This window comes from Rhinolophus sinicus, linkage group LG01 (genome assembly GCF_036562045.2).
Source record: "Rhinolophus sinicus isolate RSC01 linkage group LG01, ASM3656204v1, whole genome shotgun sequence".
NCBI classification, from domain to species: Eukaryota; Metazoa; Chordata; class Mammalia; order Chiroptera; family Rhinolophidae; genus Rhinolophus; species Rhinolophus sinicus.
In genome coordinates, this window is record NC_133751.1 from 52,888,393 (window position 1) to 52,960,481 (window position 72,089).

General features: G+C 37.4%; 1 protein-coding gene across 1 annotated transcript; it reads right to left on the reverse strand.

Moving 5' to 3' along the window:
* Positions 1-36,855: 36,855 nt before the first annotated feature.
* Positions 36,856-52,411, reverse strand: CLDN1 (claudin 1). The gene is made up of 4 exons (XM_019743153.2): positions 51,963-52,411; positions 43,516-43,680; positions 41,179-41,263; positions 36,856-39,505 (listed from the first exon to the last, which is right to left on the reverse strand). The coding sequence occupies exons 1-4, from the start codon at positions 52,183-52,185 to the stop codon at positions 39,343-39,345; spliced, it is 636 nt and encodes a 211-aa protein (XP_019598712.1). The 5' UTR covers positions 52,186-52,411; the 3' UTR covers positions 36,856-39,342.
* Positions 52,412-72,089: the final 19,678 nt, after the last annotated feature.

Genomic DNA, 72,089 nt, shown 5'->3' on the forward strand with positions numbered 1-72,089 from the left:
ATCTTAACTCATTACATCTGCAACAACCCTATTTCCAAATAAAGTCACATTCTGAGGTACTAGGGGTTAGGGCATTAACATATTAATTTTAGGTGGACACAATTCAATCTTCTCTGTAAGATGAGAATTAGATAACACAAAGACCTAAAACATAATAGCTATTTAACAGGCATGAGTTTGCTTTCTTTTGTGTGATGCAGCCCCTATTGCTACCCCCCCCACGCCCGCCCCAAACACTCCCTTCTGTTCCTCTTTGCCCTGTTTCTAGCTTCACCTTTTCCTGTAGCCTCCTACTAGAACCTTTTGAGGCTCTCACCTCTTCTACTCATTCCCCAGGGGAATTTCTGAAACCTAGGATGAGGTTATGTGAGCAACAGCAGCCTGTTTCATGGGAGATGATCTTTCGAATGAACACCAACCTGGTTTTTCAAGATCATTTTATTTCCTCCGCCTCTTAAAAAAAAAAAAGAACACAAAAAAAACCCTGAGATTGATCATCTGCCCCCAATCCCTACAGTGTTTGAGGGAGATCCTGGGAAACTAGAAGAGTAGCTGTGAATTTGTTAAGGTTTGACCACAAGAAAAAGCTTCTGAAAAAAAGGTCTCAGAAAGGTAACATCACAACTTTCTGAGAAAAGTTCATAAACATGTCTGAGCATGAGGGGGTGGTTTGAGCAGCAGATGCCAGATTCTGAAGAAACAACAGCTCTGATGGAACAAAAGTTCACTGGGGCAAACAAAGGAGGGGAAACTACAACTGCATTTTTTTCAGTTGAAGTTTGCCTAAAACCAATATGTCAGAAGAGCCTCCACGCATCTTTGGTGAGTTAGTTATTCCTCACTTGGAATGTTGAAATATGACTAACTCCCACAGCAACCTGGCAAATCCTCTGGGCACCAAGGAACATTATTTACCAAGAGGGCTGCTTTAAAAGTTCTATGGGTAGTTACTGGTAGAACTTCTCTTTAAAAACCTGTACAGACAATAGACTGAAATGTGAAAATTAAGAGCCCAGAGTCTGGGCAGATCCCAATCTTCCTCTGATTTGCTGAATTGACCTGACACACGTCAAATAGCCAGACAGAAGCATATCATTACGAGTGGTGGAATTGTTGTTTTGCACTTAATGCATCCAGGGAGCCCCAGGACTGAGAAGCAGAAGTTGATTCTAGGGTAGATGCATTTTTAAGATAAGAGACATACACTGAGAAATGTAAATTCCTGACTCTATCCGCAGGCTGCTGTTGGAGAAAACTAGGTCACAGAATTGGGGGTTTCTTTTGCAAGCCCTTCCCCAGGGTCTTGAAATCTGCATGCTTACATCTCTAGATGTCCGTGGATGAGAGTGGGAGCCTTGGGAAGGCAAGGGACTCTTTTGGTGGAAGGGATTGAGTGGGTGGGGTTGACGCTGGAGGCTAATCTCTTTATGCAGGTGTGTGTGTGTGTGTACTGACCTGGGCTTGGCTAGCTCAGCTGTTGTTTTGGAAGGCAAAACAACAGCTCCTAATTCCCTAGGATACCATCAGCCAGGGTTCCAGCCCCACAATGGTGGTGGTCTTGGGAATGGCAGCAGACCACCCACACAGAAAAGAAATGAAAACAATATCTAGCCACTCCAGCAGGGTTTGCACTTTTAATCTCAAAACATTCAGAAGCAGGAAATCTTTTAGAGTTTATTATCATGAAGTCCCTGGAATGAGCATCAGCATTTTAAGAGAGAACTAAATCAACACGAGGTATAATAATATCAATAATGTACAACAGTAACAATGGTAATTAATCTTTTCCATCCCGCTTTGAAGAATTTTTTTTTTCCCCATGGAGGTTTCTTGATAAGGAAAATACCCTCAGTTTGGAATGACTTAAATTATTATTTTGAATCTGGCATTAGCTCTATTACTTTGTGCAATTATCATTACTTCTCTGCCATGTTTTCTAATCATAAAAATGAGAGGCAAATGCTGCCTAAATGAGGCAGCCCTCATGAATGGCATATATATACATATGTTTGTTTATATGATTGGCATATATATATGTATGTGTGTGTGTGTATATATATATATATATATATATATATATATATGTCATATACATATGATAAACTAAAGAATGGAAAAATTAAATGATATTATCTCTGTGCTTAATTTGCAAAAGTTATGAAAAAGTTCATAAAAACAGGAGTAATATCCTACTTTTGATTTAACTTTTGAAAATGAAAACGCTCCACTTTTACTTACTTTATTTCAATGTATACTTTGGCCAATTGCAATTAGATTTTTCTAATCAACATTAACAAAGCAACCAAATTGGTATATTTCCCTATACTAGAGCTTGGAGCACTTATAAAGTATGGCTGATGGGCTAGCTGGAGAGGCAGGACCTGCGCACAAGAACCAGGAAGGAAAGAGCAATATTAATGTGTAAACTCACACTGATATTTTAATTATAAAGTTTCCTCATATGCTATTGGACTCAGTTCTAAACCCTGAAGACACTATTGCCCCCTATGTCTCATCCTACAAACACCTCCTTTTGTACATTTCAGGGACTTTTTAAGGATTCGTGGTCTCTACATTACACTACCTTTCTCATAGATTAAACTGACGATTTTCATTCTGGCATGAGGCTTAGTCATTCTCCTTGCCCCGTTAACGGAGGAAGCACTGTGGCAGGAAGAGCCCAGGAGGAGAACGCACATACAGAGACTTTGGAACAGGAAGAAGAGATGCTATTTAGAAATCTGTGTGAACTTTCTATAAAACAGGAAGCTCTGAGAGTTTAAGTCTTCATATATACTCACTCTCTCTAAACATAAAGGTGGGAAATAGACAAAAACTCTCCTCTCCATTTCTGCCAAAAACTTGATTCAAGCCATCCTATGCAATGTCAAAATAGCCAGGTATAACCCCCTTGATGGCTATAAGCCCCAGTAGACACTCGTTGCAATAGTTACCATGTGGCAGCACCCTGATATGCAATGAAATCCAAAGCTTTTCCACACCCTTCCCTCACCCTCATAAAAGTGTTTGTGAGGGAGATGGCAGAGTATAGTGGTTCTCAAATCTTAGTGTTCCAAATGAAAACTAGTTTCAGATTAAGATGCTTGGGCCATATCTCCAGAAATTCTCATTCTGTGGCCTTGGGAAAAGTCCAGGAAACTGATTGATTGATGCATACTCCAGGTAATCTAATGCAGGTGTCCTGGACATCACACTTTAAGAAACACTAACACAGGATCTATGAGCTCTGGATTTCAAGTTAGAAAAGTCTAGGTTTAAATCCCAAAGCCTAAAGTGACTTGTACTCACTATTGGGTGAATTGTTCAACCTGTTTAAACTTTAGTTTTCTCTACTATAAAATGGGACTAATGGCACTTAGTTCAGGGTAGTCATCAACTCACTGTGCAGGGATGTGATGTATAGGGAGCTTTGTTCAGTGACTACCACACGGTAGGCACTAAATCAACTGAATCAATGGTGGCGGTGGTTATTATTACATTTGATATGACTCCAAGCCTAAACTCAGGCAATTCTTTAATAGTTTTGACATTTTGAAGAATCCAAATTCATTCTTGAGTGGGAAAATTAATAGCATTATTTTCCTCACAAGGGTGAAGCACAATAGTGTAATAAGTTTATCATTCTTTCTTTTTCCCCAGTCAACTCCAAACAACCATATTGAAGAATAGCAAGTTAATTGAACATTAGGGCATGTTACATTTGTCCTTGAAGATTCTGTAATATTGTAAGTTGAGTCCTTGAGACAGTCATGTGGGAGCATTGAAAAAGTGTTGAAAAAGATTCTGACAGTCATCATGGTATGAGGCAGTAAACATAACTTAGTGCTGGTGATCTGGGTGGCTGTTCTCCTGGTGCTATAGTGATAATACCAGTTCTGTCTTCTTCACAGCAGGGTAAGAATCATATGAGGAAATGCAAGTGAAAGCAATTTGAAACTTGTGCAACACGAGGATAATAGAATTGTTATGATGATGCGTCTGCTCTAAAAACCAGAAAAGATAACACACAGAGAAGTAATAGGACATTTCATAAAGAAAACTCAGTACTATGGGCTGATCATAGCATAATCACATGCCACCCACTGTCGAGTGGCTGGAAGGCTAGATGTCCACATGGCAAGAATGTTGAAGAGCTGATTCAAGAATTTGATAGGAGGCCCAGATTAGATCATTTTTAAGGTTCGCTCCTATGTAGATACTAGAAGATTCTAAGAAGCACCACACCTGATTAGATATTTGAGAAAATAGAGAAGGGAAAGTTATTTCAATTTTTGCAATTAACCTGGCACACTCTCCAGAAATAAATTTAAAGTTAAATATGTATTTTTAAAAGCTTGTATTTTGCAGGCAACAGCTCAATCAAGAAAGAAAACAAAACCAAAATTACAGACCAAGTTGTTTACTGAAAGAAAATTCTAGCCTTCATTATGGCTGGGGCATTTGGATCTCCCAGAACTATCACACCTGGCGTGTTGAGCAATAAATACCTGTGGCTCCATGAGTCAGACGGTGCATTAACTGGCAATTCAAGAGAATAAGGAACACAGTCCTAAAATGATGTCTTTCTACCTGTGTAGGAACAACACTTACTGCAAACTAATACAGCTTACTGTGAATAGAAAAGGGGAAGGAGGAGGCAGCAAGATACTTATTTGAATCAGGACAGCCCAGGACTGGGAGCTAATTTGAGGAAAATATCATTTCTGTTGACAAACCTTGAGGCAGTTAGACTCCTCCTTCTGTGTTCTCTCAATCCTTTGTATTTATCTCTACAACTCATTGGATATTTATTGTGTATCTTTTCCCCATGGGGCAGGCAGTATGCCTCATTTAATTCTATATCTTTACTGGTACACAGGAGCATTGTCTTTAACACATAGAGCTCAGCAGAGGACTATTAATTGGGAATAATAGCATAAATTAAGTTTCTCATGTCCAACAAATACTGCCAGTTGGTGGTGGAAAGTATGTGTCCAGTTGGAAACCTTTAGGAAAAAGAACACACACTAACTTTAGGTACAATGATCAGGGATCTTTCAAAATAAAAGGGTAGTGCAATCTAGTAGACAGAACTCAGAGCAGCATCAAGCTCTATAAAATCTGAAGCTCTCGCCTTGAGTCAAAGAGGAGTCATCCCAGGGCGCCAGCAGGTCAAGGGTACTGGTCCAGTCTTCCCAGTTACCTTGCCCAAAGAAATAGATAATAGCATCCGGAATATGAAAAGCAAGCCTCAACCCCCAGTTTAGCACCTTGAATCCTGGCTTCTGCAGTCACTACTCTTCTGACACCACTTCTACCAAGTTTTCTTAGGGACTTCATTTGGTCAACTCTCAGTCAATTTCCTTGAACTCTCCAGATGGTTGGAATTTGCTGCCCATTCTTTTGTGTTTGAAACCCTCAGATCTCTGATGTTCTGTGACAGTATTCTCTTCTGGTTTTCTTCTAATTTGCAGGTACATTTTGTTTTCTACTTTGCAGGAGTCTCTCTTTTCTCAGTAAGCCATGATTACTTACCACATGCCTTGGCCTCTGGTCTCTTTTCTTCTCTCTGAACAATTACCCTGGAGACCCTTAATCCACTAGCAGGACTTTTACTACATCAGTGCTCAGGAGATGTCTTCACAGTCTCCATGCCTGGCCCTGACCTGCCTGTACTCTAGTTGCAGATTTTCAAATGTTTCTAAGACATCTTCTCATAAATTCTCTATTGTCAGCTCATGACTTCTCCTTGTTCCTTCCTGCATGGCACCTACACAGATTTGGGCAAGTCTCTCCATTGGTCTTGGTTTCAATTTTCTCAAAAATGGACTTAGATGGTAGAAAAAATTATATCAGGTATTTAAATTTATAGTGAAGCCTTCAAATTTATAGTGAAAGTTTCTTATAATTTTTCTAATATCCTTGACAATTGTACATTTTCTATCCATTTTATAATTATATGTCTAATACTCCAAGCTCAAAACCACCATGAATATTCTCGCTAATATTCAAATTCTCAGACAAATCCTTTTAACTTTACTAATTTGAGGATTTGAATGGCCATTGTTGAAATAGGCCAAGAGAAGTGAACATCAAGTATCTCAGAAGGGAAAATCTAGAGCCTAAATACCGTGTTTCCCCAAAAATAAGACCTAGCCGGATCATCGCTCTAATGCTTTTTTTTTGTAGCAAAAATTATATTACATTACATTATATAAGACCCGGTGTTATATTATAGTAAAATAAGACTAGGTCTTATATTAACTTTTGCTCCAGAAGACGCATTAGAGCTGATGGTCCGGCTAGGTCTTACTTTGGGGAAATACGGTATTATTTAAAATGATTTTACGCTCTGCCCTACATTTGATTTATTCATATGAGTCTGTCTTTCCAACTAGACCTAGAAATAAAGATAGATGTTTGAATTATTTTTAGTCACATCTTCCAACTCAGTGCCTGATATTTGGTGTATGCTCGGAAAGTAGTTTTTGAATTATTTCAATTATCAAATTTTAATCTCTTTATATATATTATCTCCAGTTAGTATGATAGGAAGTTGCTTAATCTAGACAAGGATATAGAAGTCTATACTTTCCATAGGGCTGTGATAAAGGATAGTGGATGAAACTCAGTAGTGCCTAAGAGACTTGCACCGGGAAAAGGAAAGAAGATCCTATTTTGCCTCTAAGAGAGCCACAGACTCAAGACAATAGAGCTGCAACCACTGATGGATGGGCAGGGCCCTTTTGCCGCCTGCCTTCATTTTATGATCCCTACTGAGAGTACCTGAGCAATGATTCATGGTTATTTTCCAGAAGATAAGAGAGAGGTTGAAGCAGAGAACAAATCTTACCCTGGAGTCTGGAGATGGTCCATGAAATGTCTTTCTAAGTTCCTTGTCATTGGAATTGTTCAAGCAGAGGCTACACAACTCCAGGACAAGGATGCTGTAGGGGGAATTTAAGATGTGGAGTCTTAGATGGAATTGAATTAGGGTGGCCTTTAAGTCCACACCTAGTATACTTTTTTATTACTATTATATTTTAAAAATACAAGTCATATTATTTATTGAACATTGTGTAATGTACTGAGCCAGGTATTCTACATATATGTAATTATAACCAAGACTTACATAGCATTTAGTATATACTGAATAGAATTCTTTGTGTAGATGTATTCTGAGAGAAACTGAGGCCCACAAGGCTCAGAATCTTGCACATGGATATTCTGCTAGTAGTAAATAGCGGAGTTGGGATTTTAACCCACAAAGTCTGGTTTCTGACAGTGTACTCATATCCACTATGCTATACTGTTGCTTTGAGCTTTGCAATAACTATGTGACAATAGGATAGCTACTCTTCTTTACAGATGAGAAACTGACATGTAGAGGTATACGCTGTGTGCTTTTGATCTATGTGGAGTCCTCTCCAAGTTCCCTGTTGCCCCCAGCTGGTTCTAGTGCTGTTCATGCCATGTCTGAGATCCTGCAAAGGCTTTTATCACGACCTCCATCCTCTCCCCCTCCCACTTGTCTTTCACATTGCTGCATGATGTCATGAAACAATCTCCATTGTCTCCTTCTTGTCTGGGGCATCATTTTAAAATATGTCCAACCCGCGTGGCACTCATAACCCACTTCCTTTACCTTTTGCAAACTTACCTCTGATTTCTTTAAAATATAGACTCTACTCCCATGAGGCTAATTACATCAGTGCTCCGCTCATATTTGTGAGTTTGTTTCCTATAAACAATAATATTAATGTGTCCTTATTAGAGACTCTATTTGTGTCAATTAGTCCTTAAACATAAGCTTCTCTTTCTATCTCTCCCCAAAATTCATTTTGTCCACATGTCCTCTCTCTTTCATCAAATTACTCTTCCTCTACTCAACATCACCACAATCTTAGTTCAGACTCTCATCACCTTTATATGAATTACTTCTATATTTTCTGATTGCTATGCTAACCAGTCTTGTCTCCCTAAAAGCCACTCTCAACAATGCCTCTAAAAAGCCTTTTAATTATTCTAACTCCCTAGTTAAAGTTAAAAGCAGTTAGTCTAGTGAGCCTTGAAAGACAGACTGGAGATTTGGATACAGAAAATTTTTATATAGAATATAATAATATTGGGGAAAAAAAAGCATGCTTTCATCTGGACTGTATGACGCAGGATTGTGTTGCAAACCAAGTATAGGCTATCAAAGGTGCTTGAGAAAGGGCCAGATGAGGTATTTGTTGCTATAGCCTCTTTATTCCTCATCCCTGCTGTGATTGCCTCTGGAGAAGGCCAGTTTCATAGGAAAAAGCTAAGGGGAACAGAGGAGATGTAGGTGATATATAGATGGCAGGGTGGTGGCACAATAAAGCTGAAGAGCTATGCCCCAGACCTGCCTGGGCTAACGTTAAAGTATCATGATGAGAGAGAATCTCTGACTCTCACTGTAGGAGGTTCCTATAACCACCCATCTGCAGGGAAATTCAGATTTTTGAATGGGTTGAAAAAATTGAAGAAATTTGGTTAAATCTCTTGACCCCAGCTCTGATCTGTTCAATCTTATTTCTCTTACATTAAGGCTCCATAGCTTCCTCCATGCCCCAAAGTGGATTTTGACATACTTCCTCAGACATAAACTGCTTACACTGTCCCTGCCAGATCAAAGTTTGAATCCTTCACCTCTATTCTTTCTTACTTCTCCTTCTGGTATTACAATTATGCATATGTTGTGCCTTTTGAAATCATTCCACAGTTCTTGGATGTTCTGGGGTTGTTATTGTTTTCATTCTTTTTTCTCGTTGCTTTTCACTTTGGGAAGTTCCTACTGAACTATCTTCAACTTCTCTGATTCTTTCCTCAGCCCTGTCCAGTCTATTGATATGCCTGTCAAAAGGCATTTTTTTTTTTCATTTCCATGGTAGCATTTTATATTTCTAGTATTTACTTTTGATTATCTGCTAGAATTTCCATATCTCTGCTTACATTACCATCTGTTCTTTCCGTGCTCTACTTTTCCATAAAATCCTAATATATTAGATGCTACTTCTAACATTTGTGTTATAGCTGAGTCTGGCTCTGATAGTTACTTTGTGTCTTTAGCCTGTGTATTTTCTTGCTTTATGGTATGTCTTATAAATTTTTTTGTTTAAAGCTGAATATAATGTATGACATGATAGTCACTGGGGTACATAAGACTTTAGTATAAAGATTCATGTTAATCTGCCCAGGAGTTGGGCTGTTTGTAATGTTTGTTGTAATTGTAAATGTCAGAGGCTTCAGATTCCTGTTCTGTCCTGGTTTTTGTCTCCTGTCTTGACTTTGGGTTTCCATAAGAGCTCATCCTCAGAGAAAGGCTGTGTCTTTTAGCTCTTTCAGCTGTAATCCACTATGTTGGAGCCTATTAGTGTGGTGGTGAAGTGTGGGGGAGCAGAAACATTCTATAATCCTATGATTAAATCTCAATCTGTAAGTGGGTCTTTGTCTCTGGCTATGAACTTCACAAGAATTTCTTCAATGATACAGATTTCCCCACCCTACCCCCTCTATCCTCAGGTGATACAGGAAGGCTAGAGGGACCAAAGTGGGAGGCAGTCCTTTCTCCCAAGTGGAATAAGGCTCTGATAGTCTTTGTCCTGTCTATCTCTCCAGCCTGGTGATTTGCCTTGCAATCTTACTTCTCTGATGATCCAAGAAAAGTCACTGATTTTCGATTTGTTCACCTTTTTCTCATTATAAGGACAGGAGTAATGACTTCTAAGCTCTACATTGTCAAAGCGGAAGGCAGAAGTTGTTGCATATGCAATGGTACAAGAAAGAGACACATATGTGCTATACTTTATTCAACTTTACATTCAGCTGTGTGCTCAGCAGAATAGAGGCTTGATACATTGCTGAGTATTAGTGTTGCGTCAACAGAAAGAGACAAACACTCTCATACACATCAACAAACTGGTGCACTTAAGTTAATCAGCTGAATCAGTGAATATACCTAAGTGTAATAATTGTGTAAATCATAAAAGAGACTTATACAATGCAAAAACATATTTTACAGTGTTAGATATATATTCTTAAATAAAATTACAACCTTATACCAAGCAGGTTATTATTTATGCTGCTTATAAATCTGAAATGCAAAAGGGAAACCTATAAATTTTCACCAAATAATAGTACCCACACACTTGATTCACATGTTTGCTCATTTCCAAGCACCAGATTTTATACAGCTGCCTGGAATTTTGGCAGAGAATATCCCAGCTGCTGCCAAGATTATGAGAGAGGAAATAGATCTTAACCTAGCTGATTCCATTCAAGCTTTTAGGGAGCAAGATCATACATTTTTTCTGAGTGCTCAGTGAACGTGGAGTTAGGAGGTGAGGATAATGAGTATTCTTCATGATTGAGGCTAAATTCCTAGTAAGGTAAGAAGTACTCATTATTAGAATGTAGCTTTAAGTTACAGTCCTACAGTTAATAAGAACTCAAATACTTTTACATAGGTTTAACTGTATTGTTCTGTCTATGTTAGTACATTTATCAGTCTTAGCTATTCTCTTCCTTTTTCTACTGGCAACATTTTTCACAGTATAACTCTCCTCTTGCCACCTAGTCCATGTAAAACCTGGCCATTTCCCTCAGTAGAGCTAAGGCGTTTGGACTTCCATGTTTTTGTTCACATTAATATAAAGAGCTCCTCTACCATCACAATCTTTCCTTTTTCCCCCCAGCAAAATTAGAATTAACTTGTTGTGTTGGAATAGAATAAAAGGTATCAGTATGAACTCCTGGTTTGCGAGCGTGCGCACGCGTGCACACACACACACTCACACTCACGCACAGACAGAAATGTAAATATAGACTTGTGTACATGCTTGGTCCCCCTATATACATGTATTTCCAAGATATTAACATAGAAATTCTGGATGAAGATCTGTGGAAAATCTCTATACTATTTTTCAACTTTCCTGTAAGTCTAAAGTTATTTCATAATAAAAAGTAAAAAAAGAAAAGGAAAAGAGAAAGGCTAGAAGAGGCCATTTGACATGTTAAAATGTTAAACAAAACAACTTGCTCTGACTGCAAGGCCTAAATCAGTGAGACCTCTCCACTAAACCTTCACCAGCACCCACCAGAAGTCATCTGTCCTTGTCCCCATAAGTCTTTATGGAGAAAACTGTGTCATAGAGGTCTGGACCTCTGCGATATACTTTCAGAGATATTTTTCTGATTCCTAATGGGATGGGTTAAGAAAGAGCCTGGATAGGATAAGAAACCTGGTCAGAGTCTAAGGAATCACTCCTCACTGTTTCCTTGCTGCATTCGTGGGCTAGAATTCCATTAGGAATCCGGTCGAACCACAGAACATGTATACTAAGAGGTAATTTTTCCCCAGCAGCTGTGGAACAGAAAAGTCTGGCTGTACTTACAGAGGATACGAACCTGGCTTGAGTCAGGAATTTAGGAGTGGCTTTTAAAAGGATCCCATGCTCCCAGGAGATAATTTTTTTTCTTCTCAGCATAAAACCAGAAACAATCCCACAGAAGTTGGAAGTGTCCCATACCTTTTGCACTCAAACTTCAAGTTCAATGAACAACTGTCACCTTTAACCTGGGCAAGGTATGTATTAGAGCAAAGGAGTCTAGAATGAGAATCAAGGAAGACCCATGTAACCTCAGCCAGGTTAATAATACCAGATGTCAGCATGCCACAGTCCCCCTGTATGCCTCTCTCTAATGATCACAGATACCCTCTCCCTGAAAGGAAGATTTATCTATGTTGCAGTCTATAGCTATACTTTGTTCATTTTTAAAGAAACCAAACAAATATTTGTATATAGGTTTAATTGTGTTGTTTTGCCTTATAGTACTACATTTATCAGCCTTGGCTCTTCCCTTAGCAAGGTTTTTCCATTGTGTAAGTATTCCACAATTTATTTGCCTTTTATTGATGGACAGATTTCTGTCATAAATGATGTCACAATGAATATTCTTGTATATGTAGCCTATGGCGTACATGCAATAATTTCTTAAATCCTATTTTTATTAGATTTTTGTGGACATAAATAAATATGAGCTGAATGATAGAAGGAAAATCTATTTACTGAGAGCTTCCTGTATAGCAAGAGAGTCAGCCACTGTCACTTGCATTTTGGTATAGACTCATAAAGGCAGGCAGAGGAGTGGGAAATCGTCATAGTGTAAAAAAGGGAAGGCTTCAGGTATACCATTATTAGAGGCTGTTGGCATGGGGAAGCTATAGGAGGGCTAACTAATCAAAGCATCCTATGTGATTGGCTAGGTGTCATATTTGACTTTCTCTGACTGGTCCTAAGTTGGAGGTGGGGAAAATCAGGGAAGCTGTCAATTAATCAACTCTTGGTCATTTAGGGTCAATTGTTGCAGGAGTTATTGTTTGGCTTCCTGGATTGTTAGAATACTAGAGATAGAAATCTGGTTTCCCACAAGTCTCAATTATGTAGACTGGCTTCCTGAGCTATTTATTGTACATAGGAAGTTGATTTCCTAGGCAGGTCGCTGCAGGTTGTGGACCGGTGTTCTATTTTTATATATGTTCTAGCCATTTTCCATTTACATATTCAAGTCTCTCACTTGTGATTTCTGTCAAGTCATCTAGCTTTCTTGATCCTCAGGGCATAAGAATACAAATATATTTTATATCATTTTTGTGAAAGTTGAATAATAGCAATATATTAAATACCTACTTCACTCTTTCACACATATAAATATTCTCTCTTCTTTATGTCTCTTTCAGTTTGATAGATGCTTGACCAGTCTATTAGTTAACTTCAGGCAGTGTTGCTGGAATTGTAGATGTTATTAAAAAAAAAAAAATCAAACATCTAAGTATTGCAGTAGTTGTCCTGATGCTTCTTCCAATCCTGAGAATCCATGGCAGTGCTCAAGGTGTGGTATCTTTGTGTTCCTTGAAAGGATTAAGTTCCTTTGGTAAGTTAATACATTTGCCCAAGGTCATACACCTAGTAAATAGAAGAACTATTAAAGCTAGGGCTGTCTGATTCCTGTGTGTGTGTGTGTGTGTGTGTGTGTGTGTGTGTGTATTATTTTCCCTCTCCTGTATATAAATACCACCCAATATTTTAGGTACATTTCCCTACCTTATCAGGCCACAATAATACTTTTCAGGTTAAAATGTATTATTAGAAACCCAACAGAGAATCATGAGTTGTAATAAACACTGAATACAGTAGGCAGCTAAAAATTTTACAATGAAATTGTTGCAAGAAATAATAAAAGTTTGTTTTCAAATGTGTTGCTTTTAACTGTGTAGCAGTTGAAAATAGTAAATTCAAATTATTTTATATATTATATTTTATTTTATTTTGAGTACCACTCAATATGAAAATTCTATTTTGTATATATCCATTGTAATAAAGAGAAGGAAATAAATTACATAGTACTAAACTGATAATCTTGAATGATGCTGTTTCAATCATCATTAATGCTTACATCTTAGATAGATCACCATACCCACCATCCTTTTTAAAAACAAAAGCTGTGTGTACTTAATTTTACTTTGAGGGACTCTAACTTTTAACTTATTTCATTTGGTCATAGTTGAGAACCTCAATTTTTATTATTATTATTTTTTTTTAGTTTTCTCTTTTTAGCTACAGAAACTGTTTTTTATAACTCAATCAAAATAATCACTTAAGACATTGCATTGCATTTTTTACATAATAAAAAGATACAAAATACTTGATATTTCTTAATATAATATTACAATTTAATTATAAAAGTAAACTATTTCTATCATTTTGTTTTTTAATATAAGAACACCTATTAGCATTTACTCAAGAAACTTTTTGGAAATACTATTATAATAGAGCTACAGGCACTATGCACTCAGCATTAGTGGCAATTATACTCATTGAAATTTTCCAACTTTGCCATGCTTATTATAGCTAAGATTTTTCTCTCCGTTTATCTGACCAGTTGTCTCAGAGAACTGGTTTTTGTTTTATTATTGTTATTTAATTTTCATTAAATTTATTGGGGGTGATATTTGTTAGTAAAACTATATAGGTTTCAGGTGTACAATTCTGTATTACATCATCTATATATCACATTGTGTGTTCATCATCCAGAGTCAGATCTCCTTCCATCACCATATATTTGACTCCTTTACCCTCATCTACTACCCTCCCTCCCCGCTTCCCCTCTGGTAACCACTAAACTATTGTCTGTGTCTATGATTTTTTGTTTGTCTTGTTCATTTGCTGCTTTCAGTTTTACATCCCACATATGAGTAAAGTCACATGGTTCTCGACTTTTCTGTCTGATTTATTTTGCTTAGAGAACCAGTTTTTAAAATAGTGTTAAACTAAAAAGAAAGAGGCTTTCAATGTTTTTAAATGTTTCAACTGAAACATCTGCTTGTTTATTAGTTCAACATATACAAGTACTGAAGTTAGCTGATACATCACTGAGGTTTTTTTTCCACCTCATAACTTTTTGAAAATGATTTTGTGCATGCTTAATCTATGGAAATTAGAGTGCATGGAATTATGGGATCCTTTCTACAGCTTAGAAAAGCTTGCCACTTTGTTACTGTCCTTTCAGAAGAATGCAAGCCAGCTCCTGTCCAACCACTGGACTCAGGCTGGATGATTCCTGTCATTTCCCTAAAAAGCCGGGCTAAACTATAGCTCAGAAAGGTTCTTTGCTTTTAAGTGGCACCCTACTTCTTTCTGTAAGCTGTAATCAGGTGCGATTTATAGCTCCATGCTACTATTCCACATGTTTTGGAGTAGAATGAAATCATTCAACTGAGAGGAATAAAAATTAGGAAATAATATAGCTTAATTCTATCTACCGTGTTTCCCCAAAAATAAGACCAGGTCTTTTTGGGGAAACACGGTAGCTACATAGAAGTTTAAGAAACCATATGAGCTTTATCTAGGTTTCCTTATGGTAGGTACACAGTGTTGTTAAAACAGTTATTTCTCTTGTTTTATTTTTGTTTTTTAATTTGAATGCTGAGACTGTATTAGTGTATTGCTATGCAATGAAATCTAAATGACAAAGAATGCATTCATACAAACCACAAAAATAGAACTGAAACTTAGAGTTCAAGGTAAACAATATACCTGAAATTTTTAAAATTGCATTTGCGTCCTACTCCTTCCTATTAAAAATATAATCCTGTACAAAACAGACCATTTCTGTGACCAGTTTCTTTTTCTATATTATCAGGTAAGATCTGCTCTGCTTATGTCTAAGATTTTAGGAAGGATTTACAATTCAATGCAATGTTATAAAAATTTAGTGAATACAGAGTATGTGGCAAACATTTTGCTAGATGCTTTCTATACAATGATTAATATAATGTTTATAAATAATATTGTAAATTATGAATTACCACACAAATATACATAAATATTAATATACATAGCGTAGTACTCACCCTTACATATCAAGTAATTTAGTTTTCCTCATTTTGAAAAGAGCAGGTGATATTCGAGAACACATATTATTTTTCAATGACCCATTGGTGATTTAACATTATGTAGAAATAATATGCCTTTGCAAGAATAAAAAAATATAAAAGAGTTAGAATCCTTATGAAAAAACTAAGACTTGAAAATAAAGTTTAATTACAAGAGACCAACTTAAAGCAAAATGTTATACAAAGATTAAAAATAAAAAGGTAAAAATTATAATAAATTGGATTAATGCAAACAAGAAGGCTGACATAGCAATAATCATAAAAATAAAAGGGACTTCAAGGCAAAAAAATTACACTAAATCAAAATGGTCATTTTGTATTAAAAAACATTTAATCTATGATGAATAAACAGAACCTTCGTGAATGAAATAATATTAGAATAACACATTAGCAAAAACTTTTAGAATTACACAAATGATAATCATATTGGAAGATGAATAACCTTTGACAGATATAATAAGCAAAATTAAATAAGAATAAAAATAATTTGAATGATATAAAATGGTTAAACAGATATATACTGATATTGGTACTGTCAGATAAATACATTCTTTTTGAATAATCATTAATTTATCCAAATTAATCATACATAAGGTTATTAAAGCAAAATATTGCAAAGTTGAAATTGAACAGCTAATATATTTATTGATAATGCACTAACATGAAATTTTAGTTTCAAGAGTTTAGAAAAAATTCAAACACTTAAAATTTGAAAGCAGAAATTACTGACAGATAAACCTATTGCATTATTTTAGAAAAAAAAAGCAACATACAAATCTAATAGAAACGCTGTCAGAAAAAGATTATCTTCAAAGAAATTAATAGTTGGCTTTTCAATAATAATTATGAAATAATATATCCAATGTTCTATAAGAAAAACCTACAATTCTAAACTTATCATTCAAGAATAAACATAGCAATAAAGACATTTGAACAGAAAGTAAACTAGAGAATTTAAAACCAGCAGATCTGTACTAGTGGAAATAAGAAAGGCTGCTCTGCAGACAGAAAAAAACACACACAAAAAACAAAAAGGAACTATTCCAAAATAAAGTTTGTAGATACAAGTAGAAAAGCACAAATGAATTTGAAAAAGATTGGGATAAATATAAATGAATATTGACCAATTAGTTAATAGTAGTGTCTTTTTGTCCTACAATATAGCTAGGATTACAATGCATTACAACAAAGGTATTTAGTCAGAAATAAGATAATGGAGTTAAAAAGTTCTTTGGTCCCTATAGAAGACAAAAAATAAAAAGTTAGTGAATATTAGATTTAGTAAATGAAGGAATCATGTTTTAATCTGTAAAAGAATATTATAGTATCTCAAAGAAAAATAGGAGAACATAAAATTTTCCTGCTAATACGGACAGAAAAGTGGTGTGAAAAACTAATAAATTCAAATGAAATAAAGGAGAGAAAAATAAATGTAAAAAGAGTGGGATAAATTGTGATACAGATTTAAATAAGACGTATCAGTAATGACACTCAATTTAAATTTGCATTTAAATCTAATTGAAGTCTAAATATCCTGACTAATAGATAAAGACTGCCATACCAGGAAAAAAAAAAACCAAAAAAAAAAACTTTTGTACTCTTTACAAGAGACATTTAAAATATAAGGAGGTAGAAAGAATGAAAGCAGAAGAACAGCAAAAGATATACCACACAAATATTAACCAAAAGGAAAGCAGAGTAGTTACTAGAATATGAGACAAATAGATTTTTAAGGCAAAAGCCATCTCTAAAGGTATAATGGGTCACTTCAAAATGATGAAAGGTTTAATTCAAAAAGGATATAAATTGATTCTAAATTCTAAACAACAGACTAAACTAACAACACAGACAAATACATAAGATAAAATAAAAACTATTTCATAAGACAATAAAAATCAATTCCTCTATAAATATTTGAAAACTATAAATGAAACATAATCTAATTAACATACATAAGATACTATACTCCAAACTTCGGAGTGTACATTCTTGTCAATCACTGAAGGGACATTTGCAATAATTGACCATTTTCTGTATCATACGACAAATCTCAGCAAATTTCAATAAACTGACATACTAGGGTATATACTTCAACCAAAATGCAGTTAAAATAGAAATTAATGATTTTTAAAAAGATATCGAGAACAAGAATTTTCACATTTTTCAAATTAAGAAATGAGCTTTAAAAAAACCCATGGATCAATGAAATATAAATGGAAATTAGAACATAGGTTTAACTTAATGATAACAAAAGTACTACCTTTTGAAACCTAGAGGATGCCAGAAAAGTTGTACTTAGAGGAAATTTTTTTATCTTTAAATTCTTGTATTAGAAAAGAAGTGAGGCAGAAAATCAGTCAGCGTTAGCTCATTTATCATTTTTGCTTTTTATAAGGATAACAAGTGAAATGCAAATAAAAGAGAATAAAAGACATAGAAAATGTAGACATCGATGAAATAAGAAACAAATATATTCTAGAGAGGATCTAAAAAAGTCAAATGTTGATTGTTAGAAAAGACTAATAAAATTGCTGATCTTTGATGAGATTATCAAGGGAAGGGAAAGGCAAGAAAGAAAAGAGATTTGTTTCTCTTGAATGATTAGAAAGAGGGCGAACAGGTAGAATGAAGAAGAAAGGTTGTATTCATGGTTGTATTCATCTCTGCAAATGTGGCTTATCAAATGCATATGTTTTGGCAAAGCACTTGTTTATAAATGATCCTCTTTTTCCCACAGTTTTACTGTACCAGCTAGATTTTTCTTGAGACTACTTATAAAATTCTCAATTGCTGATAAGAAATAGGTGTTTTCTCCTCCCTTAACACATAAAACATACTCTTTTCTGCCTTGAAGTTCCTTAAAAAGACAGAAATTCCCCAACTCTTTATCAAGTGAATGGAACTGAAGCACTTGGATTTCTCTCTCTATTTACAGAAGACAAGAGAATGCAATTTGAATTATTTGTTCTGACTTGTCTTATGACTTGTAATGAAACTAAGCACATATGCAAACACACAGGTATGAATATATTTTCCTGCTCAAAGAATTTAAAGCATAAAAGGAACTGTTTGCTGAAATCTTTGAGTAATAACCCAATATCTGTATTTTAAGTAGAGGAATTAGCTAGATTTTAACGCTTCAATTTTGAGTGCTGTTATATTTCATGTCTAAGTATTCTAGAATTGAACCTGGGCAGCAAAATAAATGGTAAGATATAAAAAAATACAATAGTAAACACTGCTATCTTGCCTTAAAATTTTTCTTATTGCTTGTTAAATCTGGTACATATTATTCATTCGGATGTTCTACACATTCCACAAAATGGTCCCAATCCTTTCTCACTCTTAGCTATGACCTCTACTTAGGAGACTCCTAAAGCAATCAAACTATTCCATGATCCCCACAGATATCTTTGGGGATATCTTTGTTCATGTTGTTCTTATTTTTTCTCAGTGAAACCATAATCATCTTTCAAGGTTCCTCCATAAAGTCTTTTCTAAATCTCCTAGCAAGATATGATCTCTTTCAATTCCTTGCAACTTCATAACTTATTTTTTGCATTTGTTGTGTAACTTTATTTTTGGTTTTTTAACAATTAAGCATCACAATATGTGAAAGTTTCTAATTTTCAACTTCTTAAGGGCTGGACTGTGTCTTCAAAATATTATATTTTTATTATCCTGACTTAAATTGAATAAAATTATTTGGAACTAAAGAAATAGTAAATGAGGAGTGAGAAGATGGGAGTGGATGAAGGAAAAAAGGCATTGGGGGAAAAACACAGCTCGTTTAAAGGAGGGTGAAAGAATTTGCCTGGAGTGGAGGGGAGTGAGAAAGCAGAGTTGTTTTGGTTGCTCTCCTGTATATGAAATCACACAAAGGAGTAAAAAGAACCTGAATTTTAGTGGCAGAAGCTTTTGCTTTGAACCACATAACTTCCTGAAGCCTTGGTTTCTATATTTTTAAGAGGAGTAATATTTTTTTCTTTATTAGATTCAGTGTATATGACCTTAATGAAATCATTACATAAGGATGTCAGTTAGTTATTGTAAAAAACTTAATTTTGATTTTATGCTTAGAAATCGAAGGAGGACTTTGTTTGAAAGGAGGAGAGACTTTCCCTAATAAAATTCATACAAAATAAGTAGATGTATTAAGAATAAAACTAATAATGAGAAGAGAATAACTAACATATATCAAACTCCTTAGGTGTCAAGCATCCTAGTAGACATTTATGCAAATATGACATTAATCCTCATATTCTGTTATTATCCCTGCTATAGACATAAGGAAACTGATGCAGTGTGAGGTGCAATTTACCCAAGTTGACACCGCTGGTTAGTGTAGGATCCAGGATGCAAATACTTCAAACTCAGAGTCCATGCTCTTAACCAGCATCCTGCATTACCATGCTGGAGAGAAACACTGAGATGAATTTGCTTTTACCTAGAAAAGTTATGATAAAACACCTGTTGGAAAAATTATTTGTTTTGAACAACTCGGCTTGCAATAAAGATAAGTAGTAATAAAGTCAGAGCCCCAGTCAAAAGACACTGTAGTTTACTCTCATAAGTATCACATTCTAAACAGTATGTTGAATATAATCAAATACAGTTTGGGGACTTTTTTCTTCTTTCCAATTTAGTTGCAGTGAGCTTACAGCAAATTAAGTCTGTAAGGAAATAAGATCTAGCCAGACCCAAAGTGTGATTTCCATGGGATATAAATATAAAAACCTGTATATTTTAAACTTATTTAGTGGTCCAAAGGGCTTGGATTATGCAGGAATTTTTGGCCACCAGCATTGCTGAGGTACTGCTAAGACTGCAAAAAGGGAATTGTGTGCACTACAGAGAAACCTGGCAATTAAAGAGGAGGCACACATGAATACTGTTTGCTGAGTAATTGTACAAACAACAGAACATAAAAGACCCTCCTGAGTGGAGACTTTCATCTTCACACCATTTGTGTACTTGCTGCGTCTGCATCTATCTTCATGCACTCTATCTAGCCAGATACAGATGCTCCCATCAGTCATCATATTCAAAAACCAAGAGATAAACAGCAAGAGAGAATCCACATGATAAATAAGCATTAGTAGTCTATGTGGGGAGTAAACAATTCATAGTCAGCGTTTTCGGGTTTTTGTGTGTGTGTGTGTTTTGTTTTTTTGTATGTTTTTGATGATTTTTCCTGCGTAAGTGGTGTCCTTTTTCAGTTTCAATGGTGGTCTTGTAGTCTTAGCTCTTGCACAGAATACTCAACTAATTCATAATAGCTTTGTTATTTTATGTCACTGGAGTTAGTCCTAGTTTTGAGAAGTAGGAGAGCAGTCCTGGACCCTAAAGTTTCCTTGGTTGTAGTTGTCGAATTTCTCTCCCTCACAGTTCCAATCTGGGAAGAGTCAGTTGACAATTGACAGTTGATGAAATGAATTAAAAGTCAACAAGTGACAGCAAGGTAACCGAGAGTCAGCAAAAGCTGGAGGTCTCTAACACACCAAGGCTGGAGAGATGAAAGAAAGAGGTAGTTAACCAATGCCTGGGGTCCAGGATCTCCTAGGAGAAGCTGGAAACGTGGGAGATGGGTACTAGATCACACAGTGCCAGAGATGCTGCCCGTGGTAGAAAAGGAAGAGGGAAATAGTTGGTTTCTTTCTTCCTACATCCTCCAATCTCTTGGCACTATCTTCCATTAGTAGAACCAACAGGAAGCCAGCTGACACACAACCTCATTATCACAATCTGAAAGGGTTAGTCTCCCCTACAATGTCAAGCAGCACATGGGAAGAAGGGCCTGATCAATCTGAGAGCTAAAAGGCCCAGTTCTGGCCAACGAAGTGGGAATGGATGGGGGTAGTCCATCCTATTTGGAGGTATTGAAATAGTTCAGTGGCTTAGACCAAGGTAGTGGCAGAGAAAATGGAGCAAAATTGATTATTTCAGGTATATTTAGAAGAAAAAAAATCAGCATGACTCCGTGACAGATTACATTTAAGAATTAAGAGAAAAAACGGTATTGTGAACAACTTCAGCCATTTTTATTGATTGGGTTCGTTTTGTATTTTCTGTTGAACTGTAAGGATGCCACTCAAAATAATCCCTGCATGTTTAACCAAATTGTTCCTCTAATTATTAATAAGTAAAAAAGGGTGGCCAGCAATTGGCTAGACATCATACAGCAGAAAAAGAAGGAGATTGGCTGCTGCTGTGGGTTACCATGGTTACTGTGGTTGGTTGATTTCATCAGGGAGTACAGGAAAGAACAGCAAGTTATAAAACCAAGGAACAGAGGACTTACAGGATAAGGCATCTCCTGGAAATCTCTTTAGGCTGAAAAGCAGTATTATTTTACTGGTTGCAAAGACCAAGTCACTAGAGAAATGAGAAGGCTACCATGGCAAGGAGTTATGGTAATAATTGCCAGGTGTGTGTGTGCGTGTGTGTGTGTGTGTGTGTGTGTGTGTGTGTGTGTGTGGTAAAATACTTGAAAAGTACTTTGTGAATTTCTACAAAAAGCCAATTAGCCAGTCTAAACCTAAGTTTTTGAATTACAGATATCAGAACCAGGTGGAGACTAAGGTGTGGTGTAGAGGAATTCATGAGCCAACACATGAATGGCTGCAGACTTGTCCCATGCAGTTGCCACTGCATTTAAGAGGGGTGAAGTGAGGTGGACAAGAGAGCTCAGTAGTCACCAGAACTGTCCTTGCAGCTGCTGCCTGGTGACTCCTCGGCAGAGAGCCAGAACCTCGACATCGGATGCTTCTATTATTTTTATTTTATACATTTTTAACTTTAGCAACAACATGAGCAGAAGATAGTGAAACCAATTTTATTAGTTATAACCCAACCATATAATGATAAATATCTCTCTCTACGACCCAGTAAGAAGATATTATTTAAATACATATCACACGCATGTCTTTGTTCTAGTTCTTGAAAGGACTACAGAGAAATACAGGGCACACTTCAGCATAATTACAACAAGATCCTTTCATTTTTAATTTTTGTAATATAATTTATTAGGTCTAGTAACACTGAGTTCCTAGCAAATTCAACTTCTTGGTGCATATGACATTTCGCATGTGCTAAAACCTCCATTTCTATCTATGTTATGAATCAGAAGAAGTTAACATATAGGTCACAGGATCTGAAGATATAATTATAATGTGGATATTGTCAAACTAGAATGGAATGAAGGGTTTGAGATAAGCAAAAGAGTTATTAAACAGGTTGTGTCAGAAAAGCCCCAAAATGCCATCCTGATCGGCACACAATCGCTGAAGACTGACAACGTAATTATAGGAGATACATTCCTGTACCAGGAACAACAAGTTAATCAGATGTTCTACGTAGGGAAACAGTTGAAAACCAGTTAGGAAACAATCTGGTGACTTGCCAGAGGTGGGTCCTTGAAGAGAGGGATACAGATATCTTAATAGAAAATATTTCAAGGGGAAATTGTTTAAATTATTGATATTGAGATCTCTGATTTTGTGAAGGTATCACTATCTAACTTTCATTCTGCATATACAGAAACAACAGAGTCACATTGGAAGACAATTAAAAGACTGATAGATAAAACGAGGCTCTTGCCTAAGAGATTCCATACCTACTTTCAGAGCTCTATCAGGAATTTGAACTCACTGGAGAGTTCCCAAACTTTGACATTGGCTTTCCAGCTCCATTCGACTTCCTAAATAGCCAAGGCAAGTGGTCTGTTCTGAAGCATTGGCAAGCCGGTCAATGAGGAGAAGAGGATAACAGAAGGAAAAGTGTAGCATATGTAATGGATACAGAGGGGACTTAAAATGTCTACACTCTTTAAAATCATTGGTTTTTTTCTGTACACTTTTTTTCCTCATTGATGTATAATTATTGTTTTGAAAGTGGAATCCTCTAGCTTCTGATGTTTATGAAAAAGTCTGTCAACATCACTCACCATAATGGTGTTTTACCATAGTTTTACCTTTTCCAAAATGTAATACAATTGAAATCTTACAGTATGTAGCCTTTGTAGATTGTCTTCTTTCTCTTAGTGATATGCATTTAAGTTTCCTCCATATCTTTTCATGGCCTGCTAGTTTGTTTGTTTTCAGTGCTGATAAATATTTCATTGTCTGGATATATCATAGGTTATTTAACCATTCACCTACTGAAGGCTATCTTGGTTGCTTCCAAGTTTTGGCAATGTTGAATAAAGCTCCTATAAATATCCTTGTGTAGGTTTTCATGTGGACCTAAGTTTTCAACTCCATTGGGTAAATACCAAGAAGTGTGACTGCTGGATTGGGTGGTGAGTCTGTTTAGTTTTCCAAGAAACCGCCCAACTCTCATCCAAAGTAACTGCACTACTTTGCATCCATTTGGCAATGTATGAGAGTTCCTATTGTTCCACATACTCCTCAGCATCTGGTGTTGTCGGTGTTCCAGACTTTGGCCATTGTAATAAGTGTGTAGCAGTATATTTCATTGTTTAATATGAAGTTCCCTGATAACATGTAATGTAGAACTTCTTTTCATATGCTTATTTGTCATCTATTTTCTTTGGTAAAATTTCTATTAATATCTTTGCCTAATTTTTTGATTGGGTTGTTTTATTTCTTCTTTCAAATTTTCTCTGATAAGTAAGTAGGGGCCAGGGAAAAAACTCCTTGACATTGGTCTTGGCAATGATTTTATTTTTCATGTGATACCAAAAGCACGGGCAGCAAGAGCAAAAATAAGTGGGATTACATTAAACCAAAAGCTTCTGCACAGCAAAAGAAACAATCAACAAAATGTAAAAGTAACCTACAAAATGATGGAAAATATTTGTAAATCATATACCTGATAAGAAGTTAATATCTAATATATACAAGGAACTCCTATAACTCAAAGCAAAACAACAACAAAACCCAATAAGCAATAGCCTAATTTAAAAATGAGCGAAGACCTGAATAGATATTTTTCCAAAGACGATAAAATGGTCAGCTGGTATATAAAAACGTGCTCAGCATTACTCATCATTAGGAAAAGAAATCAAAACCACAATGGGGTATCACCTCACTGCTGTTAGGATGGCTATTATTTTAAAAATGTATATTTATATTTATATATTTATACTTATACTTTTATACTTATATTTATATTTAAACAATTATTGGTGAGGATGTGGAGAAAAGGGCACCTTTATGGTGGAAATGTAAATTGGCAAAGTAATTATGGAAAATACAATGGAAGTTTATCAAAAAATTAAAAGTGGTCCTACCATATCATCCAGTAATCTGACTTCTGGGTATTTATTCAAGAAAGGGAAATCAGTATCCCAAAGAGATAGCTGCACTATCATGTTTATTGTAGTACTATTCATAATAGCCAAGAGACAGAAACAAACTAATGTCCATAGATGGATGAATAGATAAAAACATATCCAGCATATGTTTATTTTACATACATAAAATGGAATATCTTGCATTTTGAATGAACATTTTACCATACATGATTTTGTAACATTATGCATTGGTCATTTGCAAAATATTCGTTCACTAAGTTATGCAGATCTAAGCAGATGGTACATTTCATTCTACAATATTAACAAATCAGCTTTGCTAATATCACCAATCTCATCAGAAAAATATTTAACTGTTGAGAAGCTGTCAAGATCATGGTGACACACATATTTTCCAAATTGTAAATGGATGTACAGTTTCATTTGAAAGTGCAAATGTTATTGGCAACAAATACTGTTGTTTTCCTTAAAGTGACAGTCTCACTTCACTTACTTTCAAGGAAATGTTTGCCTAAAATCCAAGTATGAATAACCATACTTTGTCTTTCAATCATTCTTTTGAGTAAAAATGGTACTCCACGAATAAAGCAGTGGTTCAGTTTGCAACTCAAATAATCATACAAGTGTTTTCCCTGAGACAGCGATCATACGTCAGTATGCAAAAGTGCTTTATGCATACTTCTCATTTTGTCATACAGAATATTGACAAGGCATGTAGCCAATAGTTGAGAATTAATAAAATTAATATTTGTAATGCTTCATAAATGACATTCTTTAATAAGTGAATGAAATTGATGTGGCAGAGAAGAATACAGTGACTACAAAAACAGTTTGGTGTTAAAGCATTGATTTGTGTTTAGATAGCGGAAGTTTCACCCACCAGTTCATTTGCATAATCAGTGGAAAAAGCACATAACAACTGAGTAGTAGTATTATGAAAATTGTGTTGACTTCAGAAAAACCCTGAGTAACCTCCGAGTCCCCCAGAAAACTGAGCATCAAAATTGAAAACCACTGAATTTGACTGGTTATGCTGTAGAACTGAAAAATACTTTCTAATTTTAAGATTCCCTTTATCACATTTATAAGACCAACATGATTGTCTAAAAATTCAATCTCATTATATCTGAGAACCCAGTATTACCACAAGGGATAAATGTTGACAATAATACCAAAAATGAAAAAAAAGATGAATGTAAATTGAAGTTATCAAGTTGTCTAGCTATTTGAATAAACATGTTTCACCTGATTATATTATTATTTATTATGTGAAATGTCCTTAGTTGCCTGATTACCTTTTATTAGAACAATATATTTGTAAAATATTTAATAAAAAATTCTATTTGAATGATCAATACTTCAAAAATTTTTACTAATTCTGATGTCTTACATTTTAGTTACTTCTACATGGGAACTTTCACTGAATCAAAGAATACTAGAAGATAAATCTTTATTCCATTTTTTCCATGACATTATCAAGAAAAGAATAACTAAGAGTAGGCAATGTTTATTGAGTGACTAGTCTCTGTAAGAGGTATAACTATTTATTTAATACTAACAACAACTCAATGAATTAGGTACTTATAATTCCCAATTAAATCTGAGAAGAATGAGGCTTAAAGAGTATTAATGACCTCATCAAGGTCACAGAGATGGGAAGTGGAAGAGAACTTAGCATGAGGTTACTTAGTGTTGTTGAGAATTCCAGAGCTGGTTAGAGAAAGGGTCAAAAGAATTCCTATCAAAGCAGGTGGCTGTTGTTTCTTAAAACTGTAATTGGTACCACTATTCATTAAAACCAGCAAGTCTAGCCTGGGTGTGTAGGTTCACGACAAGAGTCTTTCCTGGGAGGTTCTCAGACACCAATGTCTCTTTACTGTGATCTGTGAGCTGAGTCATGGTTACAGAAAGCCTGACAACATTGAGCAAGGCCCTGAGGCTGGGTGGAGAGAGCAGGGCCTGCTGTTGCTTCAGAAATTATGAGTTTTTACACTTGGTTAGAATCAAGACTGACAGAGATTCTGGAATGTTCTTTGGGAACATGAGAGAAAAAATTTGCTAGTGGTAAGTGGAATATCAGCTTGTGGTGTGCTGAATGATGCCCCAGAGGGCAAAAGTTTCTTGAGAGACTTCCTTTCTGACTTAGGATATCTGCAGCCCTGCCTTTCAGTGAGTTTCTTGCCTTTTGGGTGGTCAAAGGGATGACCACTTGTGTATGGTGCTGGACAAATGATTCAGGCTAGTTTAAATTTTACTATGTGACCCCCTAGAATCTCATTCAGTCCCAGATAGAAGAGAATTTTGAGCAAAGAAAAAATTCTGCCTTTCTCCTCACCGTTTTCATTTCCATAAGCTTCCTTCCAGGTCATCAGTTTCTCCCCGGAATTCTACAAAGATGTAACAAAGCAGGACATTTCATCTTTTATTCTACACCTCTGCCGCTTCACCATGAGTATCTTAAAACAGAAATATAAGACTATATCTTGTACAAAGGATGTGAAAAAATCAGAGATGAATTATTATGGTTCTTCTTTGTCAGGAATCTGTGAAACAAACTATATGACAATGTTAAAGGAAAAAGTTAATTACTAATTAATCCAGAAGTTACTGAATGCCTGCTCTGGGCCAGGCACAGTTGTAGAAACCAAGATATAGCAGTGAGCAAGACAGAAAAATCCTCCACTTTTAAGGAGCTTATATTCCATTGGGGAGATGAAAAATAAGCACATAACTAAGTATGTAATATGTAATGTTGGTGATAAGAATTATGAATAAAAAGCAGGTGGAATGCTAAGAGATGAGGGGCTGGGTTACATGCTATTTTATTTAGGTTGGTCAAGAAGGCTTTCTGGATAAGGGGACATTTCAGCCCAAACTTGAGTGTAGTGGGGGAATACACCATGTGGCTAGCTGGGGGAGGAGCTATCTACGTATGGCAAATGCAGACGTCCGGAGTTGGGAAGATGCTTTTTGTATCTAAGAAAGAGCAAAGGAGGTCATTGTGGTTGGCAAAGAATGAGCCAGGGAAAGGAGAGAGCAGAGTATTAACTAAGGATCATGTCACACATAGGGCCTTACAGGCAATGGTTTAAGGTGGAAAATTTGAATTTTATTCCAAGTAAGATGTAAAAGTCTTGGATGGTTTTGAGCAGAGAATGACACGATATGAATTGGGTTTTAAGATAATCATACTGCTCTCCGGAAATTAGACCTTTAGTGGATAGGGATTGAAGCCCAATAACCAATGAAAAGGTCCAATGAAATATCAATAATCCAAATGAGAGATTGATTATGTGACTTGGAGTAAGGTGGTGCAAAGTGTTTAGATTTGAGAGCCATAGGTGATTTGATAATGAATTGGATGTAGGGTATGAGAGAAAGAATGCAGTCAGGACATTGTCAAGACTTTGGCCCAGAGAACTGAAGAACCAGAGTTCCAATTAAACTGAGAAGGACCTTAGCAGGTTTTTATTTTGTTTTCTTTGGTATCAATAACTTGTTTTTGTCCTTGTCTAGTTTGAGATTCTTATTAGACATCCTGCTAGAGATACTGATTAACTATATACCAAATCTGGAGTTTTTGGAACAAATTGAGTCTTATGTTTAAATCTGAGGTGGTTTTAGATGGGTTTTGGTTGAGAGGAAATGAAGAGCAAATCATGAAGAAGAAACCAAAGGAGGCTGCATTATCATTTTGAGAGTCGTTTCCTGTTAAGATTTAACCCAGTCTGGGGGATTTTTCAGGGCAGTTTTTTTTTTTTTTTTTTTTTTTTTTTCCCCACTGAAAACAGTACCCTATAAGCTACTTGCAGGCCCAAACGATGTCTCATTATCTTTACATAGCTAAGTGCTGGCCTTATGACTATGTCAGAGCAGACACTCAGTCAATTTAAAAAATAAAGTTGCTACCGTGTTTCCCCGAAAATAAGACCTAACCAGAAAATAAGCCCTAGCATGATTTTTCAGGATGACATCCCCTGAACATAAGCCCTAATGCATCTTTTGGAGCAAAAATTAATATAAGACCCGGTCTTATTTTTGGGGGAACACTGTAGTATTAGGTTAGTGTTCAGAGCACACCACATACAGTTTGTGCTCTGAACACTTTAATTTTGGCTGAATGAAAGGCTGGTATAAAAAGATAATGTTTTAATAATTAAAGTGAATACACATGCTACAAAATTTCAACATAGAATATAAATTAATTCAATACTCTTGATTTTCTGGGCAATGCTTGATTTTCTTGACAATGCTTACTTATTTCTTTTTTAAAGAGGGAGTTCAAAAAACCAATAATAATAATAATAATAATAATGTTTCAACACTCCCTGTTGAAATTGAGTGAATAAACAAGGTCCTTCAAGAGTTAAAAAACACTATTTTTGTACAAGTTATATATTCAATAAATGTTAGTTTTATCTCTTAATTAAAAAAATACTCCATCTGAAGAATAATATCCATCTGAAGAATAACATTCTTTAACCTAATGTCCCAAAAACCAAGTTACTGTTTCTTGTAGATTCAGATTTTACTTACATTGCTCATACCATATTAAATAGTTTGATATAAACCATTAAGCACATTGCTTATAAAAATTGAGTTAAATATTATGAAATTCAAAATGTCTTAATAGCTCAATAAGAATGTAATAAATGAGGATTACAACAAAAATTCTACCACAAAGTTACACGTTTTCTGTTCTCAAGTAAAATTGAAATGTAATGTGGAGACTACTTTTTCTGCATTTATTTTAATCATCTTCTAATACATGGAAATTTAATAAAGATGATTACCTTAGCTCTTGAAAATTATAGAAGTTAAGAAAATTTCCCTACAAACTTTTACACTCCTATAGACAAGACATATTCATGTTCATATTTAAAGAGTAGAAGTTTTCCAATACGTACTATGTGCCAGGTACTGAGGTAGACATTTTCTTATAATTTTCTGATAGTCCCAAGATTTAGCTTGTGGGGGCTGTCAGGTCTACAGTAGTGAACAGAAACAACAGTTGGGATACACTCATCAGGATGCAAGGAATTAAAAATTTATGACGTGCAATAACCCAGGGAGGGGGAGGGGGGAAGCATGAATGTTACAAGATTCTGAGGGAAAAACAACTCCTTATGAAAGGAATTTTCCTTTCCCTAGAAAACCTATAGTTTAAGTTAGACTGAGAGGATTAACCCTGTTATTTTCTTTAGAGGATTTTTTTTTCTTTTTTTCTGAGCTGGACTCCTGCACAGTGAGGTAGCAGTTTAAATTTAAAAAGATTAAATAACACAGGAAACTTCATCTCAACCTACTTAATTTCCTAGGATTCCTGGCCCTCATACTAGGCTGTTTTGTAAATGTACAACAACCTGAAATCATGGGAGAGTTTGAATCTATTTGTGCAGCCTGCTGAGCAATAGAGTGGAGAAACAAAACAAAACAGGATTTGGGCTCAGAAAACGCAAACCTTAAATTTTATCTCCATTAATTTTGTAAGTTTGGTCAAAACTCTTCCTTTTCCTAGATCTCAACTTACTTATTTGTATAGAAGGAGATTGATGATTATATTAGGACTCTTTTAGGAGTAAATGTCAGAAATTGAAGTTAAAGTACATTAAGAAAACAAGAAATTTGTTGGTGTACATAACTGAAAAGTCCAGAGTCACAATTAGCTCTATATAGCTGAGTCGGGGGGTTGAATTATGTTATCAGGCTCTGTTCTTCCTCATCCTCATAGAATTGGCCTTATTATTATTATCATTATTATTATTATTACTATTATCATTAGTTCTAAGCTTTTATCTTTTTATCTAACAACTTCTAGAGAGAATTTTCTTTCTTAATAATTATAATGAAAGAATGGAGTCTCTTTGGTCCAGCTTGGTCCATATGCTCTTCACTAAATTAATCACTACTCATTAGTTTATTATTTACTAGTTACTATTTAAGCTCCACTATAGAATAAGCACTGATTTAGACGTCTGTGATACAATGAAGGACTAACATAAATAATATATATGTATAAAAGTATAAACATCTCGCTTTCAGAGAACAGTCATTCAATGGGGCAGTCAGATAATATGCTAACACATGAATAAATATATATTCTTCCATTCTTGTCATGTTATTAAAAAAAATAAAGCAGAACAAGGGAATAAAGAGTGATAGGGCCCTATTTTATATAGGTTGACCAGGCAAGTCTTTTCTGATAAGGTGATATTTGTAATTCTTCTGGGAGAAAAGTGCTGCTGGGAGAAAAATAATAAATTTAAGATGGTTACTTGTATCACAGGAATAGCAAGGAGACAAGAGAGTTGGGAGCAGGATAATTTAGGAGGATAGTGGTAAAGTATGAAGATGGGAAGGTAGCTCATGTCAGATTTTATTTGTTTGTTGGAAATTCTGGAAGATGTAGAACATTAGAGACAGGAGAATTACCTAACTTATTAACTCCTGTTAGTACTTGGAAAATAGACTGTAGAAGCAGGGGATCTGTTGGGAGATTTTTCCACTGGTCTGAGTAGGAGATGATTGTGGCTTGGATTATAGCAGCTGGTGGAATGAGATGGTCAGATGGTGAATTCTTGCCCATCCCTTAATACTTCACTTTTTACTAGTCCTCTCTGAGGCTATTAATTATTCCCTACCTCTGGACTCCCCTTAGCTCTTACTTGCATTAGTTTCTCAAGGATATACATCTCAATTTAATATTGCTGGATCACAGTGAATGGATAAATTTTACAAGGTATTTTGAAATTGGCTCTCTATAGCAGTTTACCAATTTATGCTTGTAAATATGGAGGAGAACCCATTTCTTCATATATTAGCCAATCATTGGTACTTTTGGATTTTAAGATCTTTTACCAATCTGAACAATATGAAATTGTTTTTCCCTGATTAGTGGTCATTCGGGGTTCTTCTCCCATTTCATGTATATTTATATTTTTCTCAGAATTTCTGTTTTTGATGCCTCTGCCTGTAGCCTTCTGGGCTATACACTGTATAGCCTCTAGGGGCCATTGTACATAGAAACCACCGTGAGAATTGTGCCCCTAGGTTGCTGCAACAAAGGGACTCTGAGGCACCAACTATGTCTTACTCACCTCTCTATACAAAATTGTGTTTGGATCAGGATTTGGCACATTGTAAGCCCTAAATAAATGTTAAACTGAAGATATGGCAGTTTTCCTGATATTTCAGTAACACTGCTTTGCTTCCAACATCTCATGAAGCAGTAAAACAGTAAAGTGGCTTTACTAGACATTATTTTTATTATATCTACTTTTTTTCTGTTTTATTCTTATTGAAAGTCACATCATCAGGAAATTTGCTTGTCTATGTGATATATTGTGATACCTGGCTTGTTAATTCTATAACACGAGACTCTCAATTCTGAGTCCATATATTATACTGGAAGATGTACATTGTCATAGGTTGATAACTGAAATCAGGGAAAGGACCCTACCCAATTAACTGTGCACTTGAAATTGTCAATATAAAGGCTTTCATTTAACCCAAATAATTACGCCTGTGAACCCTAATCCTTATATTTATGCAGTATTTTTGATTTACAAAGGACATTCACACATATTATGTCTTTGACTTCCACTAAAACCCTGTGAGTTAAGTTGAGCACATATTATTACTGAGGCTGAGAGGTATTAGTATGTTGGTCAAGGCCAGAGAGCTAATAAGGCTGGCAAAATCTGATTTTAATAGGCAGTAATGTTCCCATCTATGAAACTAAAACATCCAAATTCATTTGCTGCTGAATGCGACCATGGAAAGCCATTCTATCCAATGAGACATAAAAATGGACATTGGCTGTGAATTTGTTTCGTAACACATTTCTTTTCTGTTTCATAGACACTAGTGTTCCATCTCTTATAATTTTAACCCTGTCCGGGAGCCCTGCTTCTGAGAATATCTAAAATGACCCATTTGGTTTCGGGTACATTTATTAAAATGTAAAAATTAAAAGATAGAGCTAGTAAAGGGCCAAATCAGGACTAACATCCAGGGTAGGCTTATGACTCTAAGATGCCCAATTTCTTTGCGAATACTCTTAAGGAGAAAAGTGGAATAAATAATTTGGAAAATAAAGATTCAATAAGAGGCAAATAGTTTGACCTTTTATTTTATTTTATTTTTTTCATTTAAGACTACATTTATTAAAATAAGGAAAAAAAACATGACTTAAATTGAGTTTTCCTTAATAGTCATGAAGTATAATGAAGTCACTAAAATGTTGTCTAGGACTTCATTTTTTATTACTAGTATGAACTACTGAATTCATGCGTTTGTACCAGGTTTCCCCGAAAACAAGACCCACTTGGACAATCAGCTCCAATGTATCCCCCGGAGCAAAAACCAACATAAGATCCAGTCTTATCGTACTATAATTTAAGCCCAGGTATAATATAATATAATATAATATAATATAATATAATATAATATAATATAATATAATATAATATAATAATATAATATAATTAATATAATATAATAAATATAATACAGGGTCTTACATCAATTCTTGCTCCAAAAGACTCACCAGAGCTGACCACAGGGCCAGGTCCCATTTTCGGGGAAACAGGGTAGTATATTAGGTGACTAGAAACACTCCATTTAAATTAGTTTCATTGATTTGCACATAACTCTTCTTTTCCTAGTGCTCTCTTTTTTTTTTTTAAGTTTCATGTGTACCAGTGTAATAGTTAGACGTTTTTCATACATATCCCTCCCAAAGTGATAACCCCCCTCCTCCAATCTACTACCCCTCTGACATCGCATATAGCCATTACATTCCCACTGTCTCTATTCCTAATGCTGTACTCCACTTCTTGTACACACACACACACACACACACACACACACACACATATAATTATAGTTGACATTCATTGCTGTTCAGTTTCAGCTTCAGGTGTACAGTGCAGTGATCAGGCATCTACATCATCCCTGAGGTGGTCTCCCTAATAAGACAAGGGTCCATCAGATACCCTACAAAATCTTTACAACACTGTTGATTACATTCCCCAAATTGACCTTCATATCCCCATGGCAATCTTGTGGTTACCGACTGTGCTTTCTAATCCCCTCACCACCCCCCTTATCCCCACCACTCCTCACATCTAGCAAACCTGTTTTTCCTCTATGTCTCTGAGACTGTTTCTGATTAGTTCATTCATTTATTTTTTTCTTTAGATTCCACATATAAGTGAGATCATATGGTATTTGTCTTTCTCTGACTTACTTCACTTAGCATAATGCTCTCTGGGTCGATCCATATTGTTGCAAATGGTAAGATTTCATTCTTCTTTATGGCTGCATAATACTCCATTGTATAAATGTACCACACTTTATTAATGCAGTCATCTACCGATGGGCATTTTGGTTGTTTCCATGTCTTGGCTATTGTGTATAGTGCCGCAATAAACATAGAGGTGCATAAATTTTTTTGAATTAGAGTTTTGGATTTCTCCAGATAGATACCTAGGAGTGGAATTGCTGAGTCATAAAGTAGTTCCATTTTCAGTTTTGTGAGATAACTCCATACTGTTTTCCATAATGGCTGCACCAATCTGCAATCCCACCAACAGTGCACAAGGGTTCCCTTTTCTCCACATTCTCACCAGCACTTGTTGTTTGCTGATTTATTGATGATAGCCATTTTGACTGGGGTGAGGTGGTATCTCATTGTGGTTTTTATTTGCATTTCTCTAATGATTAGTTAGGTTGAGTATTTTTTCACATGTCTGTTTGCTATCTGTATGTCCTCTTTAGAAAAATGTCTCTTCATGTCCTCTGTCCATTTTTTCATTGGGTTGTTTGGTTTTTTTTGGAGTTTAGTTGAGTTTTTTTTTTTTATATATAAATTTTGGATATTAACCCCTTATCAGATATATCATTGGCAAATATCTTCTCCCATTCAGCAGGATCCCTTTTTGTTTTATTGATGGTTTCCTTTGCTGTGAAGAAACTTTTTAGTTTGATGTAATCCCATATGTTTATTTTTTCTCTTACTTCCCTTGCCTGAGGGATATATCAGTAAAAATCTTACTCTAGGTAATGTCTGTAAACTTTCTTCCTATATTTTCTTCTAGGAGTTTTATGGTTTCAAATCTTACACTTAAGTCTTTAATCCATTTTGAATTTATTCTTGTATATGGTATAAGGAGGTGGTCCAGCTTCATTTTCTTTTTTTTGCATGTGTCTGTCCAGGTTTCCCAGCACCATTTATTGACTAGACTGTCTTTACCCCACTGTAAATTCTTGCCTCCGTTGTCATAGATTAAATGACCATATAGGGATGGATTTATTTCTGGGCTGTCTATTCTGTTCCATTGATCTATGTGTATGTTTTTATGCCAGTACCATGCTGTTTTGATTACTGTAGGCTTGTAGTATAGTTTGATGTATGGTATCATTGTACCTCCCACTTTGTTCTTATTTCTCAAGATTGCCGAGGCTATCCAGGGTCTTTTATGGTTCTACATAAATTTTAGGATTATATGTTCTATTTCTGTGAAAAACGTCTTTGGTAGTTTGATAGGAATTACATTGAATCTGTATATTGCCTTAGGCAGTATGGACATTTTAACAATATTAATTCTTCCTATCCATGAGCATGGTATGTGTTTCCATCTATTTGTATCTTCTTTAACTTCTCTCTTCAGTGTCTTATTCTTACTGACCTTTTAGTCTAGTGGTTATAGTTATCAACTTAAATGTCCCAAGATTGGGACATATTTTTCAAATTGATAAACCATGTAAAACTGATGTTTGATTACTCTCTTCTCTTCAAAACACTTTCTTCATTCCAGATCTCTACACTCCTGTTTTTATTATTTTTTTTTTACTGCCTACTGAACATCTCTACTTAGATGTGGAATTGGATCTTAAACTTAACATGTCCAAAGTGAAACTATTGCTTTTCTCTTCCAGACCTACTGTCCTACATTCTTCCCTCTCTTGGTTTTTGGTAGCTTTCTCCCATCAATTGCTCAGGCCCTAAATCTTGGTCATCTTTGAGTCTTTTGTTTTAATCTCACACTTCACATCCAGTTAATCAGCAAAACCTGCTGGCTCTACTTTAATATTCAGATTTAACAACTTCTTACTATCCATTGCTATCACCAAACCACCTCTTGCCAGGATTATTGTGATAACCTCTATCTGAACTCACTGCTTTTCCTCCTTGCCCTCTTATAGTCTATTCTCAACACGACAGATACAAATGATCCTACTACATCATAATTTAGATCTTGTGTCTCCTCTGCTCAAAACCTAAAAATATCTTTCCCTTTTAGTGGAAGGATGCAGTCCTTACAGTGGTCCACCATGCTCTGATTAGAGTGTAGATTCCTCTTCCTTTTATGCCTTCATCTCCTATTACTCTCTTTTGAACTTAATCCATTCTAGCTACACTGGCCTTTTTGGCATGGGTCCCACTCCAGAGATTTAATTATGTAGAAAGACTGAGGATTCTGATGTATCTGCTTAATTTAAGGGGAGTTCAAATCAATCTGACAATAATCTTGATCTCTCACCCATCATGCTAATGCATGAGAGTTCACATAGAGCTGCAAACCTTTGTTCACAGGCCTGTTTCTTCAGTATGAAAATTGTCCAGGGAGAGGTTATAATTAAGACTTTATCAATAATTGATATTTTCAGATAACAAGTGAATGCATTTCATCACTTGCTTTCCTAGGAGGTAGTTTTGACAATATCATTACAAACACAATAATGGATCTCTGGCCCACAATCTTTCACTCTTCCCCCTTGTGAGTAACCACTGAAGCTTGCACAATGTTTTCCAGTTGGCTATTTTATCATTTAATTCTTCACTGAAGTATGTCCCCTTTTTATGGATGAAGAAAATCAAATGACTTCTCCTGGCATTCTCTTGTACCATCAGTCGCAATGATGAAGGAGCTCAGTTTGAGGGAAAAAGGGCATTCTAGCAGGTAGAGTCATTCAGATATTTGCTAGATGGCCCAGAGGCACCATAGCTCTGTCCCAGGAACAGAGTGAGTCAGATCCTATCCCAAGTCATCTTCTTTTGCAAGCACGGCGATCTTGAAATAATGATTAGAAAAACAAGGCAAGGAGCTATATTTTTATTAAAAAAAACAAAACCAACAACTTATTGAAAAAGAATAATGATTTATACAAACTCCCATACAAACCTCTATAATATCTATTGGGTCTGTTTCAGGTGTAGTAGCAGAGTACAAAAATATCAAAATTGAATAAATTCTGGTGTAATACTTCTGTTGGTCATTTTGGATTATAGAGTCCTTTGTAGAGTTTAGCAACTAAACACCACATGCATTTATATTCACACATCGTTAGGATCTATGGATGTAGCGAAGGCACTTTGAAGCATAGACTCTCAGATTTGGAAGACACAGTAAAATTTACTAGGTTCAAGTCCTCATATGTTGCAGTTCTTTGGATAACTTTTCCATATAGTTTCACTATGAATTACCACCCCCTATGAATTACCCCAGCAGTGTCACTAGCTAACAGCAACACCTCCAACCGCATCACTTAACAGATAATACACCTTGAGTACCCTTGGAAGTTATCATAATTCAAATAAATCTTCCATACTTTGGCTTTGCCAACACTTACACTTCTGTTTTACCCATTGTATCTGCAGACTTGTCCCAGGTCAAGTCTGTATTCCTAAAAGTAGAAAAAAATAGCCACACAAAGCATCAGGCCACGCTGACTGAAGAAACTGACTTCCTTAGAATCCTCTTCACTTAGTAAACTGAATCTCACTGTAGTGTCTTATCACTTGAGAGATTGGTTAAGGCAAGACCCATTTCTTAAAATTTCTCTTTTCAATCATTTGAAAAGTAATCCAAAACCTATGCCTAAATTCCTTAGTTTTTTTTTTTTTGTTTGTTTGTTTTTTTGCCTAGTATGGTACTTTTCACTTTACAAACCACATTTGCATATATTCCATCTCACTGAATTTCCACAAAAGCCCTGCGAGGTAGGCAGGTCAGGATTTACACTCCCCTTTTCACAGATGAAACAATAAATCTAGGGCAGCCAAGTGCCTTGCCCAAACTCAGACAGTAATTGATAGCACCAAGACTCCAATCAGGTCTCCAGACACCAACACCAACACCCTTTTCATTACATCATCTTGCTCAAATGAAGTAGTATTTTCCACAGACTGGAAAACGAAGAGCAATTGTTCACATGGAACAGAGCCCCAGCAACAGGCTTGACACAGCTGAAAGAAAAGAAATGGACTGGAGGAGAAGAGAAGGTGCTGAACAATGTGAAGGCGTGTGTGTAGGTTTGCGTCAATGACTTCCAACAGCCAATTGGGCAAATAAAAACATTAGTTAGACATATTTCATGTTCAAAGAATGAGTATAATACCAACTAATTAATACTCACACCACCTCCACCAGCTAGTTAAGTATCATTATCTCAATTTTACAGATGAGAAAAGAGGAGACAGATCAGTGACTTGCTTACAGCTACAGAGAGAATATTTGTCACCAGATTATCACTACAGAAAATCTAGCACTTCATGAAGACAAACAGACCAAACCTCTCTGGGGAGAGGTAAACTACATGATAATTACATATGAAAAAAACAGTACAGGTGAGGAGGGAGTGGGTAGGAAACTGTAGTTAGGAAGATTTACAACTGTAAATAAGTCGCTTGAAAATTCCGTCAATAAAATTGTGTTACAACACTAGGGAAAGCAGCTACTCAATGAAACAAATATTTTCAAAGCAAACAACTGCTACAGGTCAGAGTACAGAGATCAGGTGGGAAGATCAACGGGGATATATTATCTGGTCATGCAGAATGATTTGCCCCCAAAGTTCTGAGTTGTAAGGTAATCTTATTGATTTTAGAAATTAAATAGTAGGCTTATGAAATGTGTTATTAGATTCAAGAGTTAAGCCCAACCTAATAAAAAACAAATAAAGGTATGAAGAATGACTGATGACAAAGCAAGTGCTATAAGATCATGGTAAAAAAAAATAAAAGAAGTATACGAAAGGGCACATGTGAAGAATTGAAAGAATCGGTACTTGGTATAGTAGGTTAGGTCTGATGTGAAAGACACTAAAGCTGATAAAGGAGGGTGAATGATATTTGATTTATAATATATATATATAAAAAGAAGGGACATACCAAATACACTGCTTATTTAAACAATATAGACTTAAATATATATTTTAAGATATATTTTAAGTATGCTGGTGACAACATAAGAAGAGATTCTACTATCTAATTTTTTTAATAGAAAAACATGTATATCTACATATCTATATTTAAGGAGCTCTTCTTCCCCACATTTGAGATAATTACTCAATGGGAAGCAGTAATACAAGTGGAAAATGATTCCCTCCCATATTAAAGAAAGGAGATAAAATAGGACTAAGTTATTTTTAGCAATGGGTATTTAAAAAAAAAAAAGTTTGTTTGTTTGTTTGTCATACCACAGTTCAGACTATAATAGTCAAAGTTCAAGGTCTTAAAGTCAATGAGAGTATTTCAATGTCCATTTTCTGTTTGTTCCAACAAGGCTGTCTCCTTTTGCTTGTGTCACACGTAGTCTTTCCCACTGGAAGGTGCAGGTTTCGGATAGGGCCGTGGTGTTGGGTAAGATGTTGATTCTCGGGGACAGGAACAGCAAAGTAGGGCCCCTCCCAGAAGGCACAGAGAAGCAGCAGCCCAGCCAGTGAAGAGAGCTGGACCAAATTCATACCTAAAGAAACAAGACAATGCATTTGCTTAATCAATGAATCATTGGAATTTTTTCTAATATAATTAAGTAAAGAAACCAGTATCATACTCCACTGAAAATAACCCTGTATGATCCCTGGGGGAAGCACTTTCAGGTTTGGAAACACACACAAAAATGTTTACATTACAGTTGTTGACAATTTGCAATAGTAGATAAGGCAATACGGCATGCAATACCAGCTTAGTTATACAAATATTTCCAAAGACCTTTCTGTGTGTAGGAGTCTTATAAAGCATGTTTATATACTTTAAAAGTCAGGTTTGGACTATGGTTCCTAGGCTAAAGCTTAACAAGTCATGCTATGGCCCCGTAGCAACCATATTCTACAAAGAGACTGCTAGAGTGTTAGACTCTTAGAGTTTTTAATAGTTGATCCTAGGTACCTATATACACTGAAATCTGAAATTAATGGTTTTGTAAAAAAGACTTCTAAGCATCCCGTGGACAATTGAAGATTATGCTGATCCAGGTGGATGTACTAAGCCAGACTCTTAGGAAGAGGTTTTGTGACTGACTGTGGACAGCAGAGGTTGACAAGGCTGGATCTACAGTTGTAAGGCCTGGGTTTAGATCCTGATGCAAACTCTTCAACTGCTGCAATTGTAGGCTAGTAATTTTACCTTTCTACCTCAGTTTCTGTTTCTCTTGAAACAGGATAATCCAATCTGCATTACTGGACTCCTTTCAGGATCATGTGAGACAATGTAAATAACAAATATACAGTGCCTAGCAATTTATAAAGTGCTTTCGCATCTATCACTGCTAAAATTTTAGTCTGTTGACCTCTAGCAGTTTCTGTCCCTACATTGTAAATCTTATGGGATGGGCTCCAACACAATCACTGCACTATGTGTTCTCCTCTACCTCGGTGATTATATAAAAAGAATCACACCTTATCTATCCAACCACTGTGATTTTTTTATCCATTCATCCTAGCACTCAACAAGCAATAATTACATCTTAACATCCTGACTCTAAATGTAGTTATTAGGTTTTAAAGACATGAACACAGTGAGACAAAGAGCTTTGTCCCGATCAAAGAGTGTTGTTACATGAGAGCCAAGAATTAGCTCTTTAACTTTCAGCCACAACCTGCAATATTAAGAAAGACGACCTTTGTAAAGTCAATTTTATAGTTGTGAGGGGACATAAAATTTCAAAGTAGTATCACAAGTTATGTTTTCATAAATAAGCATTTTTCATAAATAAAGTTAAACTTGGGAATGGAGTATTACTCATTAACCTCTACGGTAGTACCATTTGTTTCAATCATAAACTGTGCTAGTTACAAATACTTGCAATTAAGTGTTATATCAGAATATACTTCAAAAAGGGCAGTTTAAATATATTATCTTTATTAATATTTTTAAAAAAAGAATAAAGGTCCAGCACACTGTTGCAAAGTATAGAGCTTGAAACTTTTCTGCTTTAAGTGTGTTCTATCATCAGTATAAGCTGTCACAGCAATACTCAGACCTGTTTTAACATGAGTCACAGGCATTCAAATTATTTTCAAGTTTGACATAAAATTCCAGAAAGCAAATCTGGGAAGCTGTGGCACTCGCTGGACTTTGCAGAACATAAAAAGGGTATTTTCTCAGAAAACAAGCTATTTTACGCGTGACTAGCATTACCTGGCATTGACTGGGGTCATGGGGTCATAGAATTCTTGAACAATTCTATTGCCATACCATGCTGTGGCCACTAAAACAGTCAGACCTAGAAAAATTCAAAACAAAAGACCATTAATCACTATGGAACACTGAGCATAAATACAGAGCCCATTAAGTTTATACGGATTTTACAAGAATTAAATCTCATCAATAGTGCTGACATTTTTAATTTAGTCCATTTTAATTTAGACAATTTTAATGTAGGGAGATTAGAGGTTCAGACATGATTTATTCCAAGTATTCTGTTAAGACGGACAAAAATATTAGGTCAGAGTACACATAATTTATACTCTTCATGTCATCTCATTCATCTGTAGTTCAAGGTCACTGGCACAAAGAATGCTTTTTAGAAACAATTCAGCAGGTTCATGTCATTTAAAATCTTCAAAGATATTGTTAGACATTAGTGTATCAAACTGCTTTTGATAAAACCAATGTCCTTATTAGGATGGATGAGTTGCCTGTAAAACCGTTACAAACCTTCCTAGATTCTTCTTAACCAAAACTCAAATTTTACATTTCTTCAGGATCAGAAGGAAAGTAAGCAGCTAGATAGCAAGGAAGAGCAAGACCTATCTCAGAATGGACCAGACGACCCAAACTCCTACTGCTCTACTGGCCAGACCTGCCAGGTATTGCCTTGAGATTTGCCTTGAGACCTCAGTGTCACATCAGATAAATTTATGCAGCACACTCCCAAGTTTCCATGCATTTCGTATTTCAGTAATACCAGAGAAACTCCTTAGTCAAAATAACTCATTCCATCATTTAAAAGAATTATAAAATATCTTGATTTTTATTACCCAAATAAATTAAATAACTTCCTTTTATAGTAATGCTAAGAAACCATCAATATCATCAAAAATTTAATTTTTTAGTGATCTTTTCTCCACCCCCTCACAAAAAAGTTGTCTAATCTAATTGCTCCTAATACTTGACAGAAAACACTAGTGCTTTTGGCTGCTCAGATACAACTTGAGAATGCTCTGGAATTTTTGATTCTCATTCCCTAGGAAATCCCTGAAACTGAACTGGGAGTGATGCAGTCACTTAGGGGAGTTACAATATGGCAAGCAAAGGAAGGGTGCTATGCAGTAAATTTATTCATAGCCTTTGATGTAAAATTAAATGGTTGGGAATAAAGCACCATCCGTGTGTGTGTGAGTGTGTGTATGTGCATGTATGTGTGTGCGTGTATACACACACACACACATATATATACATATATACACACACGTATATATATATATATATATATTTTTTTTTTTTTTTTGACAGGAACTAATTTAGATAAACTGAAAGAAACTAAATCATTAGCAAAGTAACAGGCACTCTTCCTTCATTATTGGTTAAATCCACACACTATGCTGCAGTAAAGGCCTCTCCAAGGCCTTTCGTCAAAGAGAAAATGAGAAAAGAAAGTCTAATTCTAGTTTCTCCTAGTGGTAGATTATATCACTAGTGTCATTTTCAAACACAACAGGCTATTATATACATTATATATAGTATATGTAATTGTCTATTTCAAAAATAGACCATATATATATATATATATATATATATATATATATATATATATATATATAATGCTCTTCTATAGACACACACAAACTTATTTAAAATATGCCTTACTATAACACTTTAAAATGCAACTGCCATGTCTTTTTCTGGCTCTCATTTTCTCAAAGTTCACAAATCTACCTCATCAATCAACACTTCAATAAGGCAACAAATACATAGTGGTTTTTTCAAGGCTGTTCTGTATGTGTTTGTTCTTAATTCACTTAACCTGTTTTTCTACCATTCCAACATTCCATCTCCACTCCAAAGGGTCTTTCTCTTCACTCAACTATGGGTACATTCTGTATGTTCTGGAATCAGATCTGCCTACCTAGAATGATGTTCTCATTTTTCTCCAGTAATCCCAATCCCATTCTTCACACACCTGTATGATTTGCACATTCTTTGTGTTCCCTCTCACTACTCCCCACCTGTGCCACACATCATTTGTGGAAATGCCACAGAATTTTTCTGAATTACACAAAATTGTTCTGTAGTGTTTGCTAGCTAGGAGATAGCTCCCTTCACCTGGGGAGGAGACTGGTTCTAAGAAACCAGTTGGCACCTGGAACCTGAAAGAATAGACCGGTCCACAGTGAGCACAGATCTCAAATTTTCATTTGGTTCCTGTTTGAGAATGGGAAATTCAGCTGGACTTAAAGTTTCTATGTCTTCAGATATTAGGAAGGTGAAACCACGCCAGAGACAATTTAGGAAGGGGGATGGGGCCTCTCTTACCTGCAATAAGAAATATCACTCCCCCGATGACAGCCATCCGCATCTTCTGGACCTCATTGTCTTCCATACACTTCATACATTTCATGCCAATAGTGGCCACAAAGATGGCTATGAGTCCCAGCAGGATGCCAACCACCATCAAGGCACGGGTTGCTTGCAATGTGCCTGGCAGAAAACATTTTAGAACATGTAAAAAATAATCACATGTAGACCAACAGGAGAAGAATGGTAGAAGACCAAGTATACTTCAACATTGTATGGAGTAAAGAAAATGGAGCTAGGAGTCAGGAGAACTCAATTCTAGTGAGGTTTCTGCAGGTAACCAAGATAGTTTCTTCTCCAGAAAAACAAACTCCGGCTGGATAATGAGTAAGAAGTCCTGCAGCTCTAACATTTTATGTTTTCAACACTAAATTCAAATTCCTCTGGAAAACTAATTAATAATCTGGTTGAATAGGTTTAGCTGAACTAATACATCTTTAATCCTTACTAGTAGAGTATTTCAATTCTGAAGCAACAATCATATGTATTATCTTTAATGTTAAACCATTTCTAATTAAAATGGTTTACAATATAGCTTGGTAATAGTTTTATATCTCAGTCATCAAGCCTCAGGAAAAAAATGGGTGAATTTGGAAGAAATAAATTTGTCAAGAGATTATCATGGTTGAATAAACAGCATTTGCATCTCCAGTAACTGGGATGGGGGTGGGAGATATGAATGTCATTTTCTTAGAGCAAAACAAAATCTCCTTTGTGATGTTACTTTACAACAGTATAGATTCATATTCAGAGACATCACCAGTTTTTAAAACTATTTAAACTGTCATATTGTAAAATAGCAGACAATAATTCAATGTAGCATTTCTCAGGATTCTACTAGTTTTCTAATTTCCTGTTATTTTCATTGGTGTACTAAGTCATGATCAAATAGATAGAGTCAGGTTTCAGAGAGTAAACCAGCATGTTTCTTAAAGAGTAAAAACATGACACCATCATGGTAGCATAAAGGCACAAAGAATATGAGCTGAAGCTATGCTGGTGAGATGAGTTTGATTTATAAATCTACTTCTAGATTTATGTCCTGCTTCACATAAAGATTATCGTCTCATTGACAGGGCTAACATGTGACAAGTATTTTTGCATATATAAATATTATTTACATTGTAACAAGCCATGCTACCTTCAGTACGCTGCTTATTATTCATGGGGACCATGTTTCTACTACGTAAAGTGTGAATGATAATATCTCTAACCAGGGAGTTGGGACAATTGACATCTTGATGATCTTCAGAAGTGGCTGACATGATGGAAAGGTTTTGTAGATATAGATTTTGTAGACCTAGGCTCAGTCTCAGTATTTCCCTAATTAACACTAAGATTTCTAAAATAGCAGCAATATAATTTTTAATATTTCCATCCTTGCCATAACCAGATAGTCTGGGATAAAAATCATAGTAGCATATATATTGTGGTTTTTTTTCTGTAGTTGAGAGATATTTTGGAAGTCAAGATACATTTTTACTTGATTTAATTGAAAGGCAAAACTGAGACACTCCCCTCTTCCCCTCACATATCCACCTCCTCGGAAGTGTGTGTGGGCACACGTGTACCTACCCACACACTTATCTTAAGATTCCAGGGTGGTGTAAGAACTACTGAGTTAAATAAAGCACATATTCCATGGAACATGGGTTTACCAGAAACTGAAGCTGCTTATAAGATTATTGCAGAACTTCTTTCTTGGAACCCCACACCATACTGTGGTATGAAGAGGAAAGTACCGAGGACTCCACAGTAGGGAGTGTCCTCCCTTCTGATTTACCAATAGTTTTTGATAGCTAATCATTACTAAAAAGAAAATTAAAATAAAATAACTAAGCTCTCATTACACAACACAGATTTCCAGACTTGTTCCTAAATTCCACTCAGAAGGAAATCATTTCAGGCTAAGGGCTGGCTGAGGGGATGCTGAAAGTCACAAAGATGATCCATGTGCCTGGAGAAGAAAGAGGGTGACCCCCCTGTCCATTTGCCTGGGACTGTCTTGGTTTGAAAACTACAAGCCCTGCATCCAGGGAAGACCCTCAATCCTGGACAAAGAGCGGATCACTCTGTTGAAGGGTGATAGGATGTGAAAGTCAAATAAGGAGAGTTTAACAAGGTGGTCAGAAGGCAGAGATCAGGCAGGGCTTTTCAAGCTAGAGTAAGGGGTTCCCAGTTTATTCTAAGTGTAATCAGAAGTCACTGGAGGGTCTTAAATGAGGGGTGATGGGATTTGTACCCTCAGTATAGAGAGTGTGATTAGTAAACATTCTTCCTATAATAGCCCCTCAAATATGCATCACCTCTTATATCTTTCAGTCTCCTCCACTTTAATTTGTCATAAGTACTCAGTTTTCCAACCCTTTATTCATCATTTGTGTTGCTTTCTCTGATCTCTCTCCAAGTTTTCCACTTTGTTGGAGTTGTAGGGCCTCAATCAAACCAAACCCAGCTTCCATAATAATCATTCTGCTCTGTACTTCACGTAAAAGCAGCAGGCCACCAGCCCAGCAGGTCTGAGCACTTGGATCACAAGGTATTCTTCACGAGGAGTCTACTGGGCCTCAGCCTCATGAGTCAAGCTTGTATAAAACCACCCAGGCAGGGAGCACTGATGGATGAACTACTTCAGGGCTCCATCTGCACTCACCTGGAATGATTGAATATTCAGTTTTCAACGTTGCTTTTCCCCTTTAAGTTCTCAACAATAACACATTTGATTCATGCCATACCCAATTTACTCTTTCTACCTCTTTTACAGCAATATTGTTATTTTGCAAAGCAATATTTTTTTTTCTCACTTAAATCTTTGGCGTCCATCGACTTAGGAAATACCTTTATGTTTTACAATCCTAGATGGGCATCAAACACAAAAACTCATCTTGCCTCACTGGAGACATTTAGATGAATTCTTAACTACAGTGATATGTGGGAGGAAATCTAAAAATACAAAGGAAAAAAAAAAAGGCTGAGAATCAGCATGAAAACCCACTAGGCTGGGCATATGTAATGAAGGATTACAAATCAAAGTAAGCAAGTGTTGTGTTAGAAGTTATGAGGGTTATATGTGCAGATAGAATCTAAATTGCACCGTTTGAAGCTAGAACCAGCTGAATCCTTCAAATTAAGGTCTTATGGAAAGTCTTTTAAGTCAGAGATCTAAAATATATAATTGTGAGATATTTGAAGGCTTGGGTCAGATATTTGTCCATATTTCCATCTAAAGCACTAAGAACAGTACCTGGTAAACTACATAGATTATTCAATCTGCGTTTAATGAATTTAAATTAGAATACATCTTTATCCTTTAAAAATTCTAATATGATAGGTAAAAATACTGTGTTGTGTAAAGCTTAACCTTTAAAAACAATACTGAGAAATGCCTCCGTAGAAAGCCTGGGGATGCTGCTAAAATCTTGCTACATAAAGCCAGACTTTGTTTATATCATTAACATCTAGTAACTCACAGAGAGAGAGAAAAAAAAAAAAAAAAATCACACTTTTTGCTTAACCTGATCTATTTTTCAAACTTTTCTAAATTTTTAAGTTGTACATCTAATAAGCTTCCAAGATGAGGTTTCCTAATGGAATGATGATCAACAGAGTGGAGACATTGAAAAATGTTTGAAAGCTACAAAATAATATTTTGGACTAGAGAGACATAATATAGCCTTGGATTACTAACTCTGACCTGGTCTGATTGGATCAAATCTAAGCAAACATGTTTCCTTTTTGGCCCCTTATATTTGCAGATACCTCTACAATACTGTTATCACTAACTAAAATTTTCTGTGGAGAAAATGGTTAGCAAATATTCAAAAGGCTACACTATTGTTTCTCATCATTATTCAGTAATACAAAGAGAAGGCTGTCTTTTAATTAGATTTAGCTAGACTGATAATCTTGAGATTTAAAGACCCCCTAAGGAGTTCTAACCCCTTGCAATCTGAAAGTATAATCTGAAAAAAATACTTACAAAGATCTCTACTTACAAGACAAAAAAAAAAAAAAAAAAAGAGTTAGTAGTTACTGATAAACCAGTTAGGTTAATCAACATAAATGTAGAAAGGACAAGTATAGACAAGTTAAGTGGATTTTTTTTCCCCTGAAGTTTTTATAAAGTCTTATAAGAAGCAGAATCTCCTTTAAATACCTGACATTGTTCATGTTATTTATTGGCCATATTGCTACATTATTACCCTGTGTATTACATATCATAAACACAAAGAGTTTAAGTATATCTGCATCTTCCATTAGTCCCTCTTTGCATCAGCAGTTGTTTAATAAGTAATCGGAAAATGAATGAAATGAAGATTGGGAAACTAGAACAAAAATGCTCTCTTCTCCCCTGCAATTAAATGGACTCATCACAGACCATCACAGAACTATATTTCCATGGCTTTTTCACTCGTTAAATCTTTCACTTTTACTCAAGTTCAAAGTTTTTCAATAGTCCTCATTGTTAGCATTTCCATTTTGTTGATGCCTGCGCTGGTGGCTACTGGGTGTGACTTCAGATACCAGCACAGTCAGAAACTGAAGTGATCTGGGATGAGGCAGGACTTATCACTTTTCAGGATGTCCTGAGCCATTTTCCTTCCCCCCTTTACCTTTTTTCTTTCTCTCTCTCCCCTCCCTCACTTTGTCTCTCCCTTTCCTTTCTTCCTTCTTTCCTCCCTCCCTTCCTTCCTTCCTTCCCTCTCACTTTTTTCTTAGATTAATTGCCTCGTGATTAAATTTATGTTTCTATATTTCCTCTATGCCACTTACTCACCACTCTAATTAAGGAAACCTAAACTATGCCACTTCCCTTTTCCCTTCAATTGCTGCAGTTATTAATGAAGAATGTTGACACTGGGAGAAATCAACATTGGTATCTTATGTATCATCTTAGCTGCATCCCTAGGAACAAGATAGCTCACCACTTGTTGAATGGATGAATGAATCATGGATTCATCTCCACATTCCTCCCACTCTGCCCTATTTTATAAGTGGGGAAACTATAGCCTAGAGAGACCAAGTGGCTCACTATTTATTATACAAAAGACTACTAGTTAGGGCAAAACCAGGGTAAGAAATAAGAACTGATCTCAAGCCTGGATTTTTGTTTTGACTTTCATCGTGCCAAGAGTCAGAACTAATTTTTGAAACAGATCTGAACACCAGTGGCCCTATGAACACCCTTGATTCAGCAAGTATAATGCAGTCTGGGGAAGTATAAGTGGGTGCCTGCCTCTCTGCCCGTGCTTCAAAGTTTGTCCAAGTTAGTGATTTTGTCTCTTTGATTGAGCCTGCCATGCTGGTGAGAGTACTAAGAAACCTCACCGACCATACTCATTAAGCACTCCCACACACATGTAGATTCATGCAAAGCAAGTTGAACAGGCTAGAGGAGCTTATAAACAAATTACAGAATTCCAACGTTGGATGTGACTGAGAGAGTCTAGCCTAACCTCCCATTTGTCTGGTGCTTGGATTTTCCCTACAACATTTCTACAAAATGCTTACTTATTTCTCGGCTTGTACACCTCTCACCATGCAATCTCCCAGGGCAGCCCAATCTTTGAACAGCTCTAGCTATTCAAGCCAAGCAAGAAGAAGAAATGAAACACATAAAACAGCCACTAGCTTGCCAAAAGTTTGCGAACAGGATCAAAACAAGTCAAATTGTCCAGCGGAATCCAGAAAAGTCTACTGTAACTGTATCTGCCACTCTCCTTTGTATATTCCAGCTTTCAGCCGCAGTAGTCATCAATGTCAATAAACATCACATACTTTGGATGGAATTGAAATTGTCTCAGCCACAGTAAAACCACAATGCACAGTGCGACATTTGTTTCTCCAGGAACTTTCTGTTACATTTTCATAAACTGCTTCGCAAGAAGTACCTAAAAAAAACCCTGCTGTATCTCATTTCCTATGTTGGCTCAAGCACACCTTATCCCTTTAGGTACTTATGGATTATGCTTTTCACAGCTGACACTATTTAGAACAGGGGAACAAGGGCTCTTAACATGTCTAATGCTAAAACCTTGATAAATCCCTGTGTCTCGACCCTAAGGTGCCAAGTGGGCTCCACTGGCAAAGAGAGTAAGGTTCAATTTCAGGAAACTTCTCGCCAAGCTTTTCACCTAAAAGCACTTCGAGGAATGCAAACTTTTACAAGGACTACTACTTAAATATACAGATAATCCTGTGCACCTCTAGAGGTCACGGAGCTATACCAAATCAGCCCGTGAATCACCACCCCAGGTCTCTCCATCAGGTGGGTGTGAGCACCACTAGCCAGGTGGAAAAACAGAGACTGGTTCTGTGGCCCCATCCAAAGGCATCCAGTGAGTCATTGGCAGGTTGGGGAGAGTACTTGTGAGTCAAGGCTCCCTCTTCTGGGAATCAGTTCTGTGAGAAGGCCTCAGCCCCACCTTGAGTCATCTCTGGGTTTAACCAAAAAGAAAAGAATCTGATCTGGAGTTTAAAAAATATATATTTATCAGGCAGAACTCTCAAAAATGTATACGGGGAGAGGAGGAGGATATCGTTTAATGCTTCCACCGCAACTGCAAAGACTATAACAGCTATATTAACTAGGAACAAATGAAAATAAAACACTTGAACACATTATCATATGCAGAGGTGACCTGAGTATTTACAACATGATGCAATCTGATTCCATGGGTCAACTAAGGAAGTTAAACGGACACATATTTAAACATGTTGAAAATGAACTATTGTGATCAGAAGAATCAGAGAACTCTCTAGAATTGCCCTTAGAACTTTGTCCATCTGCCAATTCCTCGAAATGACACCCAAAATGCCTGAAACCATTTCCTTGTATGTATTAATCTTTCCATGTGGAGATTCAATGATTAAATAAAGGAGTATACCTAATATACTCCTTATATTTGGTGTAAAGGAATCCTAATATGGGGATTTTGAAAAGCGAAAACGACAGTACTCAAAACTACCACGCACATTGACTGACCAAATTCCACAGGTGTTCAAGGGGTTTAAGCAGATTCAGAACAGATTTAATAACCCCAAAGTATATGGCTTTTGCAAAACCACATGTGGGAGGTGAACAAAGCATGTGACGTAAACTGGAGCGATGACAACACTGTTCACCCTGAGCCCATAAAGGGCCCGGTGGGCTGGCTTGTTTGTCTAGGCAAAGACTAAGGAATCTTCTCTTATGTTAGTTCAAGGGCATAACAGACACATGCTGCATGACAACTAATGTAATATCTCAAGGAAGATACTCCAGCCATGAATTGATATTACCTATGTAAGTGGGAATTAAAGACATTTAAGATGTTTCTGACAAAGCACTCAAAAGCTTTTATTTAAAAACATGTTAAAAGGGGGGGGGGGGGGAAGCCATGCTGTCATTCCTCTCCCCACTATCTTTAGGAATACTGCTGTCTACATAATCCTTTCCAACTTGAAAGAAGCAAACATCCCTTACATAGAAAATCCTTTGTGGAAGGTGGAAACTTGGGGAAGACCCACCCTCTCTCTCTCACTAACTTCCTCCCAGGAGCTGACCTCTGCTTTCATTAGCCGTGTCTGCTTTGTGGCATTTTTCTTATGTCTTTTTTCCCTTCACACTATGATAGGCGGTTATGTAGAACTTTTCCTTGTCTTGTCCCTTTTTCCCACCTACTACCAACCTTCACTTTCCAAAATAACACTAAACAATCTGCCTCCTCTGAAGACCCCTGGCTTGAAAATTAAAACCTTCAGAGGACATCTCAAGAGGCTTCTTCAAGGAGTTGTGCAAGGGGTGCAAAGGGGACTCCCCAAACTTGTTGCGTCTTAAAAATCAAAAGATTCAAACTTAAATGTAAGTAGATGCCAATGTAGGAATGCGATTTTTTCTTTGAAAAGTCATAGTAAAGATAGACTGGGGGTGGGGAGAAAAGCTTATCTAATACTTTGAGATTATCTATTTAATTTTACAAATTTAAGAAGCTATCAGGCTCCAAACTTTTCAAGGCATACTATTTTCTTGTCCAAACACTACCATTCTTCAATTTACACAGAATCAGACTGAGAATGTCCAAGAGAGGCCTAAGAACTAAAGTTTGAATTTGACCTTCACCTCTGGATCTCCACCCTGCTCTCATCAAAATTTAAGATGAAACCACACCAGGAAGGGAGAAAAAGTGTTACACAGGGAATTAGAGGCCAAACTAGAGCTTTGTTCTGGGCTTCCCTTTTCCCAAACCAAGGTTCTCTCCGTGTCCTCACGACAGAGCACATGACCAGAAGACTTGATCGGCTGAATACCGATAACCATGTCATCCCAGAACAGAATTGGAGGCTGGATGTCCCTACCCCAAAACGGAACCCCTGGGGGATTGGGATCTCCAGGTCACAGCTGTAGAGGTGGGGAATGCACTCACTGTTTAGATTCAGCAAGGAGTCGAAGACTTTGCACTGGATTTGCCCTGTGCTCTGTGACACGCAGGACATCCACAGCCCCTCGTAGATGGACTGGGCCGTCACGATGTTGTCGCCCGCATAGGAGTGAGTCTTCCATTGGGGCATCGCCGTACTGACGATGGCTCCCATCCAGCCCAGGAAGGCCAGGATGAAGCCCAGCAGTTGCAGCCCCGCGTTGGCCATAGCTCACTCGGGCGCCTGGGCTCGCTCAGTGGTGGCAGGTGCAACGCGCGGGAGATTGCGGGAGCGCACCCGGGGCTCCTGGGGGTGGCGGAGCCGCGTGGAGGAAGTTACTGCCGGGAGCTTTGCTTCCTGCACCGCCGCTGGAGAGGATCTAGGTCCGGGTCCGGATTGGCGCTGAGTCCGAGTGCGAGAAGCTGCCGCTGCTCCCAAGCTCCGCGACTGAAACGCCAACCTGCGGGGCGCCGCAATTTAAAGCAGCTCCGCCCCGCGCCGGGCCGGCCGCCACGCAGCACCCCCTGGCGGTTTCAGGGCGGCTCGCTGGGGAAGCGGGAGGGAGCGCCCCGGCACTTGCTGGCCCCCGCGCCCTTGGCCCGGAGGTCCCACCCGCGATGTGGGGGCAACCTGAGGAGGATCAGGTACTAAAAGTGTTCAGGTGCTCGCTCCCTCTCATTTCTCCCTTCGCTCTCTTTTTCTCCAGTGTGCCTTCTCTGATGTTCCATTCATTCATTCTTTAGTTCCCCCAAATTTACTATTATGTGTAAACATTAACAATGCATAAAGATGAAAAATGGAACCCTTAAGGGACCCACAGTTTCACGTTCCACTTTTTCTCACTATCTTATTAACAGGCATTTGCTATCTATCTCCACCACCTCCTCCCTTCCCTCACTCACAATTCTCTCCCTGTTGTTCAGCTTCCTCCCTGTTCTCCTTTCCTTCTCCCCTTCATGGTCTCTTCTAGAATCATGTATTTCTGAAAGGGTGGTAAGAAATCAATATACTTTACAGATTAGGAAACTGAGACCCCAAAAGGAAATATGATTTCCATAAGCTCACACAGCAAGTCAGTAGCACATCTAGTACAATGTTCCCAGCCCACTGTGCTTTCTACTACATTTCATCTTAACCGAAATATATGTCCTTTAATCAATTATCATTGCTACGAAAATGCAACCTCCCCTCCCCCAACACCCCCCACACACTCACACCGCCCCCCCCAGCCTCTTCCCCTCAGTAGTTTGTCTTACAGCAGCAATTCATTATCAGAGGGAGGAGGACCGTGGCCCCAACCCTCAATGGGTGTTTCATTAATGAATTACCAGATGCTATTCATCAAAGGCAAAAGTATCTAACAAGTCTCAACCCAGTAGAAAGAGGACGGGGCTAGGATTTAGGAAGTCCTGGTTCTGCCTCTGGGTTTTGCAGTGACTGGCTATGGCCACACCCTCAGGGTTTTATCTAGTTGAGCCTTTTGTTTCACTCTATGGGTCTCTAAAGCTTCCTTCTCTGTAGTTAAATGGCGCTGTGGTTTGCAATAATTAAAATGTTTTCCCAACTGCTTTTTGTGTGTGGTGGGAGGAGAAGCTTCTATGGTTTTGGTAAAAACAGAAGCACCTCAGAGGCAGAAATAAACATGGTAAGGAAAAAAAAAAGATCTGCCCCAATATTTACTACGGGAGCTGCCAGTTTGTGTCAAGGAGGGAACAGTAAACAAGTTCTCAGAGTATGAATGAGAAGAATGAAAAAACTCTACCACTTGGGGGATGTTGATAAAGAGGGTGGCGAAGCATATGTGGGGGGGGAGAGAGTATATGGGAATCTCTGTATCTGCTGCTCAATTTTGTTCATCTAAAACTTTTCTTTAAAAAGTCTATAAAAAGGGGAAAACAAAGCAAAAACCCCAAACCCCTCACTTCCACCCAACTCTCCAGATACCTTTTGAAGGTCTATGTCCGAAGGCCAAATCTCTGCAGAAAAATTTGGGGACTAGCAATGAAGAAGGTAACACAAGCTGGATGGAGAGCTTTAGTTCAGAGTAAGCAAATTTGAAACAAGTTGGTGCTGTCCTGAAAGCCTCCCTAGGCTGCAGGAAGGCCCTAAGTCAACTCTGTAGGGCAGAGTGAGTCCCACATCAGGGTGAGTCCCCTGAGTCTGGGCCTGCAGTCAGCAATTCCTTTTAGGGCCTGATGGATGTTCTGTGGGCACCTGTGAGTGTGGATGAAGAGGTATCAATCATATTTGCTTTAGGTACTCCCCAGGGTCACTTAGCTCAGAGGAGTTTCCCAGAATTTGCTGTAGGCCTAGTCCATTACCATGTGAATCACATAATCTTATCTTTTTTGTTCCAGTCAATTCAGAATTAAAACTATTAATTTTTTTTTCTTAGTTGCTCAGATTGGATCAATGAAGATGAGATTTGAGTTCAATTAATGTACTTGTGCACAAGCCTTTTTCATCTGCATTAGGACCTGTTTCTACCAACTTACAGTTGGGGGGAATTGGAGGGATGAATCCTGTGGTATGGCCCTGTGTTTTTGTTGTTTTTTTCTTTCCAGGTCTCTGTGAGGCTGATGACTTCATTGCCCACAGCCGTGTTTATGAGGTTGTGGTGGGCACTGTTTACTCTGTTGTGATCCCATCTCTGGCATCCCTAATCCTGTCTAGTTTTCTGTGTTTTCCTAGGACCAGATAGGTGAGATAATGGCCCAGCATAAATCCATCAAGGAAATCCATCCTCCATGAAGAGGAAAAACAACTTACGTACAGACATCTGGCCTTTCATATATGAAACATGAATAATAGGGGCAGCCCTGGGACCAAGAAGTTTCTAGAAAGGCTGACTATGAGGTGGCAAATGTCCTGGCCTGCTGAGTAGGAAAATCTGCTATGTACCCTCAGACAAATTATTTCCTTTCTCTTTCTCAGTTTCCTTATCAATAAAAATTAGGAATCAGCTTCTAAAAGCTCACCCCAGTCTAAAGCTTTATGACGCAAGGTAACAATAGCTGACCCTTGTGGGTAACATACTGTCATCCCCAAGTGTTGAGCTAAGAGTTTTCTAGGCACCATCCTGTATGTGAAGGTGACAGAGACACAGAGAGGTCAAATCACTTACCCAGGATCATATTTGGTAATTGGCAGCCCTGGGATTCCAAACTATACACTTTGACCCTGGTGCTCAGACCTTTAAGCATTGCTCTATAGTAGTTCCCTGTGTGAACCAAATCACTGGAGGACCATTGGCTTTCAGGGCTTACACATTGTGATCATGTGTTTCTCCCTCCAGGAAGTGGTAAGATGTTCCGCTCTGTGACCGCTCTGTGACTGCCCTACTGCGCCTGCCTGTCCCTTGTCAATTTCTGATGCTGCCCACTAAGATTCTACACCCAGAGGATCCAGCATCATGTCGGGGAGTGTTCTTCTGAGGAGGGAAGTATAGGTGAGAACAGCACCATAGCCCACTGGTTTACCCCGTGTACATATGTGACTGGTGCTTGGGCTCAGCCATGATCCTGAGAACCAGGAAAAAGTGGAAGAGATACATAGAGAGATGAAACTACACGTGAGACTCGAGGTGAGAGAAGAGAGTGTAGACAACGAGACACAATCCCAAGAGCCAGCATGACAGATACTCAGAAATGGTTGAAGATGAGAGTAAGAAAGCCTTTGGGATATGAATTTTTCACTCAGTGACAATGCATGTTGACACTGACTTTTCAGGGCTTCCCAGGTGGTCAAAGCAGAATGGATGGATGCATTTTTTAAGTAAACCATGGGCTATATGATTATATAGGGCTTGAGAGAGGGATCAGAGCACAGATGTGAAATTTTAACATGAATTTCAGTATTAGAATGTGAAGGTTACTAACACTAAAAACCATTGGTGCATGCCCATCATACCCACTTAAAACAGTCCTTTGAATCTCCTTGGAGTTTTTGAGGGGGTTAGTAAGGAGTAAGTGGTTAAAAGCACAAACTTTTTGAATCCCAGTAGTATTACTTCCTAGTAGAATAACCTTGGAAAATTTGTATATTTGTATATATATATATATATATATATATATATAGAGAGAGAGAGAGAGAGAGAGAGAGACAGAGAGACAGAGAGACAGAGAGAGACAGAGAGAGAGAGAGAGAGAGAGAGAGAGAGAGAGAGGCAGAGACAGAGACACATTTATTTCAAGGAATTGGCTCATGCAGTTATGAAAGATGCCAAGTCTGAAATTTGTAGAGCTCATCTCAGGTGAGAGTTGATGTTGCCATCTTAAGTTGCAAATCTTGCAGTCTTGAGAAAAATTTCTTTCTTTGTTTTCTTTTTTTCTTTTTTTGTGCAGACACACTTTAGTCTTTGTTCATAAGGCCTTCAACTGATCAATCAAGGCCCACCCACACACTATGGAGGGTAATCTGCTTTACTTAAAGTCTACTGACTTAAATGTTAATCACATCTAAAAAAAAACCACCTTTGCAGCACCATCTAGACTGGTGCTTGACCAAACAACTGGCCACTATAGCCTCGCCATGTGGAGACATACAACTAATCACCACACTAATGCTTACTGATTATTTAGAGTCCAACGGCTTTATTTGAATGAACTCCCTTAATTCTCAAACAAGCCAGTGAGGTAGGTAACAGTCACTGCAGATGAGGAAACTGAGGCCCAGATAAGTAAAGTAGTTTGCCCCAAGTTACATAGCTGGTAAAGGGCAGAACTGGTGGCCAAACTCCCTAGATGCGGCTCCTGAGGCAGAGATCTAGTGCAGGTCACTGCACTATCCTGGAGCACATGCACATGTGCCACCTTCTTGCTGACTCTGCAAACCACCAGTGCAGTGATTGACACCCACAAGCTGAGCCCTCAGCAAGTCCTCAGAGCAAATAGTAGGTGCTCAGTTAGTGTTGGGTAATGAAGTGAATGAGTGAACAGATGCAGCTCATCTATTCACAGACTGATGGAGGAAGAGTCCCCAGTCTGTATGAGGAGGGATCTGAGGCTCTGGAACATACTGGTGAGTAAAGACAGTTTTCACTCTCAAGGAGAGCCTGGCTTTTGTGGTGGTGGTGGTGGCGGGGTGCATACAAACAAAAAGAATTGGCAATGTGATAAAGATCATGATTTTTAATACCTTGGCCTTTGGGGTAAGACAGAATTGAAGATATGATGGTACTGCTTTCTCCTTGCATTAGACATGATGCGAGATAAGTTAATTAATCACTCCATGTCTCTTTGTCCCCATCTGTAAAATAAAATGAATATAGAGAAGGTGCCAAAAATATATATACACATTTAAAGAAAGGAAAAAACTGTATTAAAATTGTAATACTCAATATATACCGATAACAAAAGATGAATGTCATGCAGGGCGTCACGCAAGGTCTCTGGTCCCACTCCCCACATAAGAACGCAGGATATGGTGAGACCAAAAAGGAACACCCATGGAGCCATAGATAGGGGAGTCATACCACTATATTCTCGCTGGCAGCATCCGCCTCTCTGCAATCCGCTCTTGCCAGCTCAGCCACCATCTTCTTGCTAGCCCCCATTTTCTGCCAGCGTAGCCACAGCAGTTATATTAGTGACCAATGGCTCACTGGTTATAGCTGACGACCAAGTAGCCACAGCTGATGGCCATCCAATCACAGTTGATGTCCATTTACTACCTGAGACAGCACCTTTCCACGTGAGGCCAAGAGCGTGGAAACTGTACTCCTGGCTCTGTCTCCACAATGAATACAAGTCATATATACACATTTTTTTGACAACCCCCCCCCATATGTAACTCACAGTGCTATGAGAAGCCATCAAAATTTACTGGCATAAGGCCTATAAATGCTGAGCCCTGCATCGGGAACATGGAAAGTGTTTGATAAATAACTATAGTATAAGAACCTGGTGAGTGTCCCATGGCCATAGATTGGATGGTGGCAAGCAGGCTGTGATTTCATCATGTTGAACTAAATATTTGAACTAAACTCCCAGCTATGTAAGGGAGAGAACATTTTCGACAAAGGGAAGAATTTATACTAAAACGTGGAACAGTGACAAACAAGTAAACTGTATCTCAAATTTGGCCTGTATATGCATTTTTTAACTGCCCAGCAATTTCCCAAAAGTAAATTAGATTTAACTTTGAAAAACTGTATGATTTCACCTAAAAATCTAAATTATGATAAAAAAGAGGTGGAAGTACTCTGCAGGTGTAGATCTACTCTCTGGTTTCCTACTTCTCCACAGTGTCTGCTATTCCTACTTCATTAATTTATGTCACTTCTCTGGCTCCTACAGGCTTCTGGTGCCGGTGTTCACATAGGAATGCCAGTAGTATGTAGTTGAGTGGACAGGACTTCCGTGCCATGCTAAGGAGTATGGATTTTGTCATGTACCAGTTAATAAGGAGCAGGCACAGAATGTTAAGCAGAGACTTCAGCAGATTGGTACTTTAGAAAGATTTTTCTAGGCTGCAGGAGGCAGAGATAGACATCAATTTCATGAAAAGGCTGTGGAAACTGTGGAAATAGGTTAATGAGAGGGTTTGAACAATGTGAAAGGCAAAGGCATTGGAAACAGAGAGTTCACCTGTCAGAGATGGATGGAGATGACTTTTGTATGCCTTTGTGTCATTTTAAATTTCGATGTTGAGCCAAGAGCAATAATAATTTTTTAAATGCTGGTTGGTTTTGTCCACCAACACAGGACAGAGACATTACGTGTGTGTCTGAAGGAGAGCATTGGATTGGAAACAGGACTATGATTTCCTCTCAGTTTTCACCATTTCAAAGATGGAGGAGAATCTGCACCTTTTGGATTTACACAGTGTGTCCAGTCTTTAATGTGACTCCTTCCTAAGATATTTTCAAGGACAATTATATTATGCAGGACTTTAGTGTGTAAAATACAACTCTGCTCTCTTATATGGAAGAATAATAGAATTTGGGACAAGGAGGATTGGTGAGGAAGAATGGGCATTGAGATTATTTGCAATTAATATGTAGATATGAGTGATTGGCTCTAACTGGGTTTATTTGGATTTTTCTTGAGGGCAATAGGAAGACATGAAAAGCTTTGAAGTAGGAAGAGCAGAACCTGATTAGGTTTGTTTGATAATGTTTTTGTGGGGACAGAGCCAGGAGTGCAGTTTCCAGGCTCTTGGCCTCACGTGGAAAGGTGCTGGCTCAGGTAGTAAATGGCCATCAACTGTGATTGGATGGCCATCAACTATGGCTAATTGGCTGTCAGCTGTAACCAGTGAGCCATTGGCCACCAATATAACTGCCGTGGCTATGCTAGCAGAAAAATCGGGGCTAGCAAGACGATGGTGGCTGAGCTAGCAAGAGCGGATTGCAGTTAGCACGGCAGGTTGTGCATCATGTGGCTCCTGTTTCCTGTGTCTCCAACCCACTGCCACCAGAGAGAATATAGTGGTATGACTCCCCTATCCATGGCTCCGTGGGTGTTCCTTTTTGGCCTCACCACGTCTTGCGTTCTTATGTGGGGAGCGGGACCAGAGACCCCGCAGGCCGCCCCGCATGACACTAATACTAGCAAGTGAATTATAATTCATATTCTAATGTTCATTGGCTATGAGTCATAATGAAATTGTTGAACTCAAGGTGGCAAAAATGGCTAATAATGAGTTGTAACTCCAGATTTCTTACATTGCAATCGTGGTTTTGCTGGTTGCTAGCTGTGGAACATTAGGCAACTTTAGTTACTAATTATCCTCAGATGCCTCACTTTTTCACCTGCAAAATAAGGATACCAGTATTACTACCATCACTGAGCGATGCTAAGGAGAGGTTTATTACATAAAATACATACAGAAGAAGGCCTGGCACATACTGACTACTCAAGAAGTCTTCTCTCTTCTAATAACTTGTGTAGAAGGAAGACTGTAGGGATCTAAACCAGTATGGAACAGTGAGGATGGAGAATAGGGTGAAGGTGGGAGATTTTGCAGTGGGGGAAACTGCCTTATCATGCCATACAATGAAGTATGTATGTACGTATAAGCAAATAATTCAAATCCCATAACCCATAGAGAAATAATCAAAACTAATTGAAATTAATTTTCCAAAGGAGTTGTGTGTGTGTACTTTTGATCCTCAAATGAAAAACTAAACTCTCAGGATACAATCTGTCACCATTTCAGCCCATTTTTTTCTCTGCCTGAGAAAAGGCTACTTTTCTGTGTAAATTGCACAAGGTAGAGGTTAAACCAGATGGAATCAGAATCAATGAGTAAACATGAGAAATAGGGCAAAGAACGCAGCATTGCAAAAGCCCCACAGTTAGGAGTGAACATGAAACTGATTTTCTGTTACTCTGACCTGTAATACCACACATATGTGGGCTCAGGACCACTACATGAGAGAGTTTTGCTGACTGAATAATCTTGGCCTCACAGCTGCAGAGACCAGGATGGCTGGAAATCGGCTTCTAAATATTATTTGCCCCCCATAACTGTCTTCTTTTACCTCCTTGACATTAATGGTGGCTGCCACTTTTCCATAAACTTCATTAAATATTTACTAATGACCTAGTTTACTAAACATGGCTCCAGGATTTAGAACATGCAAAGACTTGTTTCTGATTTGCTACATTATCATTTGATGAGAATTGTCTTTCAATCCCTTGGCAGGATATGGAAGAGAAGCTTTTAGTTATAATCCAGAAACTAACTGTGCTGTCCAATTTGGTAGCCTCTAGTCTCACATGTTGACTATTTTAATTTCAGTTAAAACTAAAAATTCAATTCCTCTGTTGTAGATGCCGTATTTCAAGGGATCAACATAGTGAATGGTTATGTACTGGACAAAGCCGACATAGAACATCCTATCATCTCAAATTTGTCTAGTGGTCAGCATTATACTAGAGTGTTCAGGTCACAGTTCTGTAATTGATTTGGCCAAATACACAGGTTCTATATCTTTTGAAAGTTTCTCTCCCTCTAAAAATGAGTGTATTAGTTTTCTGTGGATACAGTAACAAATTACCACAAATTTAAAACATCAAATTTATTATCTTAAAGTTCTGTAGTTTAGAAGACCAAAATTGGTCTCACTGGGCTAACATTGGGTTGTCAGCAGAGCTAGGCATCTTTCTGGAGGCTCTGTTCCTTGTCCTTGCAGATTCTAGATGCCACCCAGAGTCCTTGGCTCTTGGCTCTCTTCTTTCATCTTCAGAGTCAACAACTTTGGGCTAAGTCTTTTTCTCCTTGTCATCTCTTTAGTTCTCTCTCTTATGCCTCCCTCATCCACTTATAAGGACCCTCATAATACCATTGGACCCACTGGGATTATCCCAAATTACCTCTACATCTCAAGGTCAGTTGGTTATCAACCTTAATTCCATCTGCAACCTTCATTCCCCCTTTGCCATGTAATAATGTAACATACTCCCAGGTTTGGGGAATCAAGACATAGATATCTTTGGGTGGGGCTATTATTCTACGTTGATAATCAAATGTTTTATAGAGGACAGTGATTTTCTTTAAAGAGGGATTCTATGTAAATACATTACAGATAATTATTCATATGTTTCTGATTTAACAAAAAAGTTGACTACATGTAATGAAATAATTTAAATTAGTTAATTGCAAGAAAAATAACATATTAATAGCTTATACTTAATATGCACCAGATACTGAAGTCTATCTATGATTTTAAGAGCTTGTACAAACTCATGAATCAATAAATGGAGACATTAATAGCACTTTAAGTAGTAGTGTGGAATAAATGAAGGAGATACAGGGAACATTAATCAGGAAAATGGTGTTCTCTTTCTAGCATAGATACCTATTCACCTGTGCAATTTCTCTGAATTTAAGTTTTTTTTTTTACATAGAAAACAGATACAATTATTTGTGTGGTCCCTTCCTATTCTTAAAATTTTCCTTTATGAATTAAGGTAGAAGAAAAGATAATTTTTTTCAAAAGCGCAATATCAAGCTGTACAGAATTGCCACTTATTTCCAAATAAAATAAAACAGTAGGCACAGGAAGACTAAAGAGAGATGGTTTAATCAGAGATAGCAGAGCATGTTTTTTATTTTTGTTACAAGATAAGATATACTATGACTGAAGAGATTTGAAAAAAAAAGAAAGGTAGAAATAGTCCACCTGAGCCTGGGAATTGTGATTGCATACACTGCTTTATTGAGGATCAAGAGTAGAAAAGGAGGAATACCCGGAGAACACTTATATTTCCAGTTGGATTAAACTGACAGTAATTATTAGTCCAAAGCATGTTAAGCAACTTTTCATCTTCCTGCTTTATTTTAATCAGGTGGTTAGAAAAACACATGAATATTAGTACCATTAGAGGGGCTACATTTTTTTTCAAAAGCTGTCTGACTTTACGCAAATAAGCCTTCACAGTCAACAAAGTTAATAAACAACTGAGAGTCTCTCTGCTGTAGGCACTGACGTGTGTCATGCAGGAGCTCACTCGGAGATTATCCCAAAGAATAAGAAAGGCCTTTTCTCCATAGAATTCTGCAAGAAGCCTTTTGAATGAAATAAATCTTGGGTTTGAGAACTCTGAAGAGCCCAAACTTTCAGACCAAGGTTTTAAAAATCTATTTTGTCTAAAGGGTGTTACTCTAGACACCAGCTTCTTAGAAATCTTTGGGCCTAAATATATTAACAACTGAGCAGTGTTGAGCACCTTGAAACACTCTAACCTAAAGGTATCTTTACTCAGAAAACTATATATAAAATTACATATACTATCAATTAGAAATTTTCCTATAGAGGAATTGAAAACTAATGAAATAAAACTACTATATCTCCTGTATCTCTATAATCTATTTACCCATCTGTCATCTGTCTACCTCTGATATTCTGTGAACTATTATGCAGCCCACTGAATATAACACACTTATTAAAATTCCATTATAATTTGGAATTCTTCCTCTGATTTTGAAAAAGAAATATATACTCTCTCTCCTAGAAATTCTATGTGTTTTCACCATCTATTACATTTATTCACTCATTCAATAATTTACTCATTTTTTATATTTTTAAAGGACCTGTTATTTGCCAGCCTCTGGAAAAACAATGATGAAAGACTCATAGTCCAGTGAGTGGGTGACAGGCACCTGTCCAAATCATTGTAATGCCATATGATAGGTAGGTATGTAAAGGGTTATGGAAACGGTGTGGAGGAGCACCTAAAATTTGATACTGGAAGGAAAGGCCAGATGTTGCATTTAAAGGATATTACTTAAAACTGACTTTTGAAGAATATGAATCAATAATTATTTCTTCCGTTCATTCACGGATTGCTACTCTGTGCCAAAGCAATGCAAAAACAAAGCCACTCCTTTTCTTAAGTAATCCAAAATCTATTTGAGAAATTGACCTATAAAGAACCAGAGTACAGGGTGATTGTTGTCAGGATAAAACTCTGTGTCTGTGTGTGACAATAGGGGGATGTTGCGGTAAGGTGTCAGGAGGACGCATGAGATTAGGGAAGGAAACATCAGAGACGAAGAAAATCATTTCAAAAATGGAAGTTGGAGAAATTTGGGCCAGAATATATGCTATGTCAGATAGTGAGCCATGAAACATGAAGCCTCAAGGCAGGTAAGGAAGAGAGGCTGTGAAGGGTCTGCCATACTGAGGATTTCGAGCTTTATCTTTTAAAGCCTCGAACGCTTTTATGTGGAAGCACTGGACATTTTCTGTATGTTCCCACTACGTCCATTCTGCATTCATCTCCGCCCTGCTCTGTGGCCCAGGAGGTGAATCTTTATAGTTGCATCTGTGGTCCCTCTTGCCCTGTGGCTTTGATCAAAGAGAAACACCTGTAGGAAATCAGGGCTGGAGGGGAGGAGACTGGCAGATGCTACTGGTGCCCTATTTATCTTTGTCAGGATAGTACACTCACTGTGCAGCTGCTACAGTTTACTGCTGGAAACTTACATTTTAGCAGCAATAAGGAGAGTCCTTGGCTGGTGAGGGCCGTTTTACCAGAAGATGCCTAGGGAGCCCTGTGGCTCTACACTTTATCAGTGGCCAATAACCAGTAATTGACCAATGCAATGGTATGAAAGCCCAGACCCTTTGTATCTAGACTGTACAATCTCTGTGAAAAACGGAGACTCCAGAGGTCCTCGTGGATTCAGGCTGAGAATGAATTTCTTCTGAAACCAAAGTGTTATCTAGCTTCTTCTTGCTCTATCTGTATTCCTTTTGCCTTCAGCAAGCAACTTAGCTGGTCATGGTTTTTAACCTGGTAATACTAAGAGAAGTGCCAAATTATCACCTGTATTCCAGACATTCTCTTCCTTAACTCTGTGGAAGAGGAGTCTAAGTTCTCCTTTGTAGTCAGGATCACAGGGAGAGTAAACATCTAGATGAGGGACATCAAGTAGCCATGAGACCAGAGCTGCTTATCGTGAGCTGGTTACTGTCAGACCCACTGAGTCTAAGTATTAGCAGCCCCAGCAGCAATTATTTATAAAGTGGAAGGATTACATTATTATTATTATTATTAGAAATAAATGATAAAGATTTATTTAAGCGTCTTAGGGTTTGCGAAGTGGAAACACAGGTAGGCAAAACCCCAGAAGTGTTCAAAAAAGAAAAAAAAAACAGAAAAGAAAAATTAAGAGTTCTTATAATAAAAAGTTCATTCTTGAAAATAATCAGTCCGACATTCTTAGCCCTAGAATTGGTCGAGCATGCTTTTCAGTAAGTTGTCAGGGAGTCTGGGTGATGGATACCAGATAGTCTGGAGAATGGGTATAAGGTGGTCTGGATGTGTGAGTCCTTTAAGGGGTAGAGAGAGGGTTATCTGACGGTCTGGCGTATATCCAGGCATTGACGCAGGATTACTGGAAAGTTCGAAAGTTCAAGTTCCTAGGCCAGTTAAAGCAAGAATAGAACTGTTTCCACATACATCAACCTACTTGATTTTGTATTTTAACAGCTATAGTGATTCAATTTTATTCCTACACTCCATTCCTCAGTAAAAACATGGCAATGAAAATCAAAAGGTTTCAGAGGATTTTTGTGAGTAGTAAATGGGTTAAGGACTACAGTATTTGGCAGCTATCTCCTTTTTAACACCTTCCAGTTATAATTGGCAAACAATGAGCTTTACATGTTTACTTTACTTTCTGCTTTAAGAAAGAAAAAGAAGAACAAATGAACCCCAAAAAGTGTGTGTACCTGTATACCTATGACTATCGATATATGTATTTTAAAAATTGTATACTTCAAACATGGAAGGGTTACATCTGGGTTGCCTTAAAGAAGGTCCAAAGGGCATAAGTAAGCTGAACAAACAAGTATCCCAGACTTCCATGTCACCAGAACAATCTTAACAGTCACCACTCACACAGCTCATACTGTAACCTCATGGGAGACACCTTATGACCAGTTTAATAGAGGGACAAAAACAACTCAGTCTTGCTTTATGTGTGGTTCAGTTCAGTACATTAGTGTGGGCTAAAAATGGGCTGCTGTTACCATATAGCCCCACTCAGGGGCAGCCTTGAAAGACAGTAGTAATGAGAAAAATCTAGACAGTAAACAGGGCTTTGGTCAGTGTTACTCAGTATTCAATTTTGTTGAAAGATAAGTGGTTCAAAATTAGGATATACATGAATGCGTGTGCAATGCCGCATGGCTTTTCTCATTGGTTGGAGCCCTGTAAGGAGCAAAATTGGTGGATTAGGGACAAAGGAGGTCCAGGGAAGAAGAATGTCAGTGGGCATGTGGAAATGGACACAAAATAAGAATAATTTACCATCAAATGTTGGCACCTGTCAGAACATTCACTGTCAAAGAAACATAAAATAACCAGGTGTGGAAGAGACTGGTCCAATAGATTATCAGCCAACCTCTGTACTTGCTCCGTGGACTCATGAATGTGGTAGCCATGGTGACAAGGATGGAGACTATCTATGGACCCAATAGCATGGGCTCCCTCTCACCAAAACTGATCTAGCTAATGCCACAGCTAAATGTCCAACCTCTCCACAAACAAATGTTAATGCTGAGCCCTTTATATGACACCATCTTTAAGTAAACTGGACTCCTCCCCTCCTGACAAGGGCAAAGATTTATCCTGAGCAGTAATGACACATATTCCATGTATGTTTTCCAAGTATGTTTTGCAGCAGTATCAATCAGTATCACCTGCAAGGACTCACAAAGTGGCCTATTGGATGGGAACATAATATCCCAAATCAAGATAACCCCTTTATGGCAAAAGAGGAATGGTGGTAGGAACATAGCAACAGATTCCTCTGGTCCTACAATATATTGAATCATTTGGAAGCTGCTGACCAGATAGAGCCTGAAAATGCCTGTTTTAGGGCCCAGCTGTAGTACCAGCTTGGAGATGGGGACTGTAGCCATCAGAAGGTAGTCCATTTATCCTAAACCAATGGCCGTTTTATGGTGCTGTGTCCCAAACAGGTAGAAGACATGAGTTCAGAAATCAACAGATGGAGGAAGTAGAGGCGCTAGTCCACCACTGGGAGAATTAGTGTTCCCTATCTCCTCAACTTTAGACCCTATGTTTCTACTAGAGACCGTATTTCCCAGAGGAGGGATGCCTCCACTTAGAGACACAGCAAGAGTCCCACTAAAGGTAAGCCATGGCTGATACCTGAACACTTAGAATTCTTCATCAAGCAAAGAAAGGAATTAGCATAGTAGCACAACTGTATACACTGGGGTATTTTTACCTGATTATCCTAAGGAGGTAAGATAGCTAAAGAGGGGCATGGAGGAATATGTTTGGTGCTCTAGTGAACTGCAGAGTATCTCTTGGTACTTTTCATGCCTGACTTTAATTATAAATGAACAAGTACAGTGACCGTTGCCTGGAGTACGGTAACTGGGGTATCAAGTTTCTTAGGAGCGAGAGTCTGAGTCATCTCACCAAATAAGTGACTGAGGCCATCTGAAGTTCTAGGTAAGAATAAAAGGAATTTGGAAGGGTAGGAGAAGGAGATGGTGAATATCACTTACAAATTTGAAACTGGTTGTAGCAAAGAAGGCTATAATTTACCCTGCTACTGCTCCTCTGACACGTTTTCTCAGAAATTGAGACCAACCCACATTCTGAAGAAGCTGAGAACAGATGGGAGTTGCTTATTGTGAGAAGCAAATGGATCTGAGAAATTCAAGTGGTAGATTGTGGCAGTAGCTATGGGGACCTCTCCAAATCCCTTTGGCTGGGCAGGTGCACTCCTCCCCTGGTGGCTGCAGGTCTTGGCTGATAACTGCTCAAACTGCGATAATTCTCTGGAAGATTGTCCTATGCTGATGGAAGCTGCCATTCCCAGAGATTTCTGAGAAGTTAAACTGTGCCCTCCTCCAGGAGCCAGTGGAAAACCAGTGACTGACTAATGTACAGATATAACACCACAGCCCTCCTTTTCCTGGGCAGGAAAACCTCTTACAATTTACATTCTAGAGCATCTTATGGGATTAGATTGAGCCTAAACCTCTCCTGAAATCACATTTTTGCCTAACTCTGTCCTTTGTCTTTTCTCACGCTCCTTACTCCCTTACAGATTTAGTTGAGCACTCCTTCATAAATCACTTGCACACAACTACCTGTCTTATGCTCTGCTTCCTGGTTACCAGATCTAAGTCAATTGGAGGTGGCAATGCCTGCATTGCCTACTGAGGACCATAGTCCCATGGCTGTCATTTTCTGTAGCGACAGTTTTCTAAAGGCTCTCTCCCCTGTCCCTTTAGGATGCCTTGTGGTAGTGGCTTTCTCCTGTTGTGAGTGCTGGGGTCTTTCCATTTCTTGAATCTTGCTCATGACTTTGAAAACAGTCCCTTCATTTAACTCTTCTCAATTCTCCCATTTTTGTGTGACACAGATTTCCTCTCCCAATCCTGACTAATAAAGTAGGGACAAGCAGGAAGTGCTCAGATCAGATTTTTATTATAAAGATCAATCTGTAGAGGAGAGATCATAGGAAAGGCAAGTCCAGCTACAAAGAGGTCATTTAATAGGTTACTGTAATAACCCAGAAAATAATGGAAAAAGTTTAAACTTCAGTATCCATGGAGCTAGCCTGCTGGGGGTAAATTTGAGAGATAGGTAGGCAGTAAAATTGGTTTAAGGGTTAAAATGTCCTAACTTCCTGAGAAAGCCACACTCGTTGTCTTGTGAATTCATTAAACAATGATTGTATTCCCACAGATCAAATAAATTTACAAATATATGGTAATGGAAGGAGAACTGACTCTAGGTAGTAAACACACAATGTGATGTACAGATGATGTATTGCAGAATTGTACACCTGAAATCTTTGTAACTTTACTAACAATTGTCATCCCAATAAACTTTAATTTAAAAAAATAAAATAAAAATAGAATAAATAAATATATGCTTACTCTCTAGACCCTTGTGGTCTTAATGGAGAATCATTTGGATAGTCGTTTTAAAAGGCAAAAGAAAGTAAATGTTATACTCGAGTTATAAGCAAAAGTCAGTGAAAGCACATAATAAGGAATAGCCATGAGTCTAAGGTTATAAAGTACAGAATTGGCTAATTTTTATAACTAAACACATGTCTCCAAAGAAATTGCTATATTAACCAAACATCTCTGAGTAACTACATAATATTCCAAAAAAAAGCCATGAATGGATTTTTTTTAGCATTCATCTCCCAGGGACTATGTTTAATTATCTTAATTATATTCACTAATACTATTAAACAAGTTACAAATAAATCACTATTAAATATTAATTAAACAGTTGTTAGCATTTGATGGGGTTAATATGCATACAAATTGCTAACTCTAAATTTTCATATAAATATAGTGGAATAATAGTGTGTATGTTATGTATATAGCCTTCATAATTATATATGCTGCATACTTTGTTATATGTTAATATTCTCTATGTATGAACATATTAAAATTATATAATATACTAAAATTGTATATGAATACATAATTTTAACCTAATTTTTCTCTGGTAAACATTCAAACTAAATGACTAAGTTATCCCTTGTTCCTCCAGCAATGAATAATAAGCAAAAATATAAAAATGTAAAAAAGTACCTAAAGATTTCAGAGAACAGTGTGGCTGAAGTATAGGCTATAAAAGGATAAATGTCTAGAGAGAAGGTTGTTACGGTTGGCTGAGGCCAAGCTACGAAAGGCCTGTTTGACCGTGCTAGGAACTTGGTTGGGATTTGGGGACTGATCAGATTTTAATAGAGGAAGGTCAGGTCACTGAGCTTTCCAGATTGGTTGATTGAGTGGATATAATCCTATTCACAAACACACATCAGAGATTTTGCAGGTTCCTTTCCAGGTGACCATAATGAAGTATCGCAATAAGGCAAGTTGTAATCTTTTAGCTGGTGGAGGGTTTTGCCTATAGTTAGTACAAAAAACAACATCTGTGAAGCACAATAAAGAGAAGACACTAAAGTGAGGTATGCCTGTACTCAGAAATATAAATAGAGGAAGTAGGAAGCCTGGGCTTTTACTCAGAAAAAAAAAATGTGTAGGAAAAACAGGCAGAATTCTGGGACAGTGGAAGAGTTGACCTAATACTAGTGTTGACCCTGGAATTTGTGGGTTTAGGGGGTAAAGCAATCTGACTGGAGACACCCTGACACACACACTGCCGCTGTGTTATCTGTGTTAAACTGCATTGTTCGTTCCTGGTTCTTGTCTCATCAACTCTGATGGCAACCAGGGAGATGAGCAGCTGGCCACTGCATTGAGGGCAAGTAGGCAGGCAGGATTTTGGCTTGGATGGGTACTACTAAATAAGTACTACTACTACTAGTCTTTCGTGATTTCTTTGTTTCTTCTGGAGTATATCTCAATGTAGGGAATTTCTTTTACCCTCCTCCCAGATCACACACTTGCTGCAATTCAGGAATTTAATTTCTCCTCCTTAGTTACATTTTCTCTCAGTACACTTAAGGAATTTGAGTTACTTCCTATCAGTTTCGAAACACCCTATTTGGCAATCCTGGAGTCATTTAAACATATTCTCATCTCATCGCTATTGTAAACAAATCTGGTGTTTTCCCTGGGTCCATTCCTTCAGTTGTGTTAACACTTACTTATTTTATTTTAAAGTCCTGGCTCTATTTCTCTTTAGTGTAAGCAGCATAATGCTATGAAAGAATTCTTGGGAATTCTGATTCAAGTTTGTCCATTGATGGCCATTTAGTTTTGGGCCAATGCTTTAGCCCATGGACTTCTAGTTACTCATTCTGACTAAAACAAAATATAGGAAGGGGCTAAAAAATTTGCAGTTTAGTGAGTTTCCTATCCATAAAATTTTATGACTCTTTAGTTTGTCCTAGATGACCTGTGAACCTACCCATCTGTTTTCCTATGAAGTCATAACTATATATTTATTATTGTGTTTATTACATTGCATATAATAAATTTATTCATTTATTTATGTAATAGATATGTACTGAGCTAGTGTTGACTATATGCCAGGTATTGGCTGAGCACAAAGAACAGGACAACTGTAGCCAGTCCTTTCAGAGTTTGCAGTGTAACTAGGAGTACAAATGAACATTCACAAATGTACTGAACATAGCAGAAGACAGAAGTAGAGGGCACTGAAGGATATAAGACAGAGGGATTTCTTCTAATCAGGAAAGCCTCCCTTAAAGGAATTTACATGAAAACCTAAAGGCTGAGAAAGTGTCCTGGGAAAAAAGAAGGAAGAATGCTCAAGACAGAGGAAATAGCATATTAGAATGTCTGGAGATGAGGGAGAGCAAGGATTTGAAAGAAGGTGAGTATAGCTGGAGAAGAGAGAAGGGAGGAGGAAGAAGTATAATATATAGAGATGCATGTGGTCAGATTTTGTTCACGACATTCTGAGCTCTCTCAAGGTTTTGGACTCTAACATGTGGGGGGAGGCAATGTCTCTGAAAAGTTTTATGTAGGAATGTGCCCTGATCATATTTACATTTTAAGAGTTTCAATCTGGATTTATAATGATAATAAAAATAGAATAATAACTTTCATTTCATACTTACTATAGGAACAGCTATAAGTTTTTACATAAGTTGTTCAACTTATGTAAATCCTCAAAAAAAAACTGTATTAGTTTCCAAGGGCTGCTGCAACAAATTGCCACAAACCGAGAGGCTTTAGAATAACAGAAATCTGTTCTTTCACAGTTCTGGAGGCTAGAAGTCTATAATCAAGGTGTCTTCAAGGTCAGGCTCTCTCTTGAAGTCTTATTTGTCCTTGCTTCTTGTTGCTTTTCGTGGTTGCTGTCAATCCTTGGTTTCTATGTCTTGTAGATTCATCACTCCAAAGCTCTGTCTTCGTCTTTACATGGCCTTCTCTCCTTGCCTCACATCTTCTCTCCTCTGTCTGTGTCTCTATGTCCAAATTGCCCTCTTCTTATAAGGACACCAGTCATTGGATTAGGGGCCACCCAAATCCAGTGTGACCTCATGTTAACTCGACTACATCTGCAAAGACCCTATTTCCAAGTGATCATATCCTGAGGTTCTGGATAGACATGAATTTTCAGGGGACACTATTTCACCTACTACAATAACCTTAAAAGGTTAACCCAATTTGAAAGGTGAGGAAACCAAGGCACCGTGAAGTTAAGGAATATTGCTAAGCTGCAGGTGTATAAGTGTGAGTCCAGCTTAAATTAGCCTAAATCAGCCCTGTCAACTCAGGAGCATAGAATTTAGGAAACTGAAGGTTTGTCTTTTAAAACCACTGAGTTTTCGGGTAGTTTGGTGCTGCTAACTGATTCACCAGTCTTTTAAAGGGGTTGACCTAGTTGAACAAGCTGTAGGATAGTGAGGTTTTGATGGGTGAGTACGGGAAGAGCGTAGAAAAAAGCAGTTGGTCATCTCCCACCTGTAGCTACATCCCAGTATTTCATGAAGGTTCTAGGAGTCCTGTAGACTACTAGAGATATCTGTAGATATCTCTCCAGTAGAGAAATCTGCAGCTTTGGTTTAGAAAGGAACATATTTTTGAGACATGATTTATTTTATTCCCAGTATAAAGCCTGCTCAATTGGCTCAAAGTCTGGGGTAAAATGATAAATTTTTTCTACATGACAGCAGTGCTTGGGGTTGAAGAATCATAATTTATGATGACATATAAGCTTCATGATAGA

Excerpts from the sequence above, each read along its gene's own strand:
- CLDN1 (XM_019743153.2), bottom strand. The coding sequence starts at position 52,185 with ATGGCCAACGCGGGGCTGCAACTGCTGGGCTTCATCCTGGCCTTCCTG. Across the intron at positions 43,681-51,962 it reads CTCCTTGCTGAATCTAAACA|GCACATTGCAAGCAACCCGT; the intron begins GTGAGTGCATTC and ends GTTTTCTGCCAG. Across the intron at positions 39,506-41,178 it reads ATGACCCCAGTCAATGCCAG|GTATGAATTTGGTCCAGCTC; the intron begins GTAATGCTAGTC and ends TTGTTTCTTTAG.